We start from the raw sequence: 72,089 nt of genomic DNA, 5'->3' as shown, positions 1-72,089 counted from the left end.
GAAAAAAAAGAAGTCGGCGGGTACCATATCTGGCGAATAAAGTGGTTGCTTAATGGTATCTGTAGGGACAACCGTACAGTATCTGTTGACTTTTAAGGTTAATAATTCGTTCACAATGATGGCCTGTGCGAAGTCACATTATCGTGCTGCAAAATCGAAGAAATTTCTTTCTTTTTCTTTTTTCTCAAACATAGCCTTTTTCGTCGAATTACCTTTTTTAAGCGCCGCAGAATGCTCAAAAAATATTATTTAAAGTTTGACCTTCCGGCAAGAATTCCGAGCGCACAACACTGCGATGTTCAAAGAAACAATCAACTTTTTTTCCTCCTGTCGGTTCAACTTGAAAGCGCTACTCTGAAACTTGTTGCTAGTTTGCATGTTTAACTCGTGAACCCTAATCTCTTCACCTGTAATAATGGCTTTCATGAATGTTGGATGGAAATTGACTCGTTCTAGCATGTCGTCAACAGCTCTTAAGTCATAGAGTTTTTGGAGAAAATTCAGGCCTTTTGGGATTAGCCGAGCGGCAAAATGTTTTACAGCCAAGTGATTATTTAAAATGGTACAAATCGACTCGCGAGACACACAAAGCTCAACGCTATATCTCTCAACTTTGAATGAGGATTTTCAGTCCCTATTACTTTCACTTTTGCAATGTTAACTTCAGTTGCAGACTTCGATGGCCAACCAGAAGAGCACGGCAAATCTTCTATCATATCTCGACCGCTTTTGAATACTTAGTACCACTCATAAACACGTGTTTTAAATTCGTTTTACCTTAAGCTTTCCGTTACATGCTTAGCGACTTCGAAAACAAAATTCCATTGGCGACGTAACATTTAAGAACAACTCTTTGTTCAATGTTTTTGTCCATTATAAAATACGCAATACAGATATGTTTTAACAAAAAACAGCACCGTATTTAATCTAAATAGATGATGACCGGTTTTTTTTTTGATAACGCCATCTTGTTGTGTCTTTAAAGCGGTTAGTTGCCCTCAATTAAGAAAAATAGTATTATTATTCGCCAATAGATGTCGGGAAGAGTCATAAAGTTGATTATCGATAAACACGAAGAAAACAACATTTTCTAAAAATAAATCGTAGGTAGATCGATTTATCGCCCCCGAAATCCTCTGTGTACTAAATTTTATGAAAATCGTTGGAGCCTTTTCCGAGATTCAGATTATATATATATACATACAAGAATTGCTCGTTTAAAGGTATAAGATAATAGATGCAACTGAAACTCCACGCTAAAATGTAAAACAATTGTGCCAATTTAATAAAGAAAAAAAAATATATATTTAGTTTGTAGCTATAAACATATTATTATCATCCATTCCTAATACTTTTATGACTCAATGTATATCGAAGCTTTTTTAATTAACTTAAGTTTTTTAAATTTAGTTACACATGTTTTAATAGTATTTTGATATAGTAAATACAGCAACGAAATATCTACTACGTAGAATTAGGTACTTCAACTTATAGTTTGATTTTCTCTGCAGAGGTAATCATCAATCAACCTTTCGAATGTTTTACCAGACTGCCCGAGAAGGAGCAGAATGGTTGTTTAAAGAGTTAAAGTTTATGCTTATTTGTGATTTTTTATTCGAGAGGGTAAAACCGTTTTTCATATGATTCTCAATAATACAGGTTTCGAATCGTTTCATGATCAGTGGACCTATTCTATGACTTATCAGAAGATACGAGTGTGCAATCTTGACCTCCTCTAGTTCTCACGTCATTAATTCACAGATGATTCTGCCTAGCCATCGGATCGTCGTGTCCCCTTGTGAGGGCAAGGATCAGGCCTAGGGAGAGTCCCCTCTGCCCGGACTAGGTTCTGTTTATCGCATTATTTTCCTAGTTACGTTTTTCCCTAATTCGTACCTAGAGTAAAGTTTGGTATCTTATTTCAGAATAGTGTTACCAATCGATACACTATGTTGACAAAACCGTTCTGCGTATTTCTACGCCCTTGTATCCCAAAGCGGTATTCAAGTTTTAGTGTCTATGACTTTCGAGATTGCGATTGAGTGATTTATTTGATACTGGGCCGGTATTATTTTATTATATTTCAATGAATTTTATACTCTTCATAGTTTTAAACCTTAAGGACAGGCCTTTCGATCTTCCATATTGTTTAAAATGTAATAGTTACATATTGTTATAATAAACGTAATGAACCAATCATTAATCCTTTCACAATAGTAAGTTTTTGAAGCGTGAATAGCCTAATAGATAAGACGCCATGTGTATGTTATAAATTGATGCTATTTTTCAATGTTTTTTGACCTTACTGAGTAAGCCAAGATCGAATCCTGTAAAGGAATATCTTCTTGCATGTAGCAAACCGGAATAAATATTAAATAAATTGGTAGAAACACATTCCATGAAGGCATTCCGGCTTATATGGTAGTTACCATAATTACAATACAATTCACGTTTCACAATCACGTCTTATTATTTATATACTGAAACATCAATTGGTATAATTATGTTTGTGAAAAGATTAAATGACACAAAAGTTCTTTATTACTACATTAAGTAACACTTTATGTAAATAGTTGTACAACGACGAGCGTGTCAAGAATTGTTTCAGTTAATTCCTCTTTGTATTCTACCAACGGGCCTACTAATAAAACTCGTAGTGTGGCATGATTATTTACAAAAGTCAGAAATTGTAAAAAATCATAACGATATAATATTAAAAAAAAAATAGTAATGACTATATCACAAATTACCTGCTGACCCACCAAACGATATATATGACGTAAATTCATAAATTTTACCATTTTTACTTCTATTATTATAACTTTATTAAAGTCATTGTTATTCTAAAAAACGGGCCGTGTACCGTCCAATCAACAAACGTCCTAATGGTAGCGTAAATATTCCGAAATCGTACGCGTTTTATGTACATTCACAGGTAATTGGCTCGTTTGCAAATAATGTCTAGTAACCAGACAACGGATACCTACTACCGAATTCACACAGCCCATAAATATCCTAAACGGGCGAGCCTTTACGACTTTTTCCGTTAGTTATGAAAACATTAGCAAGCTTCCCTACGATGTGAACAAAGTAAAACAGCCAATTACCCCCTAAAAATTTTCGTGAACTATTTAAATTGAATTACACTGAAACCGAATAAGGTATAAATGAACAATAAGGCTACCTAATAAACAACATACGAGTATTTGTAGGAAAAGTATTCAATAAATAGCTGATGGTAGGGCGTCCTGAAAGCTTCCATCAGTAAATATCACCACGTTGCCTATTTTTGTCATAAAGCAGTAATGCGGTTCGAGTAGGGCTCAGCCGTTGTACTATAAAACTGTGATTTAGAACACACGTCTCAAAGTAGGTGATAGCATTTACGTTGTTGATGTCCTTGGGCACTGGTAGCCACTTAACACAAGCGGAGCAGTGAGCTCGATTATCCATCTAAGAAATAAAAAAAAAGCGTTTTAGCATATTTTATAGCAACTGGCAATATTTCGACACTTTTTAATAAACGCCTACGTGACTATTAGTGTAGGTTAAGAATCATGAATTAAAATGTTATTCTAAGCTACTTAAAAAAAAACATTTTAATGTGAGTAAATGATATTACGTGATATGTTAACAGTCTAAGCAATATGACCAGCTCAATTAGTGTGTGCATTAGTGAATATGTATATAAATATATTTTTCGTTTTTTTTTTTTTTTTTAAACCTACCTTTGCTGATAGCCTTGAGAGGCTACTTCAGCTTCACCCTAACGTTTGTGGGTGAGCTCGCGGGGCTCAACCGGAGGGTTGCTAACACTGACCCTAGCAAGAGCAGTGCTTCGCAGAATCTACCACCGGATCGGAAACGCGACCCACTGAGAAGATCCGGCGAGAAACTCAGTGGGCTGTGTCTATGGGTTAGTTCGCTCGTCGAGCCCTTCGACGCAAGCGACGGGTTCGACGAGGACGGTGACCGGAATACTCGTTATTCAGTGCTTATGCTGCAATTATATTACAAACGGATAATCTTACGTAAACTAATATCATTCGCTTCATTGAAGAGGCGGAGAAAACTGATTTGATACTCGAATACAGTACGGAATCCGATTTTATTTAAGAATACTCTTGAAACTCAAAGGAATTCAGGAGCTATCTCATTTCAATCAAATAACTATGAGATTGTTGAAAACAGTTAAACTACTGTGTTGAACATTTGAACACTTTACATTACCAACGATTACCATTTCAATACGGACGTCATAATTATGTACCTATAATCAAACAATATTATATTTCGTCCAATGATGTTATAGTAAAAAGAGGTATAACTTCATTGATTTCGTCTCATTATTCTTCCTATGTGTAATATTTCTGGGTTTCAGTGTTTTGTATTGAATGAATAAACATGAAAGGTTAACGGTACGTTAAACTTAATAATCCTTGTTTGCAGAATAAAATGAAGTACACAATTTATTTTGTTACCATAATTATCAGTCAGTCACATATATTGTTTAATCTGTTTACAGTACAATATATTGTTTTCAGAATAAATAACAGCAACAATAAAAAGCATTTCGAGGTGCTTGAACTACGCTGAGGACGGTCGATCGTCTCCGTAGTCTTTATAGTAGTCTTAGTATGGTTTTGGGCTATGGTAATAACTTTAGAAGATTTTTATTTATTTTATTTTATACTCCCGTCCTATCATAGTTGTGACCGCTGTCGTAGTCAGGATTTAATTGCTCTGTCTCGGACTCAGGGCCATTCATTTGATACCGTTAGGTTGTTTATACTATAATAATAGTGCTAGGACCTCTTGTGAGTCCGCACGGGTAGATACCTCCACCCCGCCTATTTCTGCCGTGAAGCAGTAATGCGTTTCATTTTGAAGGGTGGGGCAGGCGTTGTAACTATACTGAGATCTTAGAAGTCATATCTCAAGGCGGGTGGCGGCATATACGTTGTAACTGTCTATGGGCTCCAGTAAACACTTAACACCGGGTGGGCTGTGAGCTCGTCCACCCATGTAAGCAATAAATAAAAAAACTCCCTGGCTGGTAATGGAAATATTTATAACAAAATATGCATTTTCCCCTTTACCTTTCTTATTCAGCAATTCAGGCCTATTTTTTTAATATGGACTTATACCACCAACTTTCATCTTCAGTGCTTAATAGAGTATGTAATCAGATAAGATGCCTATAGTAAAGGCATACAATATGGACTTATATAGGCTTAGTAAAACGGTAACTTCGATCATATTAACTACGTATTATTTAGGTACCTACGTATTATATACGGGAATAGTAAAATTCTTTTGAGGTTTTTAATAAGGTTTTATATACATAGTTATACAGAGTACTGATTGTTATCTAATTAACAAAAATACTATATTCACATATAAAAATAAATCTTGACGTTACTTTCTAGGCGACAAAATTAGATATCAATTACGGAGACTGTAATCATGAAAAATATTGTAAGGTCCACTTTTGGTAACTGGCTTGTTGCCATCCACTTATCTATCATTTTCTCGTAGACAACGCATCAAAAGCCCAAGTCACGTTTCTTAAATCTATATTTCTAAAGGAGCATAAATATAAGGACAAGTTCAAAGAACATCTGCCAGTGATGTTTGCGTTGCTTCGAAAATGGATACGAAATGGTATTTACATAATACAAGTAATAAAACTCTCAACTAATCACTAAAGTTGGTATAGAAGCCAATAATTTATTCTATTTATTAAAATGAGAAAATTTTCTTGTATCTTTTGGAATCAAAGCACTCTTTGGTAACAAAATTAAATTAAATTTATTACTACAAGATGACACTCAGTCTGCCGAGGCAGACTTTGACGCACGAACTTTATGGCAATATTTGTTCTTTAAATGAATTGAAATGGATGGTGTGTTAAACATACCTACCAGTACTACAATCCGTCTCTAGTGACGCGATATATTTTCATTAAACTTATTTAGGTTAAGGCTTTCTTGAAGTTGTCGATATGTATTGTAAGTTGGCATGGAAATTAACAAATCGGAGAAGAACGATCCCTAAAATTTGTATACAAAAAAATAGTTGCATGCGTTCTCTATCGTTAAATATATATTTATACTTAGCTTTTATGCATTAGCAGCTATAATCAGAACTTTATTCTGACAGTACTAAAACAAAACGCTTCATTTCTTTTTCTGTTTAGATGGACAGAAGAACAAAAAATTCGGACCTGCCTGCCGGATTTTAATATCGACATGTTCGCATCACTCAACGTAATAAGTCGAATGTTTTACCAATCAGGCTACAAGATGCGGATTATTTGAAATTTAGGTGAATACTTTAAAACAATATGTTCCGATTTAAAAATGTAATGCGAGTTTACAAGGCATATTTCTGTTATAGCTAGTTGTCCCAAATCAGTTGAGACTGAGTTTTAATTAATTGAAATATGTTGAATTGCATGCATTTACTCCGGAAACTGCTTAAAATCCGCTGGTCCTAAGACAGCTTTCTCTTTTTAGCTTAAAAACATATATATACACACCGGTGGATCTAAATATCTCGATTCTAAAATAACAACTACAAACCACAAAATAAAACGATAAAGACTAAAGACTCGCAGTGTCCTAGCAAGTCGGATCGCTTACAATACTGAAGAAATAAAACTCCGTCAAGAAATGGAAAAGGCTATTTGTAATGTCGATTTTACAAAAAAAACTCGATTCAATGACTTGCTAAAATCTTGGAGGTACTATGTCTACGAATATTTTTAAGTTTAGCCGGTTTCCTTGGCGACTTTTACACTAAAATTACCATAAACATTTTCTGGGTAATTGCCTAATTAAACAAGTCTTCCATATTGATGAAATTTGCACATTGTTCTGGTGACTATTATTTTCATTTAGTTCACTGAATATTTGATTTACTATAAAGGAGTTATAATTACAATTTGAACAACGTTACATAGCGTAAAACAAGCAAAAGACGAGAATAAAAGTCACTTGTACTTGCCTAAAATTATTAGGCGGAATGTATAGTCATCCGACTTTATTTAGAACTTTTCCATGGCATTTATAGAATTTTATCACATGATTCTTTACTGATATCTGTAAAAATATGACACAAACAATAATAAATTAAATTTCAATAATAACAAATGATTAATAATTTCTTTTACACTATGCTTTTATATTATGACTTAAGTATTTTCTCAGTAAACCAATTTTGACGGACAACTACGAGTATAATATAGAAGGATTTAATTTAAATTGGTTTCAAAACTTTGTGTAAACAGCTGGCTGCTAGTCTCCATTATCCTTAGAGCTTTGTACTCGCTGTAACATTAGTATCCTCTCATGTGACCTATCAAGTAAATCATTAAACTTTTACGACATTCATGTTTATATGAAAGACACAATACACAAGAAGACAGAACGCTCACAATAATTGACGAGTTCAACGATTTTAAAACAGCAAGACATTATGTGACTTCATGAAGTTCAGTGTACTTGAGAGTTTTGTTAGATTTTACTTGAAACAAACCAAAGGGTTTAATTACACAAATACACAACTTGTTAGTCAAAATTAGGTAAGCTCACGGCCGTGTCCCAGATAAGCAGAACCGCTTAACGGAGATGACAATGAAAATACTGGGTTAGGGCTTAGAATGATTCGTCAACCGTGTTCTACACCCACGTTATTCTAAGACAGAAAGACGTCCCGCGTGTTTCCTGTCCGACTTTAGTCGTGAAATTGCGTGAGGAGAATTGCCAAACTGAAAACATAAAGTACGCTACGTTTTGGAATAGATAGAACGATCAACGTCCGCGAAAAAGTGCGAAAACTTAATATAGTTGACGGCGCTAATGACGCCCGCAAGAAAATTCGCAGACCAATAATACCTATTGGTCAATTTTCAGGATTACGATATTCGATGAAAAAATAATAAGCTAAACCTGCTCGAAACGTGTCCAGGACCACTAATAGCTTACGGTTTATACAGTACGAAGTAAAATGATGAAATAACGTCTAAAATCCTTAGAAGAATTGAAATATTAAATGGGCCTTTTTCGATTTAGTATCAGATTTAATTTAAATAGCACAACTGCTTTCTATTACTGTAGTTTGTCCCCCAAATAAATAAATAATAATCTTAAATGAGATAGTTATGAAGATGGATTTTATTACACTGTATACTACTACCATTTGACTATTACATTTCAAACAAAGAACTATCATTTATTTTTCACAAAACTACTAGAACAAATGGAGTTATATGTTCATACTTCGTTTTGAAGAAAAAAGTATTCCTTTTCTTTTCAGTTAACATCGCTCTTAATTAGTCAATTAATTTCAAATGTAGATATTTCAACATCAAGATAATTTCGAATAATCCATTATTTTAAAAAAAAATCAAAACACAAGTTTTCTGAAGATGTCGTTCTGTGGCTATTAAAATAGAAATTTGCAATCGACGAACCGTTTTCCGATGAACTAACAGAGTAGGTACTTCTAATTCAATTTATGCTATTCAACTGGCATAGTTTTGCTTGCGTTCTGATGTTAATGTTACAGAAATGATTTAATTTCAAGCTTTAGGTTTCTGTATAAGCCTCCTTTATTGATCTACCAGTAGACATACATCGAACTTGTAACAAAATCGTATTTTATGATATTTGAGATCTGAAATGGAAATTATTTTAACATCATACAGATTTGCAAATTTAATAGATCGTTCAAGTTCATAGGAGAATATGCATGAAAATGGAAAAAAAAAATGTTTCCTTCTCACGTAATACGAACTTGTTTAATTTCTTTGGAAGTATAAAAGTCATAGCATTTTAGTAAATGCCATACGAAACTTAAAATAAAACCAGAACTTTAGTTAACGAGATAAAACAAATGCTTCCACTTCACAAATTAAGTTTGAACGTTCTCGAATATAATAACAGTCCACACGTATTTTTACAAATATGTGCCGAAGGTATAGTAAAAGGGATTGCTACCGGTAAGGTGAACTGGTGAAAGTAGTTAGAGGATGGGACGTGACGTGTCGGTCGTAATAGGCGGAATCAATTTTGTCCATCAAAGCCTACGCAAGGCCCATACCATACGTGATAAGCAGAACAAACGCCCTAACGGATTGCTATTCGAAAATGCAGCAAGCGTTATGAGGATGTACAAATAAATGAAGCGGTGAATTACAAGGGTTATACCTTTTTATTTGTCGAATGAATATTGTACTCAAAGTCGAAGTTTGTTGTAAGTAAAAAACATTTGAACAATATATTCTAACTTTAAGAACATATTGTTATTATTATCACTTATCTATATATATTAATACTTGAAGCAAAAACTTTGTATCCCTTTTTACGAAAATTTGCGCGGACGGAGGAGTATGAAATTTTCCACACTTATAGAGAATGTAGAGAAGAAGTGCACAATGCTAATATTTTTTTAAAATAAAGCATAAAAGATATGTACATTAAATCAATAAAGAATACATTACACACACTACATACCATGTATTTGACGCACACACGCATGTATACTATTTATTGTCAATCTTTTGTTCTTGACGTCTGTTGTCAAATTGAGAATAGATTAAATATTGTTTATCTTTGTTAATATTTTTTTATAGTGTAGTCTTGGCGAAATTTGTGATTATAGAAGTATAAAATACAATCATAATAGTATACAAACTTACAATTCCAATTAATTATAGTCGAATTTCGACTACTGCGGGACCTCTAGTTGTTATTATTATCACTGTTATTATTATATGTTTTACGTGTCAAACTGAACGTCGTTACGTGGCTTTAAGTAGCTTTAAATTGTGAGATCTCATATGAAAATTAAATCTTCAATTCAAAAAGTAAATAGAAATCTAAATAATTACATGCCTTGTTTTAATTAACCGCCATTTTTACAGTTTTCTTAAGAAGCGTGCAACTGACGATACAGTTGTTTTTGTTACTGAATCTTTGAACATGATTTTGACCCCTTCAAAACGTCGGATTAACTGAAATCTGGTATACTTGTTAAGGACCGATGACAATTCAATATTAAAAAATATATGGAAAAAACTGAAATTCAACTAAAAAATGTAAAATAAATAATATTTTCTTGTAAAAAAAAGCGTGAGGTGCATGGTATCAGTAGTTATAAATATTTTATGAACAGATATGAGTAGAAGGGCTATTTTGATAATATCCTGAAAAGCACCCCACGCCTTTTTTACAATAAAATCAGCTTTTCTTACACTATTTTTAATTCAAATTTATTAAAATTTATTTTCTATTTTTTAGTTGGATTTTCTATAAAAGCTTGTTTTGTTAGTTTTTTTAAACTATTTATTAATTTTTTATAATGACATCGAACGAATACGAATGCGCTGTGACTGCGACAAAGCTCCCATCACGAATGAATTACGGCGGTTGCCTTTAGCGCTAATGAGAGAAGTGGCAGCATAACAAGTAGCGACGGAGTCCTGATAGATTACCGATAGATCAATGCCCGATGAAACACTCGTAGGAGCGCCTTCACACCGTTATGCAGAACCGTTTGTTATTATAGTATGAACTGTAGTTAGTAATTTAATAAATTCGTACGAACCCAAATTCGATCGTAAAATCTACTCATTTTGTGAAGAATACGATTTTTTTTTATTTTTTTTTATTGCTTAGATGGTTGTACGAGCTCACAGCCCACCTGGTGTTAAGTGGTTACTGGAGCCCATAGACATCTACAACGTAAATTCGCCACCCACCTAGAGATATAAGCTCTAAGGTCTGAGTATAGCTACAACGGCTACCCCTCCCTTCAAACCGAAACGTATTACTGCTTCACGGCAGAAATTAGTGGAGTGGTGGTACCTACCCGTGGGGACTCACAATATGTCCGTCCTACCACCAATAAAGTCAGTGTTTTTTTCTGTTTATATTGTACAAACTAAACCCGCTTAACACCAAATTAACAACACGCCAATGCATCTCGTGGCTGAAGTTTTATGACTAAAAACGGATCTAAAGCTACATTCAACTAACGTACCATACTATATATCTTTAAATAAAATAATAATAAAGTTACTAACTCGATTATTTGGATATAACTACACTACAGTCCCGAGAAAATTCTTTTTTTTAAATACTTTCCTGTTAGATACTTGAGAATGGTTTGTTTCTAACATTTAGTTCATCGTTTCCAATCAAACAAAGTAACGGATCGGTTGTTTTTCTCGAGATTAGCTTCCAATTATATGAAACACAATCTGTGACTCAAAAGGAAGTGATATTTTGTTTTTCTGGTTCGTTTAACACGATATACGTCGTATTACGGTGTTTTTATGTAGTATTATGTAATAATAACACACGATCACTATATATTATGGTAAACACGCTATTTTCGAACCAAGTAATCGTGAATTTATTGAAAAGTAGAATTAACTCAGCTATTTTTCATGTAGCGGTTATTTATTGTCTGATAGCAAACATAAACTAGAAAAACGATGCATTTTCATTGAACTCCTATTTTAAATATACTATATTTATTTAAATCTTATTATATTCTTTATATTTTTTATTTTAATATTAAAATATTCATATTTTTTCAATTGTATAAAAAAATTATTACCTCAAATGGCAGTGTCTACGACACAAGCGATCAGTGACTAGAGTTCTAAAGTAAGAAAACTCCTCACAATATGCGCCGTATCAATGATAATTATTTAAATAGTTATTGATTCTCTGACTCATGTTTCCATTATTTTTTAATTCAAGGTTCTCATTTTTCCTATTTTTTCCTTGGTTACCATATCGCCATATCGTTGCGGCTGCAAAAAAACTATGTTAGAACTGTACAAAGTCACTACTCAGCGTAGCGAGCTAGTGGCGATGCCATTCGTCAGCTTACACGAAAACGATAATGATAAAATTCGTGAGTATTTACTCTAGTTATAGTATTCACGGAAGTGATCTCAATAAAACTTATAATTTAGAAAACACTAACACACAGCTGCGTGAACAATAAATAAGATTAGAAATAAACTATTATATATTCAACATTCCTTTACGTTACTTATTCTGTAGACTACATATATGTACGTATTACGTAACTGATTACGTATTTATTAAACGAAATTTAAATTTGTTGGTTGACCAAAAGGTTGAGGTACACCCTCAGAGAGAACATCAATCGAAAAAATTACAAAGAAGCTCTTTCCCGGGATATTTTCAAATATGTCAATCTTTTGTCGTTATGTTTAAGGATAGATAGATGGCTAAGTGCCTTTTTTGTGCCCCTTATCCGTTTCGAAACGACAATTCATGCATTATTAATATTAAAATGGATCGTATACATATACTTAGGACGACGAACTATTAGTACCTAGAACGAGTCGACTACATCATAAAGGTGCTTATAGTATTATACATACATACCTACCAAAATAGTTTGAGCTGTAGATACATTGAACCGCCTGTGGCCTTAAGGACGTAACTCCTGGTTTATAAATTTAGGATTATGACCTGAATTTTCATGGTGGATTCCAACATTCACTTTGTGATCTGTTAAATTTATTAGTGATCTAAACATTACAGACGTAATAAAACAACGTACGAATTTATACAAAAAAATGAGTTACTCCACTCAGAAGACCGAATAATAAGATAATGTAAATAACTGACATTTAATTTCTATATACTTAGCGGTTTTTATTTTTATTATTTTGCTAGTTGAAAGACTATTTGGTTTAAGCATTTGATACTTTTGATATTTGATCATTTACATGAGAGGCATTCAAAAGTTTAAAATTTGGAAAAAATATCATAACAAAAAACTTATTCGGCTATTTAAATGGAGTAAACTTATTTTAAGTTCAATTAAAAACATCGAATTGTTGGTACTAGTACCAAATAAAACGAAAATTTAATTACAAAGATAAAGGTCGCGTATTAAACAAAATGCGTAGTAAAAATGTCTTCCACGATAATAAAATATCGTATGATAAAATCAAAACAAAAATAAAGGTATCATCATCATCATCATCATCATCAACAGCCCACAGTCGTCCACTGCTGGACATAGGCCTCTCCCAATCTACACCACTGAGCCCGGTCTGCTGCTCTCCTCATCCACTTCTTGCCGGCCACCGTGCGGAGGTCATCGCACCATCAAATAAAGGTATAAGTAGTTTGCGTAATTACTGTCCAATGTGTGACATATAGACCTCGTCATAACATTCACGTTGCGATGTCTGCATAGGCTCTGGCAACCAATTACAGTCAGCTGGACGGTGCTTGTCCACCGGGCCATGCAATAACTGTATACAGTCAACAGCTTTTAGTACAGTTTCTAAAAGCTTTTTCATTCTATTTCTGGTAGTACAAAACTGACTGTACAAAGACGAACTGACATTCGGTATAGTAACTAATGAAAACGTCAAATCAACTAATTTAGTTTTTTACACAAATAACCAAAGTTCTGGTTCTGGTGGTTACTGGTGGTAGAACTTCTTATGAGTCAGCACGGGTAGGTAGGTCAGCATCACCACCCTGCCTATTTCTGCCGTGACGCAGTAATGCGTTTCGGTTCGAAGGGTGGGGCAGCCGTTATAACTAACTATACTTGAGAACTTATATCCCAAGGTGGGTGGCGCAATTACGTTGTAGATGTCTATTGGCTTCAGTAACACTTACCACGAGGTGGGCTGTGAGCTCATCCACCCACTAAGCAAAAAAAAAAAAGTATTCGCATTTTTCACCGCATGTGCTCCTTCGCACAATTCAGTCTACCAATATCGACATTCACTATTATCTCTTAATTTGGCATTTTATTAATACTAAACACGAACGTTAGTACCAAATTTAACATAAAAATGGGGACATTTCGATACTGCTTCAATTCACACGCCTCTAAGTATATCTATAGTCTGACCGGCGCGACACCCCCACTTATCAAGTCATTGGCATTCGATAATCAATTAATTCGATCCTCTTCGAATTCGGTGAACTGACAACGAAACGAATGTCTCCAGCATCGGTCACTAAACATAGTCATTTAGATTTATTAATGATTTCAACTAATACATTTAAATTGCTTTTACATTTTTAGAAGAAAATATATTATTACAGCACGAGTGCCTAAAAGAGGCGCTAAGCTAAACACCAGGTTTCACCTAGTCACGATTCCATATGACTATCGCTTATTGTATTTTTGGAACGAAATTCCTTAAGGGACGGTGCGGAGGGGTACCCTAACCGGGAAAAAACGTCCGTAACGTAAGATTTTTATTATTTATGTATTGTCTTAGTATGATGGCTATACAGTGTCTGATGTAGTCTACGTGATGACGGTTTTCTATGATAGAACATAATTAGGCTTAATTATTATTATTCATATAATAATTAAGCCTTAATTATTATTATTCATATAATAATAAATAGCTGATTCTTTGTATATTATTATTATATATTTTTTATAAATCATGATGAATAAAATAAAGTTGATAACTTTGTAGTTTTTTTTTTATCAATAAAATATCACAATAAAAATATATACTCGAATAATTATTTCCTTTATACCTCGAATAGAACTTAAAATTAATATTTTTATAATAAGCAACTTCCTTCCTGTCCAGTGTCCCACGACACCACACATTTTCTTTTTCACCGAGGTCCATACCTCCTACTAGGAGATCCCCGCGCTTAGGAGACGCGAAGGGTTTGTGGGACTGGCCGGTTCGCAAATATTGGGAGCGGATCGCGGGCGCAAGGAATGGAATTTAGGGCTTTACCCACTAAGCGACTCCCCTGCCCTGCCGCCCGATCCCCCCGAGGTCAGAACCCGAACAGGGTAAAGAGGTTGCCGGTCAACCATGCAACCAGACGCGCGGCTCATCTCAAGGAGAGCCGGCCGATGGAGCCTTCAGGGCGAATCGCTAAATAATTGAAAAACATTTATTTTTTTAAGACGACTCATGCGACACCTATTTTATGTTTTTATATGTAAACTAGCGATCCGCCCTCGCTTCGCTTCGGAAATTGTAATTTATTATTGTTTTCTCCACTATTTAATAGATGTTATTATACATATAAACCTTCCTCTTCAATCACTCTGTCTATTAAAAAAAACCGCATCAAAATCCGTTGCGTAGTTTTAATGATTGAAGCATACATAGGGATATAGGGACACAGAATGCGACTTTGTTTTTTACTATGTAGTGATTCCATAAGTAGTTATTCACTCGTTCGGGTACACGAGCTCACGATCTATCTTTATACTAGAGTTCTAAATCTCAATTATGCACTATGACGCCGGGTATCTTTCAGACCGGAATACACATCTTAGGAATAGGCTAACTTACTGCCAGCAAATGGTACTACATAATAAAAACGTTCCCAGGTGTGTGAACAACTGTACAAAATTTCATCAACATCGTATTAGGTTTAGGAAAGCATAGAAGAGAAACCTACGTACATACACACAAACATTGAATTTATTTATATAGATAACTACGTACTTGAGAATTGATAATGATCAAAGCGCGCCGATATTATGTAAATGTAATGTCGTTATTATAACTACTGTGATAAATTGAGGAGAGGCTCGAGAACGTCATGAATTGTATTTCTGAATTCACAAGATTTTGAGGACCTTTGACTGTGGATGGTGTCAAGTTTCTCAAGTTTCTAAATACCTACTTGCCATACCTACATTAGAGAATTTAATGACATAAAAACGTCTTTTTGTACCTTATAAAAAAACCATACAATATGTTTTTGCACAGCACGCGTGTATTTTAAAATGTTGTGTAATTAATAAGTAAATTTTTTTATTAAATTATTTTACGAGTAGAGCTAAAAGCTCTTGGTAGTACAATAACTATGCACACAAAAACAAACCTGACTACTGTCAAACAAATATTCGTAAATAAGGTCTTATTAAACAAAAGTTAAAAAAACATAACATTAAACAAGAATTTAATCATCATTACCAAAAATTATCATGTTTTTACTAGTTTTTACACAATATAGTAAACGCAACGTCAATTATTCATATATAATATAAATATTATCATGTTTTTACCAGTTTTTACACAATATATTAAACGCAACGTCAATTATTCGAAGCAGTTGTCAGTACCTTCCGAATAATCCGAGTGGAATAGTGGAAACGTACAAAACAAAAACAACATTGGCATTTATACCAAAATAATAGGTTTACATAGAAAAACAAAAAAGGCGAATTTCATTTAGAACATATTCTTTATTTTCTGTCTTCTTTTACAAAGTTTAGAGTTAATGTTGATTGATGGAGCATTATGCACGAACACGCTCCATTATTATTATGCAAACTTAAGTAAAGATGGTTACTTTATATAGAATTGCATAGATCTCGTCTATCCGTTCGAGATTAATGAATTAGTAATAAAAAAAAAACAAAATGTGTGCAATTCACACGTGGTAGAAGTGAAACCTTCCAAAATTAAAATACAATTATCCTAAACGTCTTAAGTATATGTAAAATTTTGTCATTAGTAAATAATTGTAAGGTAGCGCCCTCTGTGAATTGATATTTTAATTTCACGTATAATCCTAAATTAAAATTCACTACAAGAGCTTTCATACACACGTTAGTATTAAAAAATCTCACAGATGGCGCTGTACTAAATAGTATGTATATTTCTGTCTCATTCTTTGCTGGCTTCATCCTACACATTTTTGTATTTGTGTCTCTTACCTGTCGTTTTTTCCGTTGCATCCGGTTTGAAATCACAACGATACTAAAGAAGTTTTCACTTCAAAAAATGTATCTTCATTATTCTCTTTACAACGTATTTCAGAATCATTACATTAATTCAACTTTCTTTCGCGTAACCGCTTCGACAAGTAAAACAAATGTTAGATCGTAAATGTGTTCGACCTCGAAAGATATTTACAGATCATTTCGGCAATTCAATTCAGTTCAAGGCTTCCGAATTATTACTTTTAGTCATGTCGAGCTATACCAAGGACAGTAAAATCTAATTGGTTAAACATACTTCGGATACTTATATGATTTTAATCGAATGAAAATATTTTAAGCCTTTCAACGAACTAGCCTCGATCCTTTCCAAAGCCTTTCATCGAATTAACAATTAACGATATAAATGATTATCTCTGATGTTACTTGCGATCTCTGGCTCCCACCTATCACCGTTTGATAACAGTTTTTCTTTGTTATATAGAAGCTCTTCGTGGGTTTCAGTACAATACTCGAAATTTGGTCCTTCGACTATTGCGTCAACAGGACATGCTTCCTGACAATATCCACAAAATATGCATTTAGTCATGTCTATATCGTATCTTGTTGCTCTCCGGGACCCGTCACATCTTTCTTCCGCCTCAATGGTTATGGCTTGAGCAGGACAAATCGCCTCGCAAAGCTTGCAAGCAATGCATCTCTCCTCACCGGAGGGATACCTTCGTAAGGCATGTTCTCCCCTAAATCTTGGAGAAAGAGGACCTTTCTCGAAAGGGTAATTGATTGTTGCTGGCTCTTTGAACAAATGTCCTAAAGTTACGGCAAAACCTGCAAATTATCATTTCAAAATAAATATAACGCAAGACGTTCCTAAATTTTGTACTCCCGAAGTACTAGTAAATTCACCGTTTCATGTTTCGTATTACCAGCGAATAAGTTCCATAAAGGTCCGTAACGAGTACCGAAAGTTTTTAGGTTGGTTTCGTTTAGTGAAAAGAAATATGAAGAAATAAAACTGAGTTATGAACGACACAAGTCACTCGTTCACCCGAAGCAGTGTTACTCAATATCATGATAAATATATGTAGTCAATTTAATTAATTGTTGATAATGCAAAATTAAACCAATTTAATTTTTTTTTTTTAATTTGATCACATTGAAATTCATGGGAAAAAGTAAATATTATTATAATGAAATTATGTACACACCCTAAAACAAGTATTAGCGTAGACTGCGAGAATAACATTGTTTGTGTGTGCGTGTGTAGTCATACTCGTACTGAGGCTCAGATGAACCGCTTTTGAAAGGATCTAATCAGAAGAGACAACTGAGGCATATAGGGATTTAGCTACAACGGCGTATTTCGACAAAGCGTTCGGATTGTATTGCAGTTTTGTGAACCGTAATAAAAACCAAAGTACCAACCTCGGACTATTTCTGTCCAAAACAAAGTTTGCGAGGCCCGATCAAAGATGTCTCTCATTGTCGTCGATGGCGGCTGGTCGTTTATGTACGTATATTGTACATCGTATTTAGTACGCGGACAGCAGCAAAATGGGGGACGCTGAGGTCCTTGCGCACAAGATTGTGCAGGGTGAGGGGGGAAATTCGAACTGGGACGGCGGTTCTCACCAGGATTACGAATATCCGATTTGTGACGAAAATAAGAAATAACAAAAAACACGTTTCGTCTTTTTGTTAATGTACATATACACTGTACGAGAGACATTATTTTCGTCTCGTACTCGAACCGAAATAAAATATCTTTTTTAATAATAAACAAAATGTCACTTTATGAAAGGAAACGTAATTCCAAAAAAGGTTTTGCTTTCAAAAGTTTTGTTGTTCAATCGAAACCTGTTTATCTATGCTCAATAGTACAAAATAAATAAGCAGTTTATGTATGTATGTATGTACAACATAATCTTGTATACACTTTCGTGTTAGTTTAAATTTGAAATGTTCGAATGAAAAGATTCTTACCTATTTTCTACGTTGCACCGTCGTCACTTAATGATCATGCTAATTAACAATTTGCAAAATGAGGCATTTCTTCTAGCCAGCGCCTTCTTTGTGCTTTATCGTTCTTGTTATTCGAGTGCTAGAATTTTTGTAATTGCAGAGTAAAATTAAGAGCAAAAGGTATTATTTTCGTTTTATGACAACTATATATATAATGACAGTTTAATGTGATATAATTTATAGAAGGTACAGGGGAAAACTTAGTAATTATATATTTGTTTAATAAATAAAGCGGTTAATTGAATAGAATGTCACATCCAGGTATTCGAGAGCTGTGTACCAACTGCGTAGCTGCATGAGATATCGTCATGTGTGAGTCGTTAGTTGCTCGTTATGCTAATAGCTCGCGACGTGACGCGCTTCATCACATTAAAGCATCGACTCATATCGGTTAGCTTTTATTGCATTCTCATTGCTTTCGGCATATTACCCGGATCATATTAACATTATGGATTTATCAATTTACCGTTTACGTAAAAATTATTTTATCATAATCTTATCGTAGTTTTTTCTTAAGTTAGAATCCTTAAGATATTAACATGCGTATATTACATAGACACATATATGTATATTGAATTTTTATATGTTTTTATTAATATTAAAAGGGCACCTATTATCATTTAAGGACACATTCACTGAACATTGTTCGTATTTAACAAAAATCCAAGTATTCAATCAAACACACAATCAAAATTCCTTTTGGAAGTTACACGTGATTGTGCTTGTCTCATTGCCGATCTTTCTAAGAAATCAATTTCTATTTTCATTAGATTTCAATTCGTAGTACTGTAGCTACTGTACTGGTATTTAATATCCAATGACTCTGAAGACCGCAAGAAAAGGAAGCGCATCGCGAGGTCTCCTTTACACAATGAAACAAAGCGTCATCAATGGCGAACACTCTATCAAGAGTGAAGGACCAAGCAGGAGAAGGAGACCCCGAACTACTATCCGATCTACTGCCTTAAGTTCCTTCTCGAATGCTGCCTAAAGTACCGCTTCAAACTGTAATGCGAATCAATACTGTTTTCTATTTTGAAAAAGTCGAGTGTCTACAGTACTACGGAAGGCGGATGGCGACATCAACAATGTCGCATTTTGGGCTTCCAGTAAATGAGGAACAAAGAGAGAGAGAGAGAGAGAGCATACTTTATTGCACACCAAAACACAATAAACATCAGAAAACAGTCAACAAGCAGTTATGTTTGTACAATAGGCAGTCTTATCGCTAAAAGCGATCTCTTCCAGACAACCGTTTAATTACCCGAAATTCTGGAGACATTACTATTAACAACACATTATTAAACAAAATACATACATACAATAAATAGATATATACCGTTAAACACAACGCATGAAAGCATGAGTAAAAAATGCATGAGACATAGCCGCCAATTAAAAAAAAAAATGCCAGGTAGGATAAAATAACTTTATTGACCAACATATAAAGACAGATAATTACAATAAATTCAATCATTTTAATACCTACTAATTTAGAAACAATACAGTTATTAGGTATTGAATGAAACAAAAATCGTAAAGTTTCCGTAAATAAAATTATTTTACAGTACAAGTAAAGTATGGGTATGGATACATTTTTCTTCAATACTACGTTATGTTAATCTAATAATTTCGTAATAAAACACAGTATGGTCACAAAGTACAAATAACTACGTTCGCATATACCTTTTGTTTAAGCACATAAAGTGTCCAATTTTAGTTTCACCCTTGTCTAGATTCAAGGAGATTGATTTTATCAGTAAGGAACACAAATCTATGGCAGCAAAACATACGAATTTACAAGTAAGCTTGAGCAACGAACACGGAAAAATTACAGATTGTTTTGCTGCTTTTATTATCACAAATTTGATTCATTGTATTATTATAATTCATTTATAATTTACTGCGTTATTATATGTGATTTTAAAATGCTGTAAAAAATAACTAGAACGCTTGAAAGAAATTAAAAGAAAAATTAAAGGTTTTTTTACAAAATTACGTACATGATTATTTTGTATTATTTCTAAATTAGAATAGATTAATATATTAATGTGGATAATTTGAATACTGTGATTTGAATTATTTTTTACTGTAGGCATCTAAAGGACAAGGCAAAGGTATTCTCTGTTAGCAGTTTCAGTAAAATTCAGATTTATTATTTTTCGATTCTATAGGGCGTTTGGGTCTGAAAGTGTTTCGTGGCTTTCTTTGATTATTTCATTTTGATTTTGTGTCTATTTAATTATTGATCAAAACAAGCATCGGAATATACTTTTCTATTATCAAATAGAAATATCTCATAAGCTAATAAATAACATTCGACTTGAGCAGATGCGCGGTGAAGCGCACCAGTTGTGCGCACCAAAATACTTTTGAAAATAAATACTACAAGGTGTTTTACTTTAATGCGATCTCTTTGAGATAACTATTAAAATTCTCAATATCAAAGCTGAACAATCACCTACATCGATATCGACTGTAAAAAAAGTCCAGTTGCAAAGAAATCGTCTCCAAGTTAAACATAATATATTTGATACAAACAGCCTTGTAAATTACATTACAAGCCTTCAACATTTTTTTGGTTGTTGTTGTTGTTGCGTATTTATCGTTGAATTTTTATTAAAAAAGAATAGTGAGAGCTTTGAAAAACAATGTAAGAAAATTAACTCATTTACTCCCAACGCAAATCTTCAAGTAGCGCTTAAGGGCAAATAAAAAATTCAATTTTAGTTTAAGACGTAATGAATACCTACTTTTTAATCGATTTTCCAAATCACAGGATTTTTAACGTTACTAAAGATTTAAGATGTATAATTCCATTCCATTCCATTTGATTTGACGACAAAAATGTATTGGTAATAATAATAATAATAATAATTATTATTGATTCACATTTTTAAACACGTGGTATATTTGAATTATTCTTTTTAAAGTACTTTATAGACAATTTGGTTTCCATTAATATATTATACATTTTTAAGTTACATCAAGTGTGCAATTTTTTGGTACAGTTAATATACGCACGTGCGAAAATCTATTATTCAAACTACATCTTAACTGAATACATTACACAGATTAGATGTTTATTACTGATTATGAATATTATTTGGATAAATACTGTCTTATTGTATACGTTATTGAAACATCAAACACGAACAGTGGTTTGCTTCAAATTATCAATATTTTTTATACGTTTTTTTATAATTTTACCGGAAAATTTTGCTACTGTTCTATTGCTACTGTATAGAGACGGTTTTAAGAAAATAACCTTAGCCAACCGTGTATGTAATAAGAAACGGTTTTAGGTTATTAATGATAGATTATTTATACATGAAACTTATCACAATAAGTCATATCAAACATGTAAATATTACTGTACACTGATATTTGAAAAATTACAACACCTCGTAAACATTTATATATATATATATACCACTGAGTGCTTTAACATCGTACACAAAGCAAAAAAGATATGTTTTGTTATGTTATCCCTAAGCACATCAGTTATATTTAAGTTTTTAACTTCTCATTATTTATGTGCACATTTAGATACATTACAAAAATATTTATACAACCTTTAAAATGAATTATTAATTTGAAAGTAAATCAATATTTACAAGGAATTTTATTGTTTAGTCGATTAATAACGGAAATTTGGTTTTTTTTTTGTATTTTATGTTTTGTTTTTTGGGAGCTTCTAACCTAGTTTTAATTACTACGGTTAACTTCAAAAAATTTTGGTTGTGAATACATACGACATTTATAGCATATTTTGTCTGCAATGATTAGATGACCTAAAATCTACACATTTCTCTTATTATCTAGGCCCAAATTCATGGAAGCTAACAATAATAAACCAAACGTTCTCTGCTATCTTATAAAAATAAAACATTACACGACGTACCAGTACAGTAAAAGAGATTGCTATTAGGATTCGTTCCGACGATTAAATTATCATAAATTTGTTCACAAATTATCATAAAGTTGAATTATAAGATTCTGAAATGCGAAATGCTGATAGAATTTACTCCACTCGTTAGCTTCTATGTCACTTTAGAATACGATCTATGGGTAAATATTTAAAATAAATATTTGTAGAGCACACAAAAAATTATGTTTTACCGAAATTTACTAACTAGCTAGAAAAAGAAAAGGAAAATTTTATAAGAACTTAAACAATTTAAAAAAAACGCAAAACGAAAATCTATGACGGACCGTAAAAACGAAATGTGTTAAATTTTCATTGAAAAAGCTGTTACACACTTATTTATTTGACGAAAATATATTTATTATCTTATTGTTCTATATTTAGTGTTTATGTTGGACACTCAATCCATTTTCTTACAGACTAGTGCTACTTAATTGGTGTTCATCTTACAGTGCAATTTCATTGAATTGCAACGAACTTTTTAAATAAATATTTAATAATAATCGAACATATACCCGATACCACAACTACTACACATAATAAACCGCGAATTATCAATAAGTATTATAAACTTTCAATTGTATTCGAATATTGTGCTACATATTACAACATTTAGTGCAGAATTATCTTTATACTTTTTATAATAACGGTAGTACGCCGATCTACACGAAGCCATTGAAACTAAAGCTGTTTCATATGTCTTAGTGAAAATGTAATTAAAAAAACCGTACTATTAAATGTAAGTACATAAATTTTTGACCGTGCTTAATTCACTTGATCTATAAAAAAAAAAAACACTAATTGGGGAATTGAACCAAGAAAACACAATATCTAAATATTATTAAGGTTCATAATAACAAGTTTTTCAATTTAAACTTTTGTTTTTTCAACATTAAAGTTTTACGGGGTCACCTACATGAGAAAATATTTTTGTTATAATCCTTTCTAACGAACTTAACTTGACTTGTTAGTAACCGTTCATGTTAAGAGTTCAAGATATGAATTAGAAATGTATTTGTATATTACAATACTGTATTATATAATATACTGTAAATTATAATACACGCACAGGATTCGTGGTTAATAAATAATTACTAAAGGTATAATAAATACCGATGATTACTGTAGTTTCATCGAAGATATAATTGGTTTCCTTCGTATATTATCAATACGTACAAAGGATCTCGAATTATTAATTATAAAGGTATTAATAATGTTTACTGCTAAAAACGAGTATTAAAAGTTACTTATCATTTAATACATTTCAATTCATTATCGACATTAAAACTAAATATACATCTTACATCTAATTACAAAAATGCCACAAAGGAATGATGTAATAAATTCATATTACACAATTATATTTATTATACAGTAAGTAAATTTGGCACGATGCCTTTAATCATAAATGATTTTGAAAAAAAATAACATGTCTTCATAATTTCGACTCTCAGGTCATATACCCGAATCTATAGGTATTATTATGTTTTACCCGATGAAATAACACTAAAGTGAAAATACTCCTATAAACTACAAAATTCACCCATTAACTATGATCTATATCGTAGACTTAAAAATAAAGTTTAATGATGTCGCTGTGTACCTATGCTTAAGATTAAATACATACTATAGATAGATCTACCAATTATAGCTATAGGATGCCAAAGGAAATTTTACGCTCTAATACATAAACTAAATTACAAACATTGAAGTTATTTAAATACACTGATATTACTCAGTAACTTCAATTAATATTCCTGAAAGTTTCCTAACTCTAAACACCTGTTTCAGGTAAATAACGTTGCGCGTATATATATATATATATAGAGTACATAAAATCTACGTGTAGAAAAATACTTTTTAATATTTAATTTCTACGTAAACAATTAAAACCCGCTCATACAACTAGCTAGTCATAAAAATTTACTGAAAAGTTCATACAACTGTCTTCAATACCTTGTAAAGTTCCATCGTTTGGCTTTACACAAGATCGTCTTCATACTCGTATCAAATATCGTTCATATCATTAAAAAGAGTCGGTGGTTCAATACGCGTAGATAAATAGTGCAGCGATGTCGATTCAAAAGTCGGAGACGAAGCTGAGGCGAACGGAGCAGGGGGATCGAGCAACTCATGCAAATCTGGTTGCGACGCCGGCGGCGACAAGGCGCGTTGTTAGCTGTCCTTAGAGACGAGTTGGTACGGCGCATGGATAGTGGCGACGCTGCCAAGCTCCGTATGTCCAAGCAGTTCTTCTGGATGTTCATGATCGTGTTCTCTACGCTTTTCTTCATTTGTATAGTATTGGGCGGCGCGACGTCGTGTACAGCAAAGCGCCGCAGCCACTGCTGAGAGGACAGCTACACATAACAGCATTAATCCCGCAATGACACTCATTTGTGCTTCATGTGTCGTCGGACATGGATCCAATTGCTCAAAACTCAGACTACCAAAAGTTGCGCCTCGCAATCTTAACGGGGAGTGGCATTTCAGGACTCGTATTGTACTGTTAAGGACTGTTGTGGTCATGTACAAAAGCATATTACTCGCTGAACATTGATCGCAATGCCAATTATTTTTCATTAAGTTTACTTCAGCTATAGCTTCCAATCTTTGCAAATCCTGTTCGCTTAAGGTTTGTAACTTGTTGTGCGATATATCTAATCGCTGTAAAAACTTCGTCTTAGATAGAAGTTTGAAGGGAAACCTGGATAATTTATTCCAAGATAAGTCCAAAGCCACGAGATGCTCGTTGTATGTAAAGAAATTTTGAGGTATTTCTTGCAGTGACAAGTTGGCTAAGCCTACTCCATGAATCTCTGGTAGTATTTGCAATACGATAGCAATTTCGTTTAGTGGTAAATTATTTCCACTGAAATTTATTGTTTTTAAGGAGTCCACAACCGGAGCGAAAGTTTGCAAATGGAACCTGTCAATTTTGTTATGACTTATATCCAAATGTGTGAGGGCGGTTAGATTAGTGAGGGCCAATGGCGCCAAGAGGGCTAGACGGTTGCGTGATAATGTTAGTACGTGGAGTTCCCGGTTCCGTCCAAACATGTTGTCCACAATGACTGACAATTGATTCCCGTCCAATTTTAATTTCTTTAATCGCTTCAAACTTATGAATTCATCTGATGTTAAGTATTTAAATAAATTTTCACCCAAATCCAATTCCTCGAGTCTAGGTACTAAATGATAAATTTGTGTGTTTATGCGTCTCAGTAAACATCTTCTGCATTTAAATATTCGCAAGTGTTGAATATCTTTAAAAACTTCAGGGTTCAAGTCAGTTAATGGGTTGTCACTCAAATCCAAAATAGACAACTTCGCCAGCATTCTGAACAGCCTTGACACGAGTGTCGATATTTGATTATTGGCCAATATTAGAGTTTTCAATGAGGTCAGGTGTCTGAAAGTCTCGCTTGACATCTGTTCAATATGATTGTGATCGAGATGAAGTTCAGTAAGGTTTATGAGACCTCTAAAATTATCAGCTACTACACTCGTAAGGTTGTTGTGTGTCAAATTTAAAACTCTTAAATTTTGCAAGCCCCAAAAGGAAAATTGCCCGATCGACGGTACATTGGAATTAGCAATGTGAAGTTCGCGAAGGTTTACAAATGGGGCTGGTTGAGTAAATATGGGTCCAATGGTTAAAAAGTTAGGTCGATCCGGAGGAGCGGCTATAATAACAACATGCACGTCACGGTCCATGTAGTCGACCGGGATTATCCTCATGTGTCCATGCTGACAAGCCACTTGCGTTGTATGGCCTTCTTCGAGATCAAATGTCATAGTACAAGTACATTCATCAGGGCAGATTGTCCCTGCGGCCTCCGTATTATATACGACCAAAGATGACATCCATGCCAATAATAGGAACTGCTGTATTTTCCTGTAACAAAGAGAACCTATCGTTAATAAAAGTTCATGATGGTATCAACTAAACGCGAAGGTTTCCCGATATATTTTTTTAATAATTCGCGGTTTTCACTCTTCATTTTACTAATTTAACGACAAGTAATTTAAAATTAATTTAGTTTTTCTATTGCTTTAGATGACCTTTAGATGTCAATACACGTGCCGGAAACACGAAGCAGAAACAAAGACATTGTTATTATTCGGTGACTGCGATTACATAAGTGTTCTCTACCCTCTCCCTACGTTACAGAACCGACTAACACAAATACGTATCAATCTGTTCAAGAATTGCTTTTGGTTTACGACAACATACAATGTTGCTATTAATCGTAAAGTTCTAACAATAAAGTCTTAACAACACAATACACTAGTGAACTTCCCGAAATCGTGGTTATTTCTGGTGGTAGGCTATATAATAAGTCCGCACGAGTAGGCTCCACCAACCAGCTTATTTCTACCCTAAGACAATCATGAGGATAATTTTGAAAGAATTGAACTACTCTTATATTTTAAAATCGAAACTTAGACTCATCTTTCAAGATAGGTAGTGGCATTCACATTGTGATGTATGCATGGTTTTTGATAACCTCTCAACATAGGGTGAGCTGTGAGTTTATTCATCCGTCTAGGCATTAGAAACTCATTTATTAAATTTATAATACCATATAACATAAAGCAAAATCGTTTAAGGATTCAAATGAACTACAGCTATTGATATATTATATGTATATACTTTAATACTTAGATAACACAACGTTTAATAAATGTCAACGAATTAGCAAAGTGTGGAAGAGACCTCAAAGCCTGTGAACTAGGAACGAGATTAGAGCTTTGTGAAATATGTGCCTCGCTTTTTCAGTGGAATCCAAACCCCTGAAAAATAACCCACAGATAACAAAAGGCATTTTGACACGAATAAGAGGCATCCATTACACAAAATTCCGAAATATAAATTGTTATCGTCTTAATCAAGGTCACTAAATATTTGTTATTAAAGAAAGTGTTCGTACCACATTTTTAGGTTTTTACAAGATGTGCAAGGATGTTGAATTATCGCGTTGCGCACAAGTTGGTTTTACGAAGATTCTTGTGACCAAACACAAATATAACCCCAAATTACTCACTTGTGTAATAAAAATGTAGTAAATCAACACAGGTTGTACCTTTACGTTGGGGAGTATCTGTATAAGTTTCATATTCATATAGAAAGTACAAGGAAATATTTTATGCTGTTTTAATTGATAAATCAAAGATTGTTTTGGCATCGCATTTACCACTGCCACCATCAAGCTTTGCTCTATTATTTTTCAAGAACCGTTAGCAGATTGAGGAACCTTCTAAAATACGTAAAGGTACCGATATATCCCATCACATACATCTTCAGTGGATCATATTATATGACGGCTAAGCAAGGATAGTCAGTTATTGTTAAAAAAATATTGACGTCGGTTCAGTTTCGGAGGAGGAACAAGAGGGAATACGAAACGTTGTTTGCGACTTTTTACGCAGTTTTTCTGTCCGTTCTTCTTTCGGCTCTATTCGGGGAGGTATGAGGAGGGAAAGCAATATACTTTTAAAAAAAAGCAATTCCGCGCCACCCGCATGTCCTCTTAATTATGTTAAAGTTTTAATCGCTTAATCGATTTTTGAATGTAATAGAAGTAGTTTAATTCCGTTTTAATCATTTCTGTGTTTCTTTTTAATGGATGATAGAGAATACGCTGGAATTATGATTAGTAATAATGATTAGATCGTTTTATTAATGTCTTCGGTTCCAAATATCGCAAGACTTGAGAAGGAACTACGAAACAAATTCAGCACTTGTTTTTTAAGTTATGGTTATTATTTTATCTAAATATATATAACCGAGGATAAAACAGATAGCTGCCAATTTGTTTACTGCTCGTCAATAGATTTAATTTTTTTAATTGCTATTTACGAGATTTATCTTTTAGCTTTTATCAATTTAAAAAAAGGATTTTTTTCTTTAGCTTTGTTGTTATCAAACAAACATTTTGGGAAAAGGTAGGGCGCATTATAAGCCCGCACTGGTAGGTACCATCATCCTGCCTCTTTCTGCCGCGAAGAATGTGTTCGAATCTGAAGGGTGGGATAGTCATCTATACTAATACTAATACTAATAATATTATAAAGAGGAAAGATTTGTTTGTTTGTTTGTTTCGAATAGGCTCCGAAACTTTGGACCGATTTGAAAAATTCTTTTTCCATTAGAAGCCGACATTGTCCCTGATGAACATAGGCTACTTTTTTTATTTATTTTTTTATTTACTTTTTTTTGGTTTCATGTGTGTTTTAATGTTTCCGAAGCGAGGCGAGGGCGGGTCGCTAGTTATTGAATAAAATTGAGACTTCGATCTGATCTCCTATGGTGGATGACGGAATTCAGTGTAATGTCTATAAGGTCCATTAACTACACTGTACTTAACACCAGATCTGGAGTAACAAAAAAAAACAAAAATAATTGTTACTGGGTAATCGAAAAAAGATCACTAAAAAAATCAATTGTAACAGCTATTTTTATACTCGATAAGACCGCACATTCGACCATCAATATATGTAGCGTTCAAAGAAAGGATACACGGGTATTTAAGTCCGTATTCATGCCACGTTCGCTCATGCAAATAAAACTAGCATAGCAAAAATAGGATCTGCAGAGCCATTGAAAGCAACTGTTTTTTTTGTTTTGATGAAATTATGATTTTGTAAATAAATGTTTTTGTAATAGCGCGCTCTTGAATGTGGTGGGTACGGTTCCCGATCCTTATAGTGAATTGGTTGAGAGATTACCTTCATCTCGTAGTAGCTCCTAATGACAAAGATCAATCTCTCGTGCGGGTAAATGACAAGAAGGCAATGCAATGAGCAGACCATTTCATTGTGCCAGTGGATTGAGATATATTGTACCGATGAGCATAACTGAAATTGGAAACTCGCTTGCAATTCTTCTAATCTCTTCTTCTATGGCGGCATGAGTCACAATACATGGCTTTGGAATTTCTGGTAAGCCTTCAAGAGGACGCTTAAAAGTCAATCGCTCGTTCCTGAGACATAAAAGATATAGCTCAGTTCACTAATAAATTTGTGTTATGGGTGTAGATTTGTAACATAGTGAAAGGATACCGCCACTTCTTAGTTATCCATTAGACAATTTAGAACGACAGTAATATTCCTATTTATCATACCAACCACAAGGTAAAAAAACTCCCTTGAGATAATATCAGTCGCCGAAAAATACACATTTATTCAAATGATAATCAATTAACTAGACAATGTTAAGTGTTAATCCAAATTGCATAGATTTATAACACAGTGAAAGAATACCCCCACTTCTTAGTTATTTTGTACATTTAAGGCACAGTAACACGTTAGTTCATTAGACAATTTAGAACAAAAGTAATATTTCTATTTATCATACCGACCACAAGATAAAAAAAAACTCCTTTGAGATTATATCAGTCGCCGAAAAATACACATTTATTCAAATGATAATCAATTAACTAGACAATGTTAAGTGTTAATCCAAATTGCATAAATTTATAACACAGTGAAAGAATACCCCCACTTCTTAGTTATTTTGTACACTTAAGGCACAGTAACACGTTAGTTCATTAGACAATTTAGAACAAAAGTAATATTTCTATTTATCATACCGACCACAAGATAAAAAAAAACTCCTTTGAGATTATATCAGTCGCCGAAAAATACACATTTATTCAAATGATAATCAATTAACTAGACAATGTTAAGTGTTAATCCAAATTGCATAGATTTATAACACAGTGAAAGAATACCCCCACTTCTTAGTTATTTTGTACATTTAAGGCACAGTAACACGTTAGTTCATTAGACAATTTAGAACAAAAGTAATATTTCTATTTATCATACCGACCACAAGATAAAAAAAAAACTCCTTTGAGATTATATCAGTCGCCGAAAAATACACATTTATTCAAATGATAATCAATTAACTAGACAATGTTAAGTGTTAATCCAAATTGCATGATATTAACTCGAGGTAGTTATTGATAATAGCCGTGACAGCTCTGTATTGATGAATGTATGTAACGGACCATTTAACTACGATTACATCGTCTATGTCAATCGAGGTATTAATAGAAACCCAATACTGATCGTCATTGCTAAGCGGAGGAATTAATCAGAAAATACGGATATACAGATATACGGCCTCGTCGACTTACTGCTACTACTTACATACAACAATTCTTAGTAGTATATTTAAATTGCTTTACTTCCCACCTAATATTTTGCATTTCCTACCGTGAATGCTGATGCGGTTTTTGTAGTTATTTCAAAAGATGAATATGAAGTTTTTTTTAAGTTGAAATGGAAGAAAAGAACCCAGTAGAGATATCTTAAATTCTGAAACAATTTTTGACACCGCATTACGATTTTTTCTCACGTAGTTTGAACCTACATTTTGGGGTGAAATATTACAGTCCTAATTATTATAATAATGAGAGTCGTGATTTAGATGTCAAGCCACTGCTCTGTAAGTTTACTTTGACGAGGGCTATTTAAAGGTACGAAAATTTATGCAGGTATTAAAGTAGCTAGAATTCTTATTAATTTTTCTCCCTTTTTAATGTTTTTATTAGATAAGAAATCGGCTCTCAACAGAAATGTATATTTTAAAATAATCGTAAATGGTACAATGGGTTTTTAATTAAAGTAAATTTAAAATTATTTGCTGTACTAATTATTGGATGTTTTTATTTATTCAAACATCGAGTATGATTACTGCTACTTCCCGGATAGTCTTAGAAATCTTAGAATACACTAAAGTTAATGATTCCGCACCAGGTAATTAATAAGAATAACTATTTATTCATAAAAACGGTTAATCAAATTATTCATAAAACAAATAAAACTACTCGAAATCATGGCGAGACAGATAAGCGGAAATTGAGATTAATGGGACCCATGGTTATTCACACCCGCACGGGACCCTAAAAACTTCGATTAATTTACTAAATATCAAAACTTTTCTCATTAGAAACTGCAAGACAGAGTTATTGTAATTTTTTAAAGATAATATATTGTTAATTTTTTTTTTGTAATCATAAAGTGATTAAATAATAGTTTTTTGTTTGTTTATGAACAACATGACTGTTCCGAAAATCGCTTAAAATTTCCGCACTACATTAACATGCTCGCTTTTATGTTAACGGGACCAACAGTGGAGAAAGGCGTAAATTCGTCGGTTTTATGCCTATTTTGTGAGACGATGGGCTCACGTAGTCACGCAAGTCCGTGCTTCTTGGTCACGTAGTCACTGCTACCCGACACTCATAAAGCCGGGAAATCGCTTCCCAGGTCATGGGCATTGTCGTCACTTTTATGGGTAACGAGTGCAGGATGCATAATTATCCAGAGATTTCTTATGTACTAAGTAAGTCCTGTTCTAGAAATAGGTGCTTACATGCTTTCGTTAGAATAATAATAAAATTATTTGTGTTAAGGGCCTTCTTTAAAAAGTTGACAAAAGCAAACCTTAAAAATAAAAAGATTGTACGAGAACTTTTGGACGTAAAGTTTTAATTAAAAACACGCTTGGAAAGCTCCCGGCTTCTGAAAAGACTGCCACGCTAAATTGGTTTATCAGATAAAATCATTGAAAGGCTTATTTGAATTAATAAAATACCACGTAGGAAACAAATAAATATTTATATTTAAGTCACACATTCGAAGCATTCCGCTGCATAATAAATTAATTTTGTATGAATAAAATGTTTGAATTATGAATAGCGTATTACATACGGCCATTGTTATTTTACTACGGAATAATATTATTTAAAGTGACTTCTAAAGTTTTCTAACATCAAAGAAACTCCCTTATCTATGCGTTACAAATAGATTTTCACTTTACTCTTAACATTCTCTAAAGTCATAGTCTAGAATTTAAGTATACAAATTGAGAATTGAAATTTGTCGTAGTTTCATAATGTTTATCTCATTTGAAATTTTACGTCCCATATTAACTAGTCAGGTCATAAATTCTGTCACATGTTTAATGTAAAATAATTGAAACAAGTTTATTCATTATGTAACCATTCATATACCAAAATGAACTTAACAAAACATAGATTCTTATGACGCTAAAGTTTATTCAAAATGACCTCCGTGATTTTGAATACAGGCCTTCAAGGCCAGTCGTCTATCGCAGCACGAACGAGGTCCATGTCAATATCGACGGCTGCCTTAATCAAGGATGTCTTGAGTGACTCCAAATTGGGATGAGGCTTTGAGCACGCCTTTTCCTCCAAGTGTTGCCATATCTTGTAATCTAACGGATTCAAATCTGGACTGGAGGAGGGCCAGTCTTCGTGCCGGATGAAGTCGATTTCACGCGCCGCCAGCCAGTCTTGTGTGCTCTTCGCTCTATGAGCTGGCGCCGAATCTTGTTGGAATACCCAGTGCCTGTTATTGAACATGGTATGAGAAACAGGTTCCACAAGGTTCGTCAGGACTGTATTTTGATACACAACTGCATTCGTTTTTACACCTTTCTCACAAAAATGTACCTCTGTTAAGCCCCAATAAGAAACTCCCAACCATACCATGAGCGAGGATGGAAAATGACCTCGTTGTACACGCGTAATACGGTTGCTCGCTTCTTCACTACTGTGAGCGTACACCTTATCATTTTGTTTGTTGAAGCTCTCTTCTACGGTAAAAAAATTTTCATCCGAAAAAAGAATTTCCCGATATTTTTTTCCCGCGTACCACTTCAACAAAGCGCGGCATCTCTTCAGTCTCAGGTCCATTAGACGAGCATTCAAACGATGTCCGGTTTTCTTCGATATGCCCGAAGCCCTAAGTCTTCATTTAACACCCTTTTCACCGTGGTTCTGCTTAACCCCATCTGAAGGGCCAACAGTTTCTGCTTACGTTTGGGATTTCTTTGAATTCGCGCCTTCACAGCTTTTATCACTGCTGGAGTCCTAACAGACCGAGGGCGACCACTTCTTGACCAGTCATCTACACTAGAGTCTTCATTGTATCGTTTGATGGTACGATAAACGAAACTTTTGGTTATATTCAAATTTTTCAGTATGTTAAAAATTTGAATTGGCGCGTAACCGCAACAATGCAACGCAATAACTGCAACACGGTCTTCTTTAAGCGTCCACTCTATATTTAAAAATGAGTAAAATTCTAAAAGTATACATTTTTATTTTCATGAACAATTCGAAATTCGAATTCAATAAACTTTTTTGTGGCCAGCATTCTAAAAGAAAAGTTTTTACTGTGTGACAATACTTATGACCTGACTAGTTATATCTATTAATAATTTAATATACATGAATATATCTCTATTGATAAAATCTCAGTTTCCAAAATTTTCAATATTTGTCCGGTCTTTTTTGTTGTTAAACATGTCTCCCAATTTTTTATGTCATATAAAACATACATAAAAGGAAATACGAGAATTTAATCAACAAAAGAGTAATCATTCTGCAAGTCTAGTACAAATGACTTGTACGCGGTTTTATAACTTGCTAGTCTTATTTTTAAAACTCAAAATGGCTATAAGAACTTATTCAAGGAACGAAAAGATGATTCTTCTTCTTCTTCTTCTCGCTATTCTACATTGTCTGGAGTCGGTGCGACATGTCCTCTTATTACGCCCAAGAATTTAGTATGAGTCTTACGATCGGTCGTCTGCCTGGCGTCAACGATATATCTCCATATATCCATTGCAATGTGGCATAGGAAGGAAATGTTTCTTCTTTTGGTATCTCTTTTACCTCGTCCGTTTTTGGTTGTACGATTTTCATTTTATTATTAAAACTAGCGACCCGCCCCGCTTCGCTTCGGAAACATTAAATTTTATTATTAATAGCTGAGTCCCGCGATGTTACCCGCGGTTATTGTCGTACCGCGGGTGAAGCCGCGGGGCCAAGTTAGTCTAAAAAAGTAGCCTAAGTTACTCCTTATATCATCAGCTACCTATCGGTGAAAGTCTAGTCAAAATCGGTTCAGCCGTTCCAGAGATTAGCCGGAACAAACAGACAAACAGACAAAAATTGTAAAAAATGTTATTTTGGTGTATGTACCATATATTATATTTATGCGCGTGTAGTAAAAGCGATGGACCGACCAAATAAAGGCAGCTCTAAACGGTCACGTTAACGAGTGCACAAGAAGGGCCGCGGTACGCGAGGAATGGCGACGTCTGGTGAAGCGCACCACCAACCCAAGTGATGACCACGACCACTCTGCCAAGAGTGCATACGACTGAGAAGAAAGTAAAAAGCGGTTATTTCAATATTACAAACAGACACTCCAATTTTATTTATATGTATAGATTTCGCTTTTCACTACTACACTAAAATTTATATTTTCAAATACCAAAAGATAAAAATATCACATTTTATTCGTTTTTTCGAAAAAATAATCCACGCTACTTCAATTCGCATCACAGACATTTCATCCCAGGAGATTGTGCGTGGCAGATTAAAGTGGACACGGGTAGAAAATGCTTACTACGATTGAAAACCTAGGTAAATATTGAACAGGCCAACTTTTGGTTTTTCGGCGCAAATATGTAGTATTACAGCGTTTCTCAAATAAAAACATTATCAAAATACATTAAACATCTAGCTTCTCCGTAAATTTCTATAAATCGATAATTTTATTTGACTCAGATCGGGTCGATCCGCAAATTTTTAAGTACAGTAATACATAAGAGCACCTAAGACAATCATTATTTATAATTCTTGTATCTATCCACATTTCTCATATACTATTTATTTATATTTATATTTTATAATATTCTCAATATTAAAAGCGGACAACACACTGTGAAGTTGAAAGTCAAAGCATAAATAAATCTACTAGTTTTATGTTGTTCAATTCTAAGCAGCGTGCTACCAAAATTATTCCCGTAACCCTTGTTGAAAGTGTCTTCTAGCCTCTATAATTATTATTTAAAAAAAAAATGCACGTTATTTACGTTAAAAGGTCCAATTTCGAACATTTTAGAAGTGCAGTATTCAGCAATTTTTGCCGCAAATTCAAAGTCATTTATTTGCAGATCTTTCTGACCGGTAGATCATTTTTAAATTCAACTGCGCTTTCCTTTACTTTTTAGTTTATTGTAATTGATATTGTATCATGAATCAATTAATAACATTAAAAAATGATCTGCAATATCATTCTGGTCATTCAATAGTGAAATATCAGAGTACATTTATCAAAATATGAGAACACACGAACATGTCCATAACTGGGTTCCTCTTTTTGCCTTTCGTTTACGAAACCCTAAACCGGATATTAGTTGTTCATACTCAGGGATGACCGCTTTCGGACAGATTCAAAAAGAGATTTCCTTGTTTTAAGAAATAGCTAAGCGAACTAACTAACAGAATGGGGCAAATATAATAGTAGTTTTTTTTAGTTTTCACAAATTAAAATACATTGTATAAATATGTAACAAACGCATAACTTTGATTTTTTTTTTAAAGAAAGGCTTACCAATAGGATCTTTTGTGTGAATCTCGAACACAATAAGATAAGGCGCTACATAAAGAATCTTCTTCGTGGGTCAAATCGAGGGACTTTATCGTTATTATTTATCTTCGGAACACATTTGTTGAAGCTTCCTTTTATATCCTTTTATTTTACATGACGACAAGACGGTACAAATTGATTTCTGCGGAATCCCTCAGGAGCGAGTTCCGTCAGAAAACACAAAGTAATGGAACAACGAATTTATCGTAACCACTTTACTAACATTAAAAGATTCTCTTTCGGTGGCTACTTTGTGGGTCGTTATCAAACATAAACATTCTTATTTTAATAATGGATATGACATTGTTTGATTCCATTATCGTTATAACTAAAATGTCAATTAAGTTGCAAAGTTCACTTTCATTTTTTGCTTCGGATACAAAATTATCGTAAATAAATGAAAACAAATGTTCCTTATCATCTTCAACGGAGCTTGAAATACGACAATATATCTGCAGTGTACGTTCTAACGCTAAGTACAAAGAACAAATCTCCACTCTCGGATTTTTTGTACAGACTGTACAAAGAACGCCTTTGTTAGCAACAAATCCGGAGAGCATGAGATTTATAATTGTATATGGTGATATATGTTCGTGTTGCATTTCGTAATGTTCTTTATCATAAAAGAAAAACTATAACCTTTATATATTTTCTCACAATGTTCAGGATATTTAAAGATTTCTATCTTCTTTATTTGCGATCTCCTAACCGTACAGAATGTTGTTTTGAAACGCTTCAAACTGTATTACAAACAATTAATACAATACAAACTGGATGGAGTTTTAACTTAAACTAAAAGGCAGCAACAGATTATCAAATATCTTATACCTTTAAGCGAGCAATTCTTGTATATTAATATATATATAATCTGAATCTCGGAAACGTCTCCAACGATTTTCATAAAATTTAGTATACAGGGGATTTCAAGGTCGATAAATCGATCTAGCTACGATTTATTTTCAGAAAATGTTGTTTTATTCGTGTTTTCAATAATCAACTCTTCCTGACATCTATTGGCGAATAATAATACTATTTTTCTTAATTGAGGGCAACTAACCGCTTTAAAGACACAACAAGATGGCGTTATAAAAAAAAAACCCGATCAAAACTCGGTCATCTGCTCAGTCGCTCGGTCTAGTATTTTTGATACTTCAATAAAGATATAACAGTTTATTCAAACATTTAATAATAAAATACCTGACGTGCAATTCTGAGACTATCTTCTGTTTTTATTCTTATTCGTACACTCTTAACCGATCTTAGTGATTTTTGAGAATGTATACATGATATTTTATTTTATAACATACATTTTTATTGGTATTAGAAAAGTTATAGCATAATAGAAAATTGGACACTACGAGCCAAAGTTACTAAAATAATGTAGGTACACAATGATTAACAAAGATTTACAACGGGAGGCTTTATCGCCTAAAGCGATTTCGTCCAGGGAACATTTTATGGCAATATTACTTACTAAGATAATAATAACTTCTTACGAGATGGACCGACGACCTGGTAAGAACCGCTGGGTCACGTTGGATGCAGGTGGCAACGGACCGGCCGCACTGGATATAACTTGGAGAAGCCTATGTTCAGCAGTGGACAATGGACAGGCTGAGATGATGATGATGATGAAGTTATTTTTAATTCGGCCTCTACTAGCTTCGAAAGGAAGCCTAAATGTACAAGTTTAAAGTAATTGAATATGATCAACCACAGACGAGTTCCGGTTAGTCGAGAAGTCTCATTGATATTCAAAAAGAGGTTTAAAGGAAGTGGAATCTATTGATGCGTGTGTGCTACAGAACGGCCGAGTTCAAGGGACGAAGGGCATGACCATTTGTGATAATCGTTTATCGGTGATGTCGGATTGTCAATTATTTATTATTATAATGATAATACATAGAAAGAAAACTGTGTACACCTAATTAAGGGTATTGCGCTCACAGAGTGTTAAATTTGATATACATTCGAATTCACATTCATATAACGTTTGTACATTTAATATGTTTTTCCTCCATCCACTTTGGGACACGTGGTCGAAGTCAAACGAAACACACGAAATATATACAATCGTTAAATTAATTACGCTAAAATCTTTAAATTAATTGTTTACATTTATGCACTGAAAAAAAAATTAATGTTAAATTACCGTCGAATTTCAACCACCAAAATACCATTAGTATGTATAGTTATTTTTTCATTGCAAACACTATAATTCTCATATTAAGAGACATTAGGATATGAGAATAGTAATAGAATTATTAAGATGTTGAGATTTGAGGCTTATAGAAAAACTATTTCTCTTTAGTCAAATGAATTTAATTGCCATTGTGTGTTTAATTATTTATTCACGTATCGAAATAAATTAAACACCATTAATAATCACAACATATTTGCAAAAACAAAGCGAACATTAAAATAATATGCTATAATTCACTTGGTTCGAAACTCAATCAGTATGGAACACGAGTGTTTTCTATTTGTCAAACTGATTGCAGGCAACATTACGGAATAAATGTATTTTTTTATTATTATAGAATTTCTGATGGCCTGGAGGCGTTTCCAGTTTTACCAGGACAGATAGGCGAGCACGGGCTCAGTCAGGATGAGAGAATAAGTGGTGAGTGAATAAAGTATTTTACTGGTGGTAGGACGTCTTGTGAGTCCGCATAGGTAGGTATCACCACCCTGCCTATTTCTGCCGTGAAGCAAGTGCAAAGAAATGCAATTTCTTTTTCGTGGAGGTTTTACGCTAAGCTATTGGGAGAGGTGGTATGTACCTACCGTTTCAAGGTCACAAGACTTCTTTTCACCAACTTAGGCTGATTTTCGCTCGAGCTTTTCTTGATCCAATAATAGCATGATCCAATATTATTCGTATTTTAATATAATTTTTTGCTATTTTTATAATGAATGATGAATTTACTATGAAAAAATAAAAAATAAAACTCTTGTTTGTTTTGCTTATCTTTTATTATAATACATACAGAAAATATAAAATAGTAAGTCAATTCTTCGAAATTTTACATTTACATATATGCTTCAAATTCGTTTATTAAGCTACGATAACTTAGAAGCCAATTTAATAAAAGTATAATAAAATTTAACAGTCAAAGAAATACCTAATAAAAAAGTCAAATTTAGTTTACTGCTATCTATATCCATTACAAGAATTTTAAGGACAATAGCATTTTTTTTCTAATCCAAATAAAAAAAGTATGTTTAACTGTTTTCATTCAAAATTACTAAGGAATATCAAACTTTACGATGTAGAAATTTAACGCTCCATTTTTCCCAATCAAATCATAGATTACATCGGACGTGAACCGTTTGTATTAATTCTATTCAGCCGAATAAGCAACGTCAAAGTAAATATTTCGGAATTGAGCTACGAGTATATGATTATTTTGAGCATTGAAAAGCAGTCAAGCTAGAAATAAATTCCCTTTAAAATCCAAACTTCTTTTGTTTAATCCGTCGCTGCTATCGATTTTGTTTTCTTACAATTGTAGAAATAAATTGTTTTCAAGAAATGTTTATACGCAGCCTACGACCTAGACAGAATTGTACTTATAGCCGCAGCCTCGACCACAGCGGGCGCACTAGAGCAACTTGATCCTCTAGTTCTAGATTCTAACACGTCTATTTTTGTATCACTAGGCACCCCGAATAAACTTACTTTAGTAGTTCAGTGTATTGGTGTTGTTTCGTCTGTAAACCATAAATATCTAATTCTAAAAAAGAGCAGAATTTTGAAAAATCACGATCTGCATGACAAAGCTAATAATAATACAAGGTATTCAACGAAAGATGTATTGTAAAGTCTTCAAAGATATTTATGTATATATTTCTGCCGCGAAGTACTTGAACGTTCTAGTCTCAATGATAAGATACCAGTACTATTGAGGTTTGGACGTAATTGGATTCACGTTGCCTATCGGATCTAGTAAGATTGGTGACTTCATGTAGCAATCTAACATTTAAAAAATATTTTCAAATTAACCATCAAATTATATTTATGCTTTGATTTTACAAGTGCAAATTCTTCAATTGTGGAAATTGGTAGCTTATTTAAATACAATATTTTCTTGTATTTCAATGAGAATGATTTCTTAACACTTAGATTCTCAATAAACAAGTTTAATCAATTACATAAGTTCATTTAATATGGTTCTTAAGTAAACTGTGTCTTATAAACTCCGTTTTAGCCAAATTGATTCTCATGGGTACTTCTAAATGCATTAGCATCGATCAGTAAACAGTAGTAGGGCTTTCAATTAAATCGACTAAATTATTCATTGTTGTGAAACACAGAGTAGAGCGCCAAGCACATACTGTAGAGTCTAGAGACTTGTAAATAATCTAGTATTCGAGATCTTACTAGCGGTTACTTTGTAATGAAATAATTTTCATATTTGAGTCGTACAATTCGCTCAAGTTGGTAGCTTATGGTACTTTATTTTCAAGATTTTTTTCTGTTTTATTTTTGTTCATATTACACTTGTATCTACGCAATCGTACATTATGATGATACAAAAAATTCTTGCATGCCTTTAAATTAAACTTAAAATTCTTTAGATTCATTTCTGAACACTTAGAATAATCATTAATCTAACGCAGAATACTGGGACATATTGACGAGTTTCCAATAAGGAATTCTAGATTGATTTATAATAATGATTATAGGTAACTAATATTTCCCAATTAAATAATCCATTTTTTTTTCGAAAGCTATTCCAAAACATATTTTTAGTGTTAAGTCGAAACAAAATGGATACTCGGTACTGGTTCGAAAAACAAGATCCATCATTTATCAACGTAGCTTTAATAGATTTTATTGGACTGGATAAACTTGTGAAAAGATATTTGTTATTTGAAATAAATTGAAACGTGATGGATTTAGGCGTAGACCCACGAGACGTCAATAAAATTCTAGTGTCTACCTAAATATCATAATAAAATTAAACAAATGGATATAAATTTGTAAAGTAATGAAAATTAGAGGCATTCTAGACTGAGGTTCTGAGTAGTGCCTTTACAATCAAACCCTTTGATGATCGGTCAATTAAATCGGTAATCGCTCAAGAGCATCCCTTTTAATTTAATCCAAAACGAAACTAGAGGACGGCTAAGCTTTATCTTCTAACAACGTCAACTCATAATAGTCTTTTGTGATAAACGTATTGTGAATTTGTACGAGAAGAAGGGATAAACCTTCAATACTGTTCCTAATATAATTTTATTTTTTATTGCTTGGATAGGTGGATGAGCTCACAACCCACCTTGTGTTAGGTGGTTACTGGAGCCCATAGACATTTTCAACGTAAATTCGTCACCCACCTTGAGATATAAGTTCTAAGGGTCTCAGTATAGTTACAACGGCTGCCCCACCCTTCAAAGCCGAAACGCATTACTGCTTCACAGCAGAAATATGCAGAGTGGTGGTACCTACCCGTGCGGACTCACAAGAGATCCTACCACCAGTGAAAAATAATGTTTAAAAAATAAATTAAAATATTATTTTCACCTTTCAAATGTAAAATGTAGTCATTATACAAAGCAAGTTAATTGAATTACTAAAGAAGCTCAAGGTGTGGGTGGCGCCGGAACGAGGTGCATAAGAGCGAACGCTATCATCAGGTGGGTGAAAAGCAATTTAGCGTGTCTACTCGATTACCCAGCCGTTTTCAGTTTCCGCTTAACGCAGACATTCAGCGAATTTATCTGATTTTACATACATCGTACTCTTTCATACACTATGTACTCGTAAAATGAGCACTAGTAATAAAAATACGTATTGTGTATACGCAGGGCAGGCATTAACACAGTGCGAGAAACGAAACGAGCCTTTTATTCCCTGATTTTCCTTGCAAATGGGAAATCAAACTCAGATTGCTAATAAAGTGCAATTTGATAGCTCCCGGTATAGCATAGTCTTTCAAATTACTAATTTCTTGGTTAGAAGTCGTAGATATGATTTAATATGGGTTCTAGAATGTTTTCTAGTACTTGTTTTGTTATATTAAAATCATACACTTCGAATTTATGGCCGTCTTGTAATCTGAGACTTACCTATTCGAATCGAAATACGCCTTTTTTGGGAAATTAAATGAATGATTAAGACAGAGAACTAAATATATATATATATTTATTTTTTTTTTTCTGCACCTTATCCCACTAGGTAGGGTCGGCACAGCTAATTTTTCTCTTCCATTCTCTTCTATCAGCCGTCATCTCAACACTCACTCCTCTCTCTAGAGAACTAAATATATATTTGTTTATATTAGATATTTTGCCAGGAATAGCATCTTCACCGCGATCGGAATGAAATGAAGTAAATTTTTCTTAGTGTTTTAGAAAGACACCCCTTTCTGTTATTAGCAGGTAGACAACCTTTGTTTGTGTTCCTCAGCGTAGCACCGCGCAGCAACATCCATTTCATAATTAAGACTGTACGAAATTTCTCTCTTTTTTTCCCCCATTTAACTCAGTATACATATCTAACCCAGAGCAAAAGTCCGGAGGAACGCGGTTTAACGTTTAAGTGCCGACTTTATACTTTTTTCAACGGGAACAGTTACAGTGCGCTGCCACAAGAGAAAATATTTCGAAAAGTTTTTTTCTATGTTAATAAGCCAGTCGTTTTTACATTCAGACTGACTCGATAACTCGATCCAACGAAGTTGGACAATCCGATTCGGAGCACCGATTTGAATTTAAGGTAGCCTATTAACTACATCTTCAGATATTAACAGCTGTCTTTACGTAATAATTAAAATGATAAATTTGCGATTTCGTTACTCTCGCCATATGATTTAAATGTAATTTACATTCAATTAAGCTGGATAAATAAAACATATTCGACCAATAGACGTAAACAGAGCCTCGTCTCAGTACAAACTAAATTAAATGAAGATGTTTCAATATTGCTAATTAAACAAGACCATCGAAACGTATATACGTATTTGATTATTATAATGTCTTGTATATCATTAATATCGAAATGATTCGATGTAGCAATATCTTCCCGTTCCTATTTTCGTACCCTGGCTGTTAATATTAATAACGGCTTTTAGTTCCAATACACATATGTATGTATATTCGAGGTCACATTCATATACATATATTCCTATTAGAACCAAATCGTCTGCTATAACTTTGTGTACCTATGTGTGTGTATCTATGATATCATTTCAAATTTCGATTTCTTTACTTCACGTTTCACTTAGTTTTCGCCCGCAGTGCTAAGTCATCCTCTTCGTAAGCGGATGATTTAGCACTTTGCACCTTCTTAAGAGGAGGAAGAGAGGTTAAAACAAACTTTAAAACTACAGATCCGCGCTCTAAAAGCTTTATAATAATAAAAAATGTTTATTGACAAAACAATTTCATGCCCCACTTTTTAGGGAAAACAAATGGTCGTGTATTTAGTTCTTGTGTAACTAGACATGCACAACGAACGTGATACCGAGAAGTTAAAGGACTTTTAAAATAGATTTTCGATACGATTACTCAGACTTTCTTTCCTTTTACTCGGTCTTAAGAAGCTAGGTGATCGTTGGGAGCTAAAGGGGCCGGAACATAACAGAACCTCCTTACGCTTCGTGTTAAAGTTCTAAGTACGCCTTTTGTTTAGAAGTTTTTACGTTAGTTTTTCATCCTTTATAAATACATCAAGTTATTTTTAAATCTTATACAGTGCTATTCCATCTTTCATTTTGTAGTGCTATCTTACTTTTTTAGATAAGTATTACTATATTGTAACTAGTCAGGTCATAAGTATTGTCACACAGTAAAAACTTTTCTTTTAGAATGCTGTCCACAAAAAAGTTTATTGAATTCGAATTTCGAATTGTTCATGAAAATAAAAATGTATACTTTTAGAATTTTACTCATTTTTAAATATGGAGTGGACGCTTAAAGAAGACCGTGTTGCAGTTATTGCGTTGCATCGTTGCGGTTACGCGCCAATTCAAATTTTTAACATACTGAAAAATTTGAATATAACCAAAAGATTCGTTTATCGTTCCATCAAACGATACAATGAAGACTCTAGTGTATATGACAGGTCAAGAAGTGGTCGCCCTCGGTCTGTTAGGACTCCAGCAGTGATAAAAGCTGTGAAGGCGCGAAATCAAAGAAATCCCAAACGTAAGCAGAAACTGTTGGCCCTTCAGATGGGGTTAAGCAGAACCACGGTGAAAAGGGTGTTAAATGAAGACTTAGGGCTTCGGGCATATCGAAGAAAAACAGGACATCGTTTGAATGCTCGTCTAATGGACCTGAGACTGAAGAGATGCCGCGCTTTGTTGAAGCGGTACGCGGGAAAAAAATATCGGGAAATTCTTTTTTCGGATGAAAACTTTTTTACCGTAGAAGAGAGCTACAACAAACAAAATGATAAGGTGTACGCACACAGTAGTGAAGAAGCGAGCAACCGTATTCCGCGTGTCCAACGAGGTCATTTTCCATCCTCGCTCATGGTATGGTTGGGAGTTTCTTATTGGGGCTTAACAGAGGTACATTTTTGTGAGAAAGGTGTAAAAACGAATGCAGTTGTGTATCAAAATACAGTCCTGACGAACCTTGTGGAACCTGTTTCTCATACCATGTTCAATAACAGGCACTGGGTATTCCAACAAGATTCGGCGCCAGCTCATAGAGCGAAGAGCACACAAGACTGGCTGGCGGCACGTGAAATCGACTTCATCCGTCACGAAGACTGGCCCTCCTCCAGTCCAGATTTGAATCCGTTAGATTACAAGATATGGCAACACTTGGAGGAAAAGGCGTGCTCAAAGCCTCATCCCAATTTGGAGTCACTCAAGACATCCTTGATTAAGGCAGCCGCCGATATTGACATGGACCTCGTTCGTGCTGCAATAGACGACTGGCCGCGCAGATTGAAGGCCTGTATTCAAAATCACGGAGGTCATTTTGAATAAACTTTGGTGTCATAAGAATCTATGTTTTGTTAAGTTCATTTTGGTATATGAATGGTTACATAATGAATAAACTTGTTTCAATTATTTTACATTAAACATGTGACAGAATTTATGACCTGACTAGGTAGAAGTAGAAGTTGTTGTTAATTTGCAAGCTCTGTCATAAAAATGTATGTATAACTACATATTATTACTGTCAAACGCTTGCAAAATCTAAGTTGCAAGCTGTAGTAATCTTCTGTAGTCCCGTTATCAATTAAGTCTGCTAATATTGCATTAAAATTGATCGCTATATCAATTATATAAATAAATAACCTTATATCAAAGTAAGCAGGTTTCATCACTTAAAGCGGTTCTACTAAATAACTAAAAATCACATATGCCTAAAACTAATCAATGTAAGGGTTTAATGGGTAAAACGTCTAGTACATAAATACATCTACTCCTAATTTGACTACGTCGGCATTCTTTCTAACTTAGGCAAAATCAAGGGTGCTAGTATTTTTTTAAGTATCTATAATATATTAATACGTGAAGCAAAAACTTTGTATACATTTTTACGAAAATTGCGCGGACGGAGGAGTATGAAATTTTCCACACTTATAGAGAATATAGAGAAGAAGTGCACAATGATAATATTTTTTTTAAATAATGCATAAAAGATAATTAAATCAATAAAGAAAACATTACACACACTACATACCATGTATTTGACGCACACGCGCATGTATACTATTTATTGTCAAACTTTTGTTCTTGACGTCTGTGGTCAAATTGAGAATAGATTAAATATTGTTTGTCTTTATTAACATTTTTTTATAGTGTAGCCTTGGCGAAATTTGTGATTATAGAAGTATAAAATACAATCATAATAGTGCACAAACTTATTATACAATTCCAATCAATTATAGTCGAATTTCGACTACTGCGGGACCTCTAGTACATACTAATATCTAGTTGTCGAGCTCACACTTGTTCACGAACAACTTCCACGTTGATGGGTCGTGTGACAAAAATCAACAACGCAGAACACTGTTACTGTCATTAGAGTACTATTGAGATTACAATCTCATGTCTCAAGTTGGGTGCCGGCAGTAACGTTGTGATTTATCTGTTCGAATCGCGCATGTACAATAATAAAAATATAAGAAAAGTAGGTAACTGGTACTGCTCAAGAAGCTCAGGAAGCGTCTATCCTCCATCGTTCAGGGTCGTATTCTCACTTTATTTAGTCGTGTTTTCTTGTGTCGCGACAGGGTGACGATTTATTAGAGCGTCTGTTATTGCAAGGCACAATTGAAGGTACTAGTGCTCCAGCAGTAGTGGAATTCGACTATAATTAATTTAAATTATAAATTAGAACATTATTATGGTTCTATTGTCAAATATACTTCTTTATTCACAGATTTCGCCAAGACTACACTATATCAAATAATATCAAAGACAAACAATATTAATATATTCTCAATTTGACCACAGACTTTAAATAATAAAAGTTTGACAATAAACAAAGTATACATGTATATATGCGTGTGTGTGTCAAATAGACGATAGTGTGTGTTATGTTTTTTTATTGATTTAAATTGTTTTTTATGCATATTTAAAAAAAATTACATTCTGCACTCCTCTATATTCTCTTAAGTGTGGGAAATTTCATACTTCTCCGTCCGCGCAATTTTCGTAAAAAGGGGTACAAAGTTTTTGCTTCACATATTAATATATACAAAATACCGTGCGGTAAATCATCTTTATGATGGACCAACCAAATAAACGTCAATTAGTACTCAAGAAAGGCCGCGACACGCGAGCAATGGCGACGTCTTGTTTAGCGCATAGCAAGCGAATAGATACTGTCGCTCATGGACATAAGCAATACCAGGAGCCTTCTGAGGACTTATCAGGCCATGTCGGAAGAGGGACGCTGTAGTAATACTCCATATTTCATTATTCCTGTTGTAATGGATAATAACTAATAAATTTTAATTAAGCTCAATGTCTAAGATCTTATTCTATAATATTAACTAGACATTAAATTCCAACAAAAAAGTGAACCTGAGCGCAATTTTCAAAAGTGAGCTCCAACCTTCGTCAAATGGTTCGAATGTTATGACAAACGACTGATCCCAGAGGGCGCGCTCTTTTCACTTTCACAAATGTTTAACTTAAAAGCGTGCATATTTTTAAATAAAATGGACAGTTTTCCAAAACTTCTTAGCTTCTTCTTTCTTCTATTGCGGTATCTATTTCAAATGCTATTTGTTTATCTATATATTAATACGTGAAGCAGAAAATTTGTACCCCCTTTTACGAAAATTGCGCGGACGGAGGAGTATGAAATTTCCCACACTTATAGATAATATACAGGAGTTGGGAATGCTTTTTTTTTAATTATTCATAAAAAATAACATTAAATCAATAAAAAAAATTATTACACACTCTACCATGAATTTGACACACACAACACACACACGCGTATATGTACTCTTTTGTTTATTGTCCAATTTTTCTTATTAATTAAATTCGGGGGTCAAATTGAGCATAGATTAATATTGTTTATCTTTAATATTGTTTGTCTACGAGTATAATGTACTCGTTCGTAGTCTTGGCGAAATAGTGACTATAGAAGTTTAATAGTCTTTTACAATAGAACCATAATAATGTTCAGACTTATAATAATTTCAATTAATTATAGTCGAATTTCGACTACTGGGTGACCGACCACTAGTGATATTAATTTCTTAAAAATGATGTTAGTCATAAATATTATCTTTGAAGTCGTCGTTGCTCAAAAGATAAATAAGACTATCAATTTCATGTCAAATCCCGTAAGTAGCATTTTTTGTAAGTAAATACGTAATTAACACGTGTTCAGGAACGAATACCATGAATAAGAAGGAAATAGAAATAACATCGTATTATAAAAAACTGGAAAAATAAAAAAATAATTTAAATTTAATTACTGGTGATAGGGTGTGTTGTAAGCCCACACAAGAGGTAACCTAACCATTCTGCCTACTTTTGCAGTGAAGCACACAGGCGTTTTTTTTTTTCAAGGACAGAATAAGCTTGCTATGACATTCTATGTCCCAAAGTGGGGTTGGCATTTAGCCACTTAAAATCAGGTGCGTTATGACTTCGCACAACCTTGGAGAGAATATAAAATAAAAATGATTCGAGAAAGACACCCCGGAACCCAGATTATTTGCCGAGATTATTTTTGGAAATATAATTACATTTGTTATGGAAATGAGAAGTGGATTTCGGTACTGCGACATGATTATTTGTGCTCAAAAGAAGCACATTTTCCTTTTTATTTGTATTTCCTTTCTCACTAAAAATGTATCTTGATCATTATATACGTATCTGATGATGTTTGCCTAAGGCTCATTTTATACATATGTCATATGGGCAATAATTTTAAACGGAATTGGCAGAAGAAACTACCGCAGATCCTTTTTTCTATTTTCTTTTATTCGTTTATGACTTAGGTGAGTGGACGAGTTCACGGCCCACCTGGAGTTAAGTGATTACCGGAGCCCATAGACATCTACAACGTAAATGCCGCCACCTAACGTGAGATATGAATTCTGAAGTCTCCGTTTTTTTTATTATTATTGGTTAGAGGGGTGGACGAGCTTAAAACGTCGTTTTTACAGTACAACGGCTGTCCCACTCTTCAAATAGAAAAGCATTACTGCTTCACGCCAGAAATAGGCACAGTGGTGGTACCTAGCCGTCCGGACTCACAAGACATCCTACCACCATTAAATATGAAAATTATAATTTTGAGGGTTTGATTTTTATTACGCGACTAGCGACCCGCCCTCGCTTCGCTTCGGAAACATTAAAACACACATGAAACCAAAAAAAAAAATAAAAAAAAATAAAAAAAAGTAGCCTATGTTCATCAGGTACAATGTCGGCTTCTAATGGAAAAAGAATTTTTCAAATCGGTCCAGTAGTTTCGGAGCCTATTCGAAACAAACAAACAAACAAATCTTTCCTCTTTATAATATTAGTATAGATATAGATGTTATTCCTTCGCCGTGGAAGTCAATCGTGAACAAACGTTAAGTACCTATTTCATTAGAAAAATTGGTACCTGCCTGTAGGATTTGAACACTTATGCATCGCAAGATACGAATGCACCGGACGTGTTGTTATCCTTTAGGCCACGACGATGACAACGAACTGATTGAAATAAATTACCGACATTACTGGACGTTAGCAATCCGACGGATTTTTTTCGTTTCATTTATCCATGATTTAATGTTCGTATGCTTCAATAAACTTAAGTTGTTTATATAATTGAAGTAAAAAATCTAAAGATTAAAAAACAAGTTACTATACAAAAAAAATACAAAAAAAGTCTAGTTTAAATGAGCGTTCAACAGACATAGATTTAATATAAAGAACTAAGTAGGTCATACAGGCCATTGAAATACGTGTTTTAACATTATAAAGAAAATCCTTGGAACTAATCACGACGGCATAGTAAAACTGATGATTCAAAAAAGCACCATATAATAGCTACACGCGTGAATGAGTCGTGGAATATTAATGTGGAATCTCTTTATCCAAATATTGCATACGGTGCCATTCAACAGCACCCCTTCCGAATTCTGCATTAATGTGGAAGACTGGTGAGTCCCCTCCGACCTTTGTTACGAACTGTGGGGTCCGAAATAAAAAGGGGGTTCGGTATTTTAGGGCGCCATTTTTAACTGCGATATATCAGATGTACTTTTGTTCGTATTCAGCAATCTTTAATCGTGATGGTGTAAAATATAAAGTAATTTGTTACATTTCTACGCATATTACCAACGTAAAAAATTATATGCTGCACATATGTTGTTATTGCTTATGATATTATTTTTTTATAAAGTCGATACTATTTGTTCTATTATTCGTTTTGCGCCTTGTTTGATTCGCCAATATCACGGGCATATATGGGTGTACGAAGCAAACAATTATCTGAAAATTTTTCTCAAGATATTTAGTCATGCCTGAGTTAAGTTCTAAGCTTTCTGTATATACCGTTCAAATGATACCTTTGGCAATAATTTTTCTGCGTACAAGAATAAAATAAGCAGATTTGGCTCCATATTTCTCGAAATCGTTATGTTACACATTGGATGAGGCACGAAAATTAAAATTGTTTGTTTACATTAACTATTCTTAACCTTATTCTAGATCAATTAAAAAAGTTGTGTATTTAAAAGGCCAATAGAAAGCTTTTGCATTCAGAAACAAAGTAATAAGCTTTATATTCAACCAATGTCCACGAAGTTATTAGAGATTTAAAATTTACAGTGACTTTAAAATAACAGTAGTTTCCGGTGTTTGCATGCTGTTATTAAAAAGCGTATTGTACGGTTGTTAGTTTGAATAATAAACAACAGGATTTTTTATTTGAAATCTTCAATATCATGAAAGCTTTCCAATTTATTCGATTTACTAAAGCTGCTTGTTTTTATTTTATTCTATTATATTGCACTACTTCGGAATATAAAAACTATAAAGTTTTTTGTTCGAATTAATATAGCTGTTATTTGTCTATTTACAAAGTGACACCTTATTCTACCTTATTTTATTTTTTGATTCTAATGTCGAGATATAATTAAATGTGATGTAGGTTGATATTATTTAGAGCCAAGATCACAATAATCAAATCGCCTGATTTCCAGTTTGTAACTAAGTCTAGATCTCTCGCCACTTTTTATCCGAAATCCTCGTCTAGTTTTTACCGTTCCGACTTAACGAAAAAGCTATTAGTAACGTGAAGTTCCTTGACGTCATTTTCAGGTCTTTCATCTAAAAAGTTAAGGGAAAGAAATTGTTTCCCAGAACGCTCGCGGGACATTCTACGCATACACCGCATGAATACGCTTATAGTTATCTTCCCCTTTTCAGTACGTGAGAGGCGTTGTAGGAATAGGGAAACCATAAAATTTGAAATTTCTGGCATAACGAAAAATAACATTCACATTTAACGCCTCTTCATATTTTCTGAATATAAACAAGACGTAACTCAAGCATAAAAATTGTAACACATTGTAGAATTAGAACAATCAGACTCGGAGGATCCTTATAGATTACATACATATATACATATTCCGTACCGGATATTAATCATATGGTACGGATGTGCGAATACAGCCAACTTCGTATTCTCCGTCAATCGAAGTAATAATACTATTTTAGTATTTTTGTACCTACTATCCCCTAATTTTACATTGAGTGTAGATGCGCAAGCTGTATCTCCGTACCGACGGGTACCTTTTTTGTGATGGTCGCAACCGGTTACATCAAAGAAAACATGTTTTTAATTTATTTAATATAAAGCAACATTTACTATTGTTAACGCGGGAATTCAGTGCTTAATCCATTCGTAATAATTGTGATTTTTCTAATAAATGGTATTACGATATCAAAGTATTTTTAAGCAACGCAAGCACACTGAAGAACAACCCAAGCTCGAACCGTGTTTTCTATTAGCTCCTATTACTGTTCTAATACCGCATGGACTATGACATCAGATCTTAAGCTCCAATAAAATAAAAACGAGAATCATATTAAAACACTAAGCTATGAATAATCGTCCGTGAATGTGTACAATAATAATAATTTAATTACCCTGAGAAATATATATAATTTATTGCATGTCTAAAAGATTTTTTCTGCATCGGCGAGAAATAAGATCTCGAGACAAAAATTGAAACGTAATAATGTAGATAGATATTATACATCATATACGTAATGATAGTAGCGAGATAAGGTATTATCATTTATTTATTATCTATATAATATATTAATACGTGAAGCAAAAACTTTGGACCCCTCTTTACGAAAATTGCGCGCACGGAGGAGAATGATATTGCCCTTACTTATAGAGAATACAGAGAAGGAGTGCAGAATGTTAATATTTATTTAAATTATGCGTATAAAAGTACATTAAATCAATAAAACAACATTAAGCACAATACCATGTATTTGACACACACACACACACACACACACACAACACATCCACACACACGCACACACACATCCACACACACACAACACCCACACACAACACCCACACACAACACACACACATATGCATACTATTGGTTTATTGTCAAACTTTCCTTACTGCATAAAGTCTGTGATCAAATTGAGAATATATTAAATATTGTTTGTCTTTATTATTATTTGTCTAAAGTGTAGTCTTAGCGAAATCTGTGATTAAAGAAGTATAATAAACAGTCTTTCTCAATAGAATCATAATAGTGTACAAACCAGAAAACTTATAATTTCAATTAATTATAGTCGATGGTGGTAGGACCTCATTATTCCGCACGAAATGTTATTTTATATTGATTTTTTTAAGTCGACGTCTTTTTTTAATTTTTTGAGAGCCTAGTTTGTAACACAAAAAAGGACCAGTCATAATGGTGAACAAACGATCATATGACAAGTATTATTTTTTAGTACAGAATTCAGTATTTTAGTGTCGTGAATATTATAACGGGCAAAGGATATAAACTATACACCGCTGAACAGACAAGCTTACCAACAAACGATAACTGATCTCCACTCAGATATAAATAAATAACATCAATGCCATCATTCGTCTTAGACCGAAATCAGAATTAAATTAAAAAGCAGTATCCTTCAAAGCAGGACACATTACTACGTAGAAAAAATAGAACAGACAAAATAGTTCTAAAAACGGAATGTTTGATTATCATTACACGATTATTCTTGAATACTGTTTAAATGAAGAACATTGATTTCTGCAAACTCCTCCCGCGTCACCAATCGCATATTGACAGTAACTTCTCTGGAAAACCAAAAACAGCTATACAAAGGCCCACCAAGATCGAATAGATGGTTTAGGAACGAATAGAGGGCAAACGAATAATAAAATAGAACGAATAAATAGAATAAATAGAAATAGTAAAATACTCGTAGAGGCAAACAGACAAATATTTATTTATAAAAAAATATTTTAGGTAGTTCAAGAATCGACAAGGTTACGGAAAATTTTATATTTTAACCGCTGATATTTGAAATTTTTCGTAATAATAAAACTAGTTTTATTATTCGTAGGACAGACAAATATTTCCTTTTTTTTTTTAATATTTTAGGTAATTCAAGAATTGACAAGGTTACGGAAAATTTTATATTTTTACCGCAATTATATTGAAGCTACGATGAAAGCTTACATTATCGAATGGACAGCAAAATTAATTAACTGCATACTCGATATGAAGCATAATTGACAGTTGTTGAACTAGACTCAATTCCAAAATCCCTCGCCCAAATTAACAATTCCTGTGAGTTTTGGGAAATTTACAGCAATGTATTCAGTGTTAATTTAAGCCTACATGTCCGCTGTCCATACTTTTGTGATACGTTTAAAAATATAGTTATGTACATGTAAGATAATAAACATCCAAATATACCTGTTATCACGCGAATGTTTATCCGAATTGAGAAACGAACCACCGAATAAAGGTAATAGTTAGGTCCGGGTTTAATTAGAAGATATTAATTTTGCTCATTGATTTCCCTAATTATGAGGATGGTTGTAAAGACTATGGGCCAGTCGTAAAGCTATAACCAAAATCAAAGTGCACCTTCTTGTGCGTAATATCAAACTCACTGGCTGAACATATGACATTAAGAAGATGTATAGTTTCGATTTATAAAAAATAGTAAACTTTTCTATTTAATGTATACTTCTTCTTCTATATCGTTCCCTCACTGCTGAGGATCGCAACCACATGTGACGTTCTTCTACTGTGTTCGATCATGGGTGGCATGGACCGCATGGTACATACTACCACCAAGTGCTTCTCTTACTAGATCTGACCATCTGGCTCGTGCCCACGGCGCGCTTGCCCTCTATGCGACCCGCAATTATGAGCTTCTCTAATTCATGTCTGGGAGACCGCATGATGTGTAAGGTATTTAAGGTATAGAGAGATATATATGTTTATAAATAAAAATGAATTGCTGTTAGTTAGCCCCACTAAAACTTGAGAACGGTTGAACCGATTTGGCTAATTTTGGTCTTGAATTATTTGTGAAAGTCCAGAGAAGGTTGAAAAGGTAGATAAATATGAAAATGTTCGGTATTAAATAAAAATAACAATTTTGCGTTTGATGTGTCCACCGTCGGATGGATTCCTTTTGTTTGTTTTATGTTTTTCTTCTTCTCAATCGTGTCACTCTTGACAGAGGTGTCGTGATCGTCATGTAGTGTTAGTGTTGGAAGTGGCAGACTTTAGGCGTCTCATGTCGCGCCATCTCATCTCTCCATCTTTAAGTTCATTTTATACAAAAGTTTAGGTCTTTTATTTATCGATTGAGGCACTACGAAGTCAGCTAGTATAAGATAATTTAAACAAACATTTATTATTGTCATGAAATCATCAAAGATACCAAAGTGGCTGGACAGAAAATAAGTTGGATGTTCGATTAAAGGCACATTTACACTGAAATGATTTGCGTTAAGTTCTAACAAGCGACAAGTAAACTTTCGGCCATAAAGTCACTGTAGTTTCCTCTGTTTATTATCTCTCCGAGCAACAATGTTTGGTGCAGTGTACTACTATGTATTTATTAATGTATTGTACAATGTAATTCGAAGTTACGTGCTCGGCTGATCCAGGCTGCACGGACGCTGTGATACATTGTCTGAAGCAACTGTTTGCCGACACAATATAGGTAAACAATACATACAGACTATACATACACGCTAAACACGAACTACCTACCTTGTCCAGGGCTAATACTTAGATTGCACGTAATTACATTTCTCTCATCTAGTGACCATATTAATTTTGATCAATTAAATTGAGTATTTTTTTCATTATTATTTTTACAGGAGATAAATCTCCGCACACAGCTGGGATGGATTACTTTCGGTAAGCTGACTGAGACACTAAAGAGGGCCTTCGAGCACTGTGTTCTCCTTATGATGGTATATGAGGCTGAGACACTCACAAAGCAAATTATAACCAAAATGCAAGTCACTCGAAGAGCCATGGAGTGGATTATGTTAGGCATTTCTTACGGAATAGGACGAAATCTGTACAAGAACTGATTTAACTGCCATAACCAAGTGATTACTCGGAGAAAATGGAAGTGGGCCGGACACATGGCCTAAAGGATAAGACGTCCGATGCATTCTTGTTGAGCGATGCACCGGTATTCGAATCCCAGGCGGGTACCAATTTTTCTAATGAAATACGTACTTAACAAATGTCCACGGTTGACTTCCAACGTGAAGGAATAACACCGTGTAGTAAAAATCAAACCTGCAAAATTATAATTTGCGTAATTACTGGTGGTAGGACCTCTTGTGAGTCCGCAAAGGTAGGTATCACCACCCTACCTATTTCTGCGGTGAAGCAGTAGTGCGTTTCGGTTTGAAGAGTGGGGCAGCCGTTCTAACTATACTGAGACCTTAGAACTCATATTTCAAGGTGGGTGGCGCATTTACGTTGTACACCAGGTGGGCTATGACATCGTCCACCCATCCATGGAATAAAAATAAAAAAACAAATGCCGTCGCACTGACAATCGGTGGGGCACAAAAGTACTGGAGTGGAGACCTCGTACTGGACGTCATACCTTGAGCGGATAACAAATGAGGTGAACCGACGACCTCGTGAAAATAGCTAGTAAGGGCTGGAGGCGAAAGACAAGAGACCCAAACGAATGGAGTGTTTAAGAAGAAGCCTCAGCATTGGGTGAACACTAGAAGAGAAGAGTATTGATGTAACTGAATGGGGTATCAAATTTTTAGTAATATGTAGATAATAAAAAATTTAATAGTAAATAAAGTATTAAACGTAAATTTCTAGTTGTGATTATTAATAATTATATTAGTAGTTTCATTGTATTAAAAAGCTTAAATGATGAACAACATATTATTATTATGAATTAAAAGCACTACGTAAAGGTTTTGTAGAAACTTTCATATTCAAATTTAGAAGGACAGTATTGAATACTAATTGAAAATACTTAATCATTTATTGAAGCATCGATGTATTTATCCAAAGGCAGCTTCGTAAAAATTACGATACCGTACGATTCATATTAATCCGAGCCTCTCATATTTACCAATCGTGTTTGTTATGTTGACCAAATGTTTACGCTTTTTTATGTTTCTATGAACGATGTGCAATTTCCCGGAGGGCATTTTTACGTATAAAGAAACACAAACCGATATTGTATTATATATTAAATAATATCTTCGCATCAGATCACAATCAGTTTTTAAGACAATTCATGTTTGATTAGTTTAGAAATATAATTTGCGAAAGGAAATATCGAGAAACACTTCCAGTATTGAATCAGGAAAAATATTTTTATTAATTTATTTCAAGAATACCTATATGATTGTTTAATTTTGTTTGGGGAATTGATTTACGAATTGGTATAATTTTCACGCATTCATTACGCAAGACAAATAGTCTTAGAAAAGTGTTAAATACCAATACAGTCATTAACTTCGGTATCCAAAATATTACGATTGCAACCATCCATACACGGCCCCAAGATTGTGAAAATAAACGAAATGGGCAGAAAAAGTATTATTGAGTAGAGATCTCATAAGTTACTATTATTTTCGGCTCCTTTGAGCGCTTCCCGATTATATATTCACACACACACACACACACACACACACACATAAAATTTTGTTTTGTTAAGAAAATAAAATATAAATGTATAGTATTAATATAAATAATATAAGCCTCTTTTTCTCTGTAAATTCCATTGCAAATACAATGAAATGCGCGTAGCTGTTGTTGTGAATTCGCATTGTAAACACGCCTGGTAAATATAATTTATTGAAAACTGGGAATAAATTTGACAAATTATAAAAATAATACGTACCTTGTCGAGCGCCATGCTGCCGAATACTGCCACGTTTTTTCTTTCATTTTTACAAGAATAGTTTATTTAATGTTCATGCAAACTTTGGCCGAGCACATGGCAACCTCCGTTTGGTAGAGAGCACACGAGCGGGGAATAGCCTGGCAGCCAGACCGCTGTCGCGTTACGAACTGAACGCTACGATGATCTTCGCACACTGAATAGGGTGGCTCTCGCACCCTCGTCCCGCGCTGCGTCCACCCTGAGAGCTTCCTCTACGCGGTCCTGACTGCTCCTGACTCCTAATTGTCAACTAACACTCCACCACCGACAAACATTGGCACTAAAAACAAAATAAAAAAATGTGGTGTTGTGGGACACCGGATAGGAACGAAGTTCCTTATTATAAAAATATTAATTTTAAGTTCTATTCGAGGTATAAAGTAATTATTCGGGTATACATTTTGTTATTATGATTTTTTCTTTGATAAAAAAAAACTACTTTACAAAGCTATCAACTTTATTTTATTCACAATTACTTATGAAAAATATAGAATAAATATGTTATTTTTTGTACGTCATTACAAAGTTAAGTCGTACACTGTGTGCATTACTAGTTTTTACGTTATTACAAAGTTAAGGCGTACACTGTGTGCATTACTAATAAAAATCTTACGTTACAGACGTTTTTTCCCGGTTAGGGTACCCCTCCGCATCGTCCCATAAAGAACTTCGTTCCAAAAGCTCTACTTTAATTATCCTCTGAATATTTTATTTGGACAATATTATACAAAAACATTAGATTTGCTTTAATTAAGTTAATTTATCACAGTAATTAACTTAGTACATAAGTTTACAACACAACATTATACATAATAAACCATAGAATATTTTACACAAAAAAACAAAGAGGAAGAACATAAACAAAAAAAAAACAGTAATTTTGTGAATCAAAATATTATACACGCCCACATAATATTTAACTAGAGTATTATTCAGGTCGTCTCCCTGATTTGATGACAATAGCTCCGTTTGTGCTTTGATAATATTTCACTGAACACAAAAAAATGAAATGAAGCTAAAATCTTTCTTACGAGTGACCTCTCTGTAAGTCGGAAACAAAAAACCTTCAGTTTGAGTAGCATCGTATTTTTGTCGGGCAGGTTTTGAATGCTACGTCCAAAACCGGCACCTTCAAGTATTCTTTTTTAGTTCAGTGTATTAATGTGGTAATTTTCTATGGCAGAAATAGACAGCATCATGTTATCCACCCGAAAAGCACTCTGGTACGTATCCTAATTTTTTACCGCGGCATAGTTAATTAACTGCAAATACATTGGGTCCTGCCTATTAATATTTTTGACTCCCACATTTTACAAAACAATAATCTGGGCTAAGCATATCAAAACACACAACGTTCAAAAAAAGGAAACGACTGTGTACAATCTATGTCATTTTAAGTCTATTTCTAAAGAACATTGTCTTTTTTTTTTTTATTGCTTAGATGGGTGGACGAGCTCACAGCTCACCTGGTGTTAAATGGTTACTGGAGCCCATAGACATCCACAACGTAAATGCGCCACCCACCTTGAGATATAAGTTCTAAGGTCTCAGTATAGTTACAACGGCTGCCCCACCCTTCAAACCGAAACGCATTACTGCTTCACGGCAGAAATAGGCAGGGCGGTGGTACCTATCCGCGCGGACTCACAAGAGGTCCTACCACCAGTAATTACGCAAATTATAATTTTGCGGGTTTCATTTTTATTACACGATTTATAGTATTCTCTTCGGTTTTCGAGAGTCGTATGTGATTAGACCTATTTTTATGGTTGTTCGTGTCGAATCGTCCGTGACGAAGAAAGCTATAAAGTACTCGAAACGTCGGCAATAATATTATACAATGACAGTAAAAATAGTTTTAACTATGAATATTGTCTTCCTTATTTAATGTGTACTCATGTAATATTTATATGTATATAGTTATACATAGTTAGTTTTGCAAAAAAAAAGTCATACAAATCTCCAAAGCAAATCAATAAAATAGGCAAAATAAATTTTAGAACATCATTTCCCCATGATCAAACAACCAAAATCGACTTCTATCTTTTTCACTTTAGCAAAAAAACGACAAAAGAAATGTGATGACAGACGAACAAACCATTACAATAAGTAAACCACACATGTGAGCGGTTTCTTGGGTGATTTGGCATATTCAATAACGTATCCCAGGTCAAAGGATCGATACTTATTATCACTTTTATTTCGAACAACACGTATTCATTCACCAGAACGGGTTAGTGACATTAATTCTCTTATGTTCCCTCAATATATTATTACAGAAATAAAGTGATCCAGTCATACGCGAAACGTGCAAATTTTATGTCTTCTCTGTATTATTGTTCATGATCCTTTAACCTCTGGCCAACACGTCCAACACCAACACGTATTTGCCACGTCTTCTTCTTTCCACTATCAATACACATTTATTCTATTTCAATTTAATATTCAATACATATTCATTCATGTATATATTAATACGTGAAGCAAAAACTTTGTACCCCTTTTTACGAAAATTGCGCGGACGGAGGAGTATGAAATTTCCCACACTTATAGTGAATATAGAAAAGGAGTGCACAATGCTAATATTTTTTTTAAATAATGTATAAAAGATATATTAAATCAATAAAGAAAACATTACACACACTGCCATGTATTTGACACACACACATAATAATATGTATATATACTTTTTATTTATTGTCGAACTTTAGTTAATGCTTAAAGTCTGTTGTCAAATTAAAAATAGGTTAATATTGTTTATCTTTAATATTATTTGTCTTTAGATCTCTCTTTTAGATTTCTTTTTTAGATCTCTTTTTTTTGGTTAGGAGGAAATCGCCGGACTCTCACCCTCCACTGGGGATGGCGGGCGGGGTATGTCGGAGTCGAACCGACTAAAACCTCCTGTCGCTCAACAACCAGCATCCAAACCTCGCATGAGACAGAACTCATGAAAAGGCAAAGTGAAGCAAAGTGAAGGCAAAGTGAAGCAAAGGGGGAAAGTGAAGCGTTTAGTGCGGAGCACATCTCTCCCATCACCCTCCCCCTCGGGACGCCGGACCAGCGATCGTCGGCGCCACGACCACCAGCCCTCTCGGTCGGCAGGCTGTCCGAAGCCCGCCTAGATGGCGCCGGTTAGAATGGGTTATCCTACGAAATACCCCGCTGGGCCAGAACCAACGTGGGTCGAGGATAGCCAGCCTTCCATCACCCGGATGCTCTTGCGTAAAACGCGTGCAGAGCAGCTTGCACGTCGTCTTCTTGGGCCCCCTTCGCCGGTCCCCAGGCCGACATGTGAGGGAGACCCGAAACACTTAGAGGGCCAGGGCTTGGGCGAGATCCGCCTCCCTGGCCCCCGCTCGACGGCAGCGGGCTTGTGCGTCTCTCGCGCGCCCCGCCGCCTCCTTCTGCGAGATGGTGCACTCGCAGAAGTCAAGCATCGCCTTCCACGACTCGTCGTCGCCGAGCATCGATGCCACAACACTCGGCAACGACAAGTCGTTTCCTATTTTTACGACGAGGACACGGCGCCACCTCTCCCATGCGGGGCAGGCGATGAGCGTGTGCTCCGCCGTGTCCAAGTCGCAACCATAATGGTAGCACTCTGCCGTCGGCTCGGCTCTGATCCGGTGCAGGAACTCACCGAAGCAACCATGCAAAGTGAGCACCTGCGTGAGCCGGAAAGTGAGGCGTCCTCTGTCACGATTCGCCTCGACGGTCCTACAACCAGCCGAAGGATCGGCCAGCCGCCTGGATGGAAAAGAGCATGCCCTAAGTTTTTTTGCTGATTCTTCTCAATGAAAAAAAAACTTCATTCCTAATCAATCATGAGGTTATAAAGTGGGAACGACTAAGAAATATATTACTTAAATACGACTAAAATACGTATATTTCTATTTTAGATTAGAATTTCACATGACCGACAATCACTTGTGTACAACAATGTCCCTCAAATTAAAAGAAAGTCACCGCCTAGCATTGAGGATTCTTTTGAAACCTCGTTCGAACTGGCGAAAGTGAAGTCATTTTCATCGAAACAGTATATATGGGGTTGTACGTTGTAGCAAATCATATCAATACGCCTATCAGCTCTTATATCAATAACAAACGATTTCGGATTGCAGATTTTTAATACAGAACAAATTCAATTTTATCATTTACATTTAGCAAATCATTGTGTTGAAAGATGCAAATTAATTTGTATTTTTACTCAATTAAATAAAAACACTCTTATAATTGTATGCGAATATGCGGAAACGGCCTGCGGGTATTTAAACATATCTCTGTCTCCTGAAATGCATGATATTATTTTGTTATTTGAATATTCAGTATCAATTCAAGTAGAAATTGTTTCAGTATTTCATTTTTTCAATTCTTCAGTAACAATTCAATTAGAAAAGATTTCAGTATTTTGTTCTTTCAATTATTCACTATCAATAGCTTAATTATTTCCAGTCCATTTCCATATACTTCTTATGATCATTTTTAAGATAAAATCATTAGCTTTTTTTAATGGATAATATTATATGCGGTGATAAAAGGAAGCCTAATCAACCATGGCATGCCCAGTTTAGTTTTTTTTTTCTTTTTCCCACCTAAACTGATGGTTTGGTAAGCTTTACTGGTGGTAGGACCTCTTGTGAGTCCGCACGGGTAGGTACCACCACCCTGCCTATTTCTGCCGTGAAGCAGTAATGCGTTTCGGTTTGAAGGGTAGGGCAGCCGTTGTAACTGTAACTATACTGAGACCTTAGAACTTATACCTCAAGGTGGGTGGCGCATTTAAGTTGTAGACGTCTATGGGCTCCAGTAACCACTTAACACCAGGTGGGCTGTGAGCTCGTCCATCCAACTAGGCAATAAAAAAAATTTAAAAAAATGGTCTAGAGAGACTGTATCAGCGTCACCGGGCTAGTAGGTGAGCTCACGGGGCTCAAACCTGAAGACGTTACTAACACGAACCCTAGCAAGAGCCGAGCTTCTCTACCACCGGACCGGGAATGCGACCGACTGAGAAGATCCGGCGAGAAACTCAGTGGGCTGTGTCTGTGGATTAATTTACTCGCCGAGCCCTTCATCGCCAGCGACGGGTTCGACGAGAACGATGACCGGTGCTTGGGGTACCTAAAAGCACCGTTTGTGGATCGGGAGGATCCGAAATGACGTGTTTTGGGCGACTTCGACTGTTCATTTAGTCGCGAGCCAACCAATCTCATATTCTTACCCGGATTACCGTCTCACGCAACTGTTTCTCTTCGCAAATTTAGTTTACATTATAATATTTTGTCATTCTTAATTTTTAAAAATGAATTTAATAAATTATCAGTCTAAAAAGATTAGTAATTAGTATTCACAAAATTCAATAATAACTGATACTTCAAGACCTAGGTTCATTTTATGTACATATACAGGGTGTCCCAGAAAGAATGGATAATCCTGAAACATCTCATATTAGAGCAATTGGGGACTCAAAAAAAAAAAAAACTTAGATGGTACCCAAACTAAAAATAAAGAAAAAATACCAATTTTCATTATTAAAATTTAAACTCAGATTAACTTTTGAAAAAAAATCCAATCGAATCCCGGCAAGGGAAGATATTTGTATGATAAATGTAAATGTCTTTTCCAGGGTTATGGATATATATTAAATACATATAATAAAAATCTTACATTTATTTCCGTTATCTGGTACCTGTAACACAAGTTCTTTACGGACTTATCATGGAAACAGATAACGTGGCGTGTGATTAAAAAAAAAAAAAAAACTAGCGACTGATACGATTTCCCGTATATTCCTTAGTATAGTGCATGTACAATATTATTATAACACCAAAAAACCTATGGATTTCATTTATTTGTAACTGTTGTATATTCCAGAAACGTACAGCAGTATGGAAAATACGAACTTTTTTTTTAAATACGCAATTTGGATACTACCTGAGAAATATTTTATTTTTATTTTTTATTTTGTGTCCCCAATAGCTCTACTATGAGGTGTTTCAGGATTCTTGCAACCATTCTTTCTGGGACACCCTGTATATCTATAGTTATATACATTTGTTCTTCTGTTTTCTTATTGACATTTCGTAGATAAAAAACGAATTCCAAAATGTTGCATTCACCACACCAGATTACGTCAATAGCTACTAAACAAAAAATAATTAAATAAATAAAAAATCAGATAATGATTTCATTATTATGAAAAGACTCATTTATATTATATTATATATATATTAATATTAAACTTATTTAATATTAAAAACGTTTTAATTCAATGTTTTATTGTTAATATACTAAAGCGTCTCTCTAATAGTTACTTAAGAAAACAAAATAATTCACAAAAAAAGAAGAAAATGATATTCAGCTGTTTTGTTTTGCTTATTTCTCTATATATTTATATGAATATATACTTCTCTTACATATTTATTCTCAAACGCGATCAAATCGTTGAAGTGAATTGTATATTTTATGTACTTCATACTTCTGAAGAAACTTTTAATAAGAACTTTCAAATTGAATGCCTCGCTTTCATAGAAAATATTGTTAGTTGATGCACATTTTATAAAGAACGGACTACTCAGCTAAGTTGGTATCCATTACAGTTGATTTGTTTTCCTTTCCGTTTGCCTTTATGCCTCAGATGATACTAAATGTGCAATTGTGTTATACTCGACAAAAAACAAATGAACCTTTGAAATGAACCTTTTTATTGATCACTAGCTGATCCGGCAGACTTCGTAGTGCCTCAATCGATAGATAAAAGACCTAAACTTTTGTAAAAAAAAAAAACATAAAACAAACAAATGGAATCCGTCCGACGGGGGACAAATCAAAGGAAAAACAAAATTGTTATTTTCATTTAATTCCGAGCATGTTCGTATTTATCTGCCTTTTAAGCCTTCTCTGGACTTCCACAAATAATTCAAGACCAAAATTAGCCAAATCAGTTCAGCCGTTCTCGAGTTTTAGCGAGACTAACGAACAGCAATTCATTTATATATTTTATATAGATAGTGGACAATTGTAAGTGATAAATGCACATTAATCAAGAAGCAATCACATAACATTCTCATAACAAAAAAAAATCTAATATCAACTGTTTAAGTCATTTGACTGAATAAATGGCAACATTACATGTCGAGGATATATCAGATTGTTTCACCCATACCGTGTGAAAAAGCAATAAATGAGCGGCGAAGTTAATCGATACTTGTATTCGTGAATAGAGGTTTGCTTTTAAAACGGCTGTAAATAGAAGTAATAAAAATTGGAGCATAAAACCTATTCATGTACTAACCTTATTGTAAACGAAAAATTCCGTGACCAATTAATTAAGCATACAAACATAATAATATTAAATTAATTCTTCAATAGTTTCAGATTACTTCAATACTAACCTTTTTGTGTTTCTTTTATATATTGTAATATATCCCTGATTTTAAATTAAGTTAATTATCAGATTTGCTAAACTACAAGAAACTTTTTTTTTTTTATTGCCCTTGTAGGCAGACGAGCATACGGCCCACCTGATGGTGAGTGGTTACCGTCGCTCTGTAGTAGTAGCTAGTAACTTTACTTCAAGAAACACTTAAGACAATTGATTAAGTAAAATAGTTAAAGAACGTGATAAAAGTGGAAAATTGCCAAGTAGAATATCATTTATCAATGCCATTTGGTGACGTTTTGCGTTGTTGTGATGGAATAGGCACTTGGCGTCCCCATAAGCCCATGAGGCTTCAAAAAGAAATTCACGTCATTTGAACAAAACACCTCTCCATCTTTTTTAAAGTAACTATTTCTAGAACTTTCAATACACGTACTATTTCGAGGTAATGTTCACATCCACAATACAAAATCTGTCATTTGAAACAAACATATTTATTTTTACAATTAAAATTGCAGGCTTCATTTTAAAAGATGCCTAACTCGTATGCGTACAAGTTCACTTACACATAATAAGCTCGAACACAAAAAAAAGAGCGGAATCGACTAATTCCCGTAAATTATCTGTTCCCGTAAATGAAAAAAAAACAGGAGCAATAAAAAACCAGAATCTCAGCGAACAAAAAAGGTGAAAAAACATGCACAATAAACTACGGGATCGTTAAAATAAAATAATTTCCCTCAACAAAACATCAAGAGATTAAAGAGAACAATCTATCAGTTTAATTTATCCTTACAATTTGCAGAGCTTCTCCCATTTGTTAAGTACTTAGCTTCTTAGGTCAGGTTACTCTGTAATAAAAGCGGCGTATCCAACGTTTTCGGCAACGTTAATTTTTTGTGTAATTTCGGCTTCACAGTTGGTTTTGTAGATTGTTTCTTTAGTTGTTATAACATTATACTTACTGAAAACCTAAAAAATTTAGCTTCTATTCTGTTTTATTGATAATTATCTAATGTGTACCTTGATTTGTGTTTAGTATTTTTAATTTATGTATTTATTGCAGTACCCTGGTATTTCTGTGATTTACAAACAGAGATAGAACATAATAAGACGTAAAAGTCTTATAATTATCGAAGACTCACAAAAGCAGAGAAATAATAAAATAAATGCGATAATAATATGAATTTAATGAAATTCAATTTGTAGAGATACACCAACGTTGAAATGCGGGTCGGCTGAAAGCTACAGCAATCGTGTTGGTTCTGACAATGTAGTAACCGTTGCTGTTTTCGAATAATATGCAATCTTCCATAAATAGGTAACATAAAACGATTACACTACAAGTTTTAGTGTAGTTTTAAAATTTATAAACATATAGGCTTCGTGTCATAGCATGCTGACTTCGTTTACTGACAGAAGCGATTATAAATTCAAAGCGAGCAACAAACTAATTTAGGTAGTGTAATTGCAATCACCGTTCAAAATCCGTTATTGAATATGATAATGAAACTATTTGCATTGTCATCGAGGCTAATGGAGTTTATATTAACGTGTAACGGTTGGTTAAACGAACGGAAACAAGATAAATCGTTTAGGTTCTGCACACCTTCATGGACCTACGTGAATGTATTTCCGTGTATTCATAAAAAAAAAAAAAACAATCTACAAAAAAATCATACAAATAACACAAAAGGGCTGCGTATCTCCAACATATTTGTTCATAACAAGGACTCCAGAAACAACGTCAATCAAACAAGAATTTTTGAAGTACATTCAAGTAGGTACCGATATTTATTGTGATATTACAAGTAAAAGCGAAAGTCTACATAAAAGAAAAATATTGCCGTTGGCAGACGATATCGAAACCCGGTTTTCAGGTGGTTACTGAAGCACATTAGCACCATATCGTCAATATCACACCCTGAGAAATTAGATGTCTGATTCTAGCAACTTTTATTTCTCTGGAGAAGCCAATGACGTTATCTTTAACATAATTATGTAAAACTAATTTCTAAACTGGAAAATACCATAGGGCATTGTGGCTCGACTATCAAAAATCAAAAAAACACATTATTGAAATGGAATATTTATAGTTAAATAGGCGCTTGGGGATGAAGTACCAACATGACTGAACAACAATTGAAATCAGGTTATTTCAAAACTTATGAAGAAAATTATTTCGGACATAAAATCACCATCTAAATTCAATTATTATTTAAAGTCTTACCAGTAGATCTTTAGTTAGTGTAAACACGAACGATTCAAGTGCTCTGCTTTTTCAGTCGGATGCAATAGAAATAAAATAATTGACTACCTAAACAAAGTTAGTAATTTATTTTAAAACCACTTGAATCAATTAGTCCAGATATAACAGTGAGCATTTCGTGTGTTTAATTTTGATAGCTCTTCTGTAAATTACGTTAGCCTAATGCATTTAACTATTCATAATGCTGTGTAAGTAAAGCATTTTTTTTAAAACAGTATTTTTTTAAATACTCTTCATAATTAAACAGTGTTTGAATACTGGAGTGCACTTTAAGTATTTTTACAAGCCTCTTAGGTTGTGTGACAATTTTATTTATTTATTTGTGTATCAAGCAGCGTTTATCCTACATCGTTCAGGGTCACATTCTCACTTTCTTCGGACATGTATCGCGACAGGGTGACGACCCAATTGAGCGCCTGTGGTGCAGGATAGAGGGTACAACACCGCGCGGCAGATCACCGTTACGATGGACAGACCAAACAAAGGCAGCTCTAAACGGTTCTGTCAACGAATGCACAAGAAAGGACGTGGTACGTGAGGAATGGCGACCTATTGTGAAGCGCATCACCACCCGAAATGATGACCACGACCACTCTTCCAAGAGTGCAAACGACTGAGAAGAAGAATTTGAGTAGGTCCCCAGTTGGTGTGAGTCGGTTACTGGAGCTCAAGATATGACCAACCTGAATGCTGTTATCCGCCTTGATCCGCCTCGTCACATAACCATAAGACATGATTACACTCATAAAATGAATTTTAACCGAGCTGACGTGTTGAAACTAATTAAAATGGTTAACGTGTCATGGGATTTCGATGGCATCATATTTTTTTTAATCCAATACACATGAATGGATACCGAGCTCAATTTCGTGCGGAAACAAAAACCTCCTAAAAATATCAACATTTATTCCAATCTGCGATTCGCAATTAACTCGGTCGGATATGGATACCAGTATTAAACGAAAACAAAAGGTCTGTAACGTTTAAAAATCTTTTGTTTATATTAGGCTTATTACAATAATGCCAACAATAAACGCACTGATCAGTAGATATATTATGTACACACAACACAATGTACATGAACACCGACATTAGCATAAAAATCTTCAAGCGACATTTAAATAAAATTACATTTTTAGATCACCGATTTTCTGCTGTAAAAAAGAAAACTGTCATTTGATATTTATGATTTCCGTTAAGTGAACTGTGAACCTGTGTCTAACAAGTGGAAAAAAAATTGTTAACGTTTTACTGATTACAAAAATATACCTAAAATCAAAAATAAATCTAATTTTATCGAAGTAATTAGTAAACGTATCCCTCCTCAATCCTCCTCCTACATTTTACCAACCTCCTATCCTGAAGCGTTGTGAAATTGAGAGAGAGAGAGAGAGAGAGAGAGTATTCTTTATTGTACACCAAAAAACAAATAAACAGTGCGATACATTAAACACAAAAAAGTACAATTGGCGGTCTTATCGCTAAGAGCGATCTCTTCCAGACAACCATCAGGTGGACAAGAATCATTTGGAAACGAACTACGCGCGGTGTACCATTCCCGTGAAATACATATACATATATGTACACATACATACACACATACATATCTCCATATATATACATACAATTAATACACAAAGTATTATAATATAATAATAATTACTAAAAATAAAAAAAATAATTAAATTTTGCTTCTTTACACATAAATAAGAAAATTGACGATTGAAATTTAAATAAAATGTATTTGAATATACTTATAAACAAAATATGTATTTTAACAATATACGAGTAGGTATATAATTAAAAAGTAGAATTAGACGTATCTATGGATTAAAGAAAAATAATAACAATAGAATGGTGATAACATAATAGTTAATGAAACGTAAACCAGATAATTTAGAATTATTTGCTGTCTTTATTTTTGTTCCAGCAGAATAGATCTCTGAAACTACTGAAAGAGTTTTAATGCAGTTTTCACATGCTATCGTCATTTAAATATTTTTATAATTTATTTCACATGTTTTATATTTTAGACGTTAGAATTTACATAGTAAATTACGTTATTAATACCAAAATAACGTAACTAAATGTAACTCTGTCTGTGAGTTACGTTTTCACGCCCAAACTGCTGAATTGATTTTGACGAAATTCGTTATGAAAATAGTTTGAGCCCTAGGACGAAATAATATAGGCTATCTTTCATCTCACTGCTGAACACGGATCTACGAAGCTATATAAAGTATAGTCGCTTCGTCCAAGCAGCGGGCGCGAGATAAGTTCATAATAAATAAAAAAGCTTTAGCATAATCAATTAAAATCTTTTAAAATAGTTTTCGCATTTTTGGCTTCTTCGTAAAAAATCGAAAAAGGATTTTACTAATATCATATACACTATACTTCATAAATGTAATATTGTAAAATTATTTATCACGAATAGGTAACTAAGATTAATTCTAACTATCTTTGAAAGCCCCGTAGATTTTTGTTCAACGGTCAGTGGTTCAGCTGTCAGCACTATGGAGATTTTCGTACAAAAAAGCAGTAACGATCAAAATACTCTTAACGACTTGATTATAATAAAATTATCATAACAGACTTTGTTATAATAAAAGATTAATCTTCACGGGGGAGAGAATAAACTACGTTCACAAACTACTACATCCAGTAAAACAGAATTAAAAAAAAGATAATACAATTAATCGGTTGAAAGCTTAATGTTATAATACTCACGTAATGTTTAACGGGCAATTTTTATACACAGCTACTGTAATCACAGACTGGGATCACAGAAAAACAACGGTAGCTCGGTCCCCAGGGAAATAAATGTCTCTTTTGCGGCCATAACCGCCCTAACTGCCTAATTAGAGACACGTTATGTAACTACGAAAGTTTGAGCTGCTCAAACAGAAATCCCGAAGAGAGACTGCTTCAGAATTCAAGCGACATGCTTAACTTAACTGAAGGATGTTCGTTTAGTGTCAAATGTACATGCAGCATACTTAAAGAGCAGAGAAACTATACAGATTGCTTAAATTTTCTACAATATGAACATGCCGCGTAAAATTAGCATTCAACGTGGCATATGTACTTAGTCTGGCCATAAATACTGTTACAATAAAAAATTTAAAAAAAACTATTGTAAATAACATTTATTACTTTTACAGTGTGTTAGTTTAATACATAAATATAAAACAATTTAAAGTATAAAAAGCTTATTCGAAGTGGTCTCCATTGGCTGCAATGCAGTCCTTTAAAATTACTTTGTGTAATGCAATCACAGCGATTCGGTTCTCTTTATCACCCCACTCCATTTTAATATCGCAAAATATTGTACAATGTATTGGCGCCAAAATGAGAAAACTCAATGAGCAATCATATAAAAATGACTGATTCCAAATTCAAATGTAATATTTTGTTTATTTTTAATTGTAACAGTATTTATAGCCAGACTAAGTATATATATACCTAGTCAGGTCATAAATTCTGTCACATGTTTAATGTAAAGTAATTGAAACAAGTTTATTCATTATGTAACCATTCATATACCAAAATGAACTTAACAAAACATAGATTCTTATGACACTAACGTTTATTCAAAATGACCTCCGTGATTTTGAATGCAGGCCTTCAATCTGCGCGGCCAGTCGTCTATCGCAGCACGAACGAGGTCCATGTCAATATCGGCGGCTGCCTTAATCAAGGATGTCTTGAGTGACTCCAAATTGGGATGAGGCTTTGAGCACGCCTTTTCCTCCAAATATTGCCATATCTTGTAATCTAACGGATTCAAATCTGGACTGGAGGAGGGCCAGTCTTCGTGCCGGATGAAGTCGATTTCACGCGCCGCCAGTCAGTCTTGTGTGCTCTTCGCTCTATGAGCTGGCGCCGAATCTTGTTGGAATACCCAGTGCCTGTTATTGAACATGGTATGAGAAACAGGTTCCACAAGGTTCGTCAGGACTGTATTTTGATACACAACTGCATTCGTTTTTACACCTTTCTCACAAAAATGTACCTCTGTTAAGCCCCAATAAGAAACTCCCAACCATACCATGAGCGAGGATGGAAAATGACCTCGTTGGACACGCGGAATACGGTTGCTCGCTTCTTCACTACTGTGTGCGTACACCTTATCATTTTGTTTGTGGTAGCTCTCTTCTACGATAAAAAATTGTTCATCCGAAAAAAGAATTTCCCGATATTTTTTTCCCGCGTACCGCTTCAACAAAGCGCGGCATCTCTTCAGTCTCAGGTCCATTAGACGAGCATTCAAACGATGTCCTGTTTTTCTTCGATATGCCCGAAGCCCTAAGTCTTCATTTAACACCCTTTTCACCGTGGTTCTGCTTAACCCCATCTGAAGGGCCAACAGTTTCTGCTTACGTTTGGGATTTCTTTGAATTCGCGCCTTCACAGCTTTTATCACTGCTGGAGTCCTAACAGACCGAGGGCGACCACTTCTTGACCTATCATCTACACTAGAGTCTTCATTGTATCGTTTGATGGTACGATAAACGAATCTTTTGGTTATATAAAAAATTTTCAGTATGTTAAAAAATTGAATTGGCGCGTAACCGCAACGATGCAACGCAATAACTGCAACACGGTCTTCTTTAAGCGTCCACTCCATATTTAAAAATGAGTAAAATTCTAAAAGTATACTATTTTTATTTTCATGAACAATTCGAAATTCGAATCAATAAACTTTTTTGTGGCCAGCATTCTAAAAGAAAAGTTTTTACTGTGTGACAATACTTATGACCTGACTAGGTATATTCTCTCTCATTGTTTTGATATCACCCTACGTTTGAAGGGGTTTGAATTCTGTACGAAGTAAACACACATCCGTGTAAGTATAACAAATACTATGTAGAACTAAACTTGTTTATGGTAGTTGCCGATTTCGTGGGGGACGATTCAAATGTATATTAAAGGTTGACCTTTTATTACCATATTTTTTTCTTACAAAAGAACTGTCTCATTGCCACTTAATTGTGAACTCCCCAATAATCGTTTCCATCCGTCTATTTCCAAACAGAGTTTTTTTTTTATATTTTAACATAATGGGTAGTAGTAATAATAATGTCTGTCTTGATACGAAAATCATAATATTTATCTATTCAATACTTGGGCAGCTTGTAACCACAGAAGATAAGGTAAACCCTTTCACCGTAACTGTTCATTAAGAAAGGTTAAGCCAGACTGGTATCTACCCAGAGTTCCATAAAGTTAACAGCTTATAGCTTGCGGATACCATTCCGCGTCAGTGCAAATAATTATTATGCTTTGTAACAAACTGGCCTTTAGCAAAGTAATTGTAGTAAAACAGATTTTTCCAGAAAGTTTTGTATCACATCATTTTTTAATGTATATCTAGGTGTT

At 34.1% G+C, this 72,089-nt stretch overlaps 2 protein-coding genes across 2 annotated transcripts; both read right to left on the bottom strand.

Annotated features, from left to right (window-relative positions):
- Positions 1-16,181: 16,181 nt before the first annotated feature.
- On the bottom strand, positions 16,182-18,466 carry LOC114245178 (NADH-ubiquinone oxidoreductase subunit 8). The gene is made up of 2 exons (XM_028177231.2): positions 18,163-18,466; positions 16,182-17,565 (listed from the first exon to the last, which is right to left on the bottom strand). Exons 1-2 carry the CDS (start codon positions 18,464-18,466, stop codon positions 17,132-17,134), a joined length of 738 nt encoding a protein of 245 aa, XP_028033032.2. The 3' UTR covers positions 16,182-17,131.
- A 3,944-nt stretch (positions 18,467-22,410) lies between these two features.
- Positions 22,411-57,198, bottom strand: LOC114245123 (uncharacterized). Its single transcript, XM_089729275.1, has 2 exons — positions 57,013-57,198; positions 22,411-26,585 (listed from the first exon to the last, which is right to left on the bottom strand). The coding sequence occupies exons 1-2, from the start codon at positions 57,057-57,059 to the stop codon at positions 24,863-24,865; spliced, it is 1,770 nt and encodes a 589-aa protein (XP_089585401.1). The 5' UTR covers positions 57,060-57,198; the 3' UTR covers positions 22,411-24,862.
- Positions 57,199-72,089: the final 14,891 nt, after the last annotated feature.

This window comes from Bombyx mandarina, chromosome 01 (genome assembly GCF_030267445.1).
Source record: "Bombyx mandarina strain Sakado chromosome 01, ASM3026744v2".
Classification (NCBI taxonomy): Eukaryota; Metazoa; Arthropoda; class Insecta; order Lepidoptera; family Bombycidae; genus Bombyx; species Bombyx mandarina.
Note: the sequence above shows the minus strand (reverse complement) of the source record. Positions and strands in the feature narration are given on the sequence as shown.

Excerpts from the sequence above, each read along its gene's own strand:
- LOC114245178 (XM_028177231.2), bottom strand. The coding sequence starts at position 18,466 with ATGTCTCTCGTACAGTGTATATGTACATTAACAAAAAGACGAAACGTG. Across the intron at positions 17,566-18,162 it reads TTGGACAGAAATAGTCCGAG|GTTTTGCCGTAACTTTAGGA; the intron begins GTTGGTACTTTG and ends GATAATTTGCAG.
- LOC114245123 (XM_089729275.1), bottom strand. The coding sequence starts at position 57,059 with ATGAAAGAAAAAACGTGGCAGTATTCGGCAGCATGGCGCTCGACAAG. Across the intron at positions 26,586-57,012 it reads GCAGCATGGCGCTCGACAAG|GAAAATACAGCAGTTCCTAT; the intron begins GTACGTATTATT and ends TCTTTGTTACAG.